The 70,225-nt window shown below is 52.4% G+C and overlaps 3 protein-coding genes across 6 annotated transcripts in view; 2 read left to right on the plus strand and 1 right to left on the minus strand.

Annotated features, from left to right (window-relative positions):
* Positions 1-5,097, plus strand: part of KREMEN2 (kringle containing transmembrane protein 2) — a 5,481-nt gene extending 384 nt beyond the window's left edge. Inside the window, exons 2-9 of one of the 3 annotated variants that reach the window (XM_038754478.1) lie at positions 180-354; positions 638-729; positions 1,090-1,214; positions 1,661-1,814; positions 2,336-2,668; positions 3,019-3,144; positions 3,462-3,592; positions 4,671-5,097. In XM_038754478.1, coding sequence (XP_038610406.1) covers positions 180-354; positions 638-729; positions 1,090-1,214; positions 1,661-1,814; positions 2,336-2,668; positions 3,019-3,144; positions 3,462-3,592; positions 4,671-5,024 — 1,490 coding nt within the window. In that variant the 3' untranslated portion in view covers positions 5,025-5,097. The remainder of the gene's footprint in view (positions 1-179; positions 355-637; positions 730-1,089; positions 1,215-1,660; positions 1,815-2,335; positions 2,669-3,018; positions 3,145-3,461; positions 3,593-4,670) is intronic. The other 2 variants (XM_038754479.1, XM_038754480.1) reach the window with 2 other exon arrangements.
* Positions 5,098-19,785: 14,688 nt separating this feature from the next.
* PAQR4 (progestin and adipoQ receptor family member 4) lies at positions 19,786-42,128 on the plus strand. Its single transcript, XM_038754308.1, has 3 exons — positions 19,786-19,951; positions 38,156-38,377; positions 40,373-42,128. The coding sequence occupies exons 1-3, from the start codon at positions 19,786-19,788 to the stop codon at positions 40,804-40,806; spliced, it is 822 nt and encodes a 273-aa protein (XP_038610236.1). The 3' UTR covers positions 40,807-42,128.
* PKMYT1 (protein kinase, membrane associated tyrosine/threonine 1) lies at positions 42,123-56,513 on the minus strand. 2 transcript variants are annotated; one of them, XM_038754198.1, is made up of 8 exons: positions 56,441-56,513; positions 45,751-46,118; positions 44,418-44,911; positions 43,643-43,749; positions 42,891-43,063; positions 42,648-42,805; positions 42,403-42,501; positions 42,123-42,241 (listed from the first exon to the last, which is right to left on the minus strand). In XM_038754198.1, exons 2-8 carry the CDS (start codon positions 46,099-46,101, stop codon positions 42,130-42,132), a joined length of 1,494 nt encoding a protein of 497 aa, XP_038610126.1. In that variant the 5' UTR covers positions 46,102-46,118; positions 56,441-56,513; the 3' UTR covers positions 42,123-42,129. The 2 variants fall into 2 exon arrangements, with proteins under 2 accessions (XP_038610126.1, XP_038610125.1); XM_038754197.1 differs by having other exon boundaries at positions 42,403-42,546.
* Between the last annotated feature and the right edge of the window lie 13,712 nt (positions 56,514-70,225).

The raw sequence follows: 70,225 nt of genomic DNA on the forward strand, positions 1-70,225 counted from the left end.
GCTGGGGGTTGGGGGAGTTGGGTGGGCAGGTAGAGAGGGGCCTCCTGAGGGAGGTCGGGCCACCCTAGGGGAAGAAGAGGAGGAGGCTCTCTCACCTCTGGGAGGCTGCAGGAGGGTTAGCGGGGAAGACGGCCCCACCTGCCCCTCCAGATCCCAAGCCATCCCCCGCCGCTCACCAGGCCCATCGGAGTGCTACCAGGTGAACGGGGCAGATTACCGGGGCAGCCAGAACCGCACGGGGCCCCTGGGGGCCGGCCGCCCCTGCCTGTTCTGGGACCAAACCCAGCAGCACAGCTACAGCAGCAGCAAAGACCCCCAGGGCCGCTGGGGCCTGGGGAGCCACAACTACTGCAGGTGAGATGGGGGAGGGAAAGGAAGGGGGGTCCCCGCTGGAACAAGGGATGGGGGCAGTGGGTCCCAGGTGATATCGGCGGGAGCGGTTTGAGGTCTCAGGGGTGGTGGCCCCCTGAGAGGCTGATCTAGGGCTAGCCACTGCAGTTCCAGTCAGGATCCGGGCTCCAGCTTCAACTGGCCGTGGGAGGGACATTACGGCGAAGGGAGCGGGGCTGGGGGAGCGGAAGTTCGACTTTGACACGGCCCCCTCCCTCCTCGGCTCCCCCCAAATCCCATCCCTCAGGAACCCCGATGGGGATGTGCAGCCCTGGTGCTACGTGGCAGAGACGGAAGAAGGGATCTATTGGAGATACTGCGACATCCCCACCTGCCACAGTGAGCGGGGGGCCACCGGGGGAAGCCTGGCTCCTGGGGAGGGGGGGGCGGAGATCTGGGGACACGAGTACCCGGAGGATCTGTGCCTTTTAGACTGTGAGCCCACTGTTGGATAGGGACTGTCTCTAGATGTTGCCAATTTGTACTTCCCAAGCGCTTAGTACAGTGCTCTGCACACAGTAAGCGCTCAATAAATACGATTGATGATGATGATCTGGGGAGGGGGGCGTTTGGGTCCTAGGAGAGAAGTCGGGCTGGAGGCCGGAATGCTTGGGTTCCTTGAAGCCTGGGAAAAGCTGGTGGGAGGGTCGGGGGAGTGGAAAGTCCCCCCGAGCCTATTCTCCCTTGCCCTCCCCGCAGTGCCTGGCTACCTAGGCTGCTTTGTCGATTCGGGGGCTCCCCCAGCCCTGAGCGGGCCGAGCGGCACCTCCACCAAGCTCACGGTCCAGGTCTGCCTGCGCTTCTGCCGCATGAAAGGCTTCCAGGTAAACCAGCTGGGCCCACCCATCTCCCCCCAACCTCACCCCTTTCCCCAAAGGGAGGCTGCCCCTCCAAGATCAGCACATCCCTCCCCGCCGCCCCCCGAAAATAATAATAATAATAATGATATTTGTTACGTGCTTACTATGTGTAAAGCACTGTTCTAAGGGCTGGGGAAGATTCAAGGTTATCAGGTTGTCCCACATGGGGCTCACAGTCTTAGTCCCCATTTTTCAGATGAGGGAACTGAGGCCCAGAGAAGTGAAGTGACTTGCCCGAAGTCACACAGCTGACAAGTGGCAGAGCTGGGATTCGAACCCATGACTTCTGACTCCAAAGCCCACGATCTTTCCACTAAGCCACAGGCCCCCTGTCTTTCTCCAGCTGAGTCCCGGGGAACTGAGGCCTCAGGGTGATTGTCCCCCCCACCCCGCTCCTCCCTTGCCCACAGCTGGCTGGGGTGGAGGCCGGCTACGCCTGCTTCTGTGGCTCCGAAGGGGACCTGTCCCGGGGCCGCCCGGCTCCGGCAACCGACTGTGACCAGATCTGCTTTGGCCACCGCGGCCAGCTGTGTGGGGGTGACGGGAGGCTGGGCATCTATGAGGGTGAGACCAGGGGAACAGGGATGGGTGGTAGGGTGGGGCTTCGGGGTGGTGGTGAGGGGTGGGCTTTGAGGGAGAGGCGGAGGTAGAAGGAGAGGGCAGAGTTGGGAGGAGGGGGCGGAAAAGATGGTGAAAGAGTAGGAGACCCAGAGAAGGCCAGGGCAGGACAGGGCAGGGTGGATCCTGAGGCTTGGGCTGTGAGCTCCCTGCACAACTGGAACCCCGAGTGAGTAGGGAGGTAGAGGGGAGAGGAGGAGCCTCCGGGTACCAATTCTCCTTCCATCAGTTTGAGGGGTTGTCAATCAATCAATCATATTTATTGAGCACTTACTGTGTGCACAGCACTGGACTAAGCGCTTGGGAAGTCCAAGTTGGCAACATCTAGAGACGGTCCCTACCCAACAGTGGGCTCACAGTCTAAAAGGGGGGGTTGCGGGGTGAGGGGTACCGAGGGAGGATCTCTGGGGAGCTGTGGGGCCAACGGCATCCTGACCCAGCTCTCTCACCCCGGCCCCCGGCCCCAGTCTCCGTGGGTTCCTGTCAGGGGAACTGGACGGCCCCCCAGGGAGTCATCTACTCCCCGGACTTCCCGGACGAGTACGGCCCGGACCGCAACTGCAGCTGGGCGCTGGGCCCGCCGGCGTCGGCCCTAGAGCTCACCTTCCACCTCTTTGACCTGGCCGACCCCCGGGACCGGCTGGAGCTCCGGGAGGCGGGTTCGGGTCGACTGCTGGGGGCTTTCGACGGGGCTCAGCCCCCACCCCCTGGGCCGCTGCGCTTCCCCACCGCCGCACTCCTGCTGACCTTCCGCAGTGACCCCCGGGGCCATGCCCAGGGCTTTGCCCTAACGTACCGAGGTGAGGAGACCCCGACGACCCCTGCCACCACCGATGCCCTCAGCCCCGGGGATCATCATCATCAATCGTATTTATTGAGCGCTTACTGTGTGCAGAGCACTGTACTAAGCGCTTGGGAAGTACAAATTGGCAACATATAGAGACAGTCCCTACCCAACAGTGGGCTCACAGTCTAAAAGACTGATCTAAAAGATCTCATTCCCCTGCACAGCCCTGGCAACCTGCAGCCGGAGCCCCGCTTCCCCACCCCTTGCAGGTTTCGCCTTCCTTCCAGAAATCCCTTCCCCTGGGCCCAGAGCCCCTCCGAGAGCCCAGGAGTCCTGCCTTCAACCTCTATCTTCTCTCCTCAGGTCTGAGGGATCCCGTGGAAGATCTGGGGTCCCCCCAGGGCCTCATCCAGACCCCACCTGTTCCCCCAGAAGGAGCCAACGGGAGCCGTGCCCCTGGCCCCCAGGATTCATCCACCAGAATGGGGGGTGAGAAGCTGGGGATCGACGGGGGAGGAATAAGGGCGTTAGTTTTCCCGCCCCGATGGGAGGGAAGGTGACCGATCATCATCATCCATCATATTTATTGAGCGCTTACTATGTGCAGAGCACTGTACTAAGCGCTTGGGAAGTACAAATAGGCAACATCTAGAGACAGTCCCTACCCAACAGTGGGCTCGCAGTCTAAAAGGGGGAGACAGAGAACAAAACCAAACCGACTAACAAAATAAAATAAATAGGATAGATATGTACAAGTAAAATAAATAGAGTAATAAATATGTACAACCGTATATACGTATATACAGACCGATGTGACTCTTTGAGACCCGGGTCTTCCCTGACCTTCCCCTCCCCTCTCAGTTGGGGTCTTCTCCGCAGTGACCGTGGTGGCTGTCCTACTGCTGCTCCTCTTCTCCTTCTACCAGCTACGGAAACGGTAAGTGGGCCCTTGGGGCCAGTGTGAATCAATCAATCAATCAATCAATCGTATTTATTGAGCGCTTACTATGTGCAGAGCACTGTACTAAGCGCTTGGGAAGTACAAACTGGCAACACATAGAGACGGTCCCTACCCAACAGCGGGCTCACAGTCTAAAAGGGGGAGACAGAGAACGGAACCAAACACACCAACAAAATAAAATAAATAGGATAGAAACGTACAAGTAAAATAAATAGAGTAATAAATATGTACAACCATATATCAATCAATCAATCGTATTTATTGAGCGCTTACTATGTGCAGAGCACTGTACTAAGCGCTTGGGAAGTACAAACTGGCAACACATAGAGACGGTCCCTACCCAACAGCGGGCTCACAGTCTAAAAGGGGGAGACAGAGAACGGAACCAAACACACCAGCAAAATAAAATCAATCAATCAATCAATCAATCAATCAATCGCATTTATTGAGCGCTTACTATGTGCAGAGCACTGGACTAAGTGCTTGGGAAGTACAAACTGGCAACACATAGAGACAGTCCCTACCCAACAGCGGGCTCACAGTCTAAAAGGGGGAGACAGAGAACGGAACCAAACACACCAACAAAATAAAATAAATAGGATAGAAATGTACAAGTAAAATAAATAGAGTAATAAATATGTACAACCATATATCAATCAATCAATCGTATTTATTGAGCGCTATGTGCAGAGCACTGTACTAAGCGCTTGGGAAGTACAAACTGGCAACACATAGAGACAGTCCCTACCCAACAGCGGGCTCACAGTCTAAAAGGGGGAGACAGAGAACGGAACCAAACACACCAACAAAATAAAATAAATAGGATAGAAATGTACAAGTAAAATAAATAGAGTAATAAATACGTACAACCCTATATACATATATACAGGTGCTGTGGGGAAGGGAAGGAGGTAAGATGGGTGAAGCCGCCCGGGCGGATGAGGTTATGGTGAGAGGTCCTGGGTGACAGGAGGCCAGAGGGCTGGGTTGGGGGATGCAAGGGAAGGGTTTCGAGGGGAATGGGGTAGATTTCTCTCATCTCTTTCTCTCTCAGGAGCTGCTTACTCGTCCCTGGGAAAGGGCCGGTGGGGGGCCTGCTCGTGCTGGGGACGGCCCACGGGGTCCAGAGAGGCTGGACCGTGTGGTACCGTGGGCCCCAAGTGGCGGCCGGCCCTGGCCCCCCCGGCGACGGGCAGCCAGGTGGGCTCCCGCCCGGCTACCGGCCGCTCAGCGCTTCGAGCCAGAGTTCACTGCGATCGCTCATCTCTGCCCTCTGACCCCCCCCCAGGTCCTGCCCTACAGGAGGCTTTTCCCCCGCTACCCCTGGGGGAGGCTCTTACCCCTAAAGAGAACCTCTCCCACCCCAAGGACTGACCCTGCCCTTTCTGCCAAACCTACCTACCTCTGAGGCCTAGAAAATAATAATAACGACGGCATTTGTTAAGCGCTTACTCTGTGCAAAGCACTGTTCTAAGCACTGGGGGGGGGATACAAGGCGAGCAGGTTGTCCCACGTGGGGCTCGCGGTCTTAATCCCCGTTTTACGGGTGAGGTCACTGAGGCCCAGAGAAGCGAAGTGACTTGCGGCGGAGCCGGAATTAGAACCCGTGACCGCTGAGTCCAAATAATCATAATAATAATGTTGGCATTTGTTAAGCGCTTACTATGTGCAAAGCACTGTTCTAAGCGCTGGGGGGGGATACGAAGTGATCAGGTTGTCCCACGTGGGGCTCGCGGTCTTAATCCCCGTTTTACAGGTGAGGTCACTGAGGCCCAGAGAAGCGAAGTGACTTGCGGCGGAGCCGGAATTAGAACCCGTGACCGCTGAGTCCAAATAATCATAATAATAATGTTGGCATTTGTTAAGCGCTTACTATGTGCAAAGCACTGTTCTAAGCGCTGGGGGGGGATACGAAGTGATCAGGTTGTCCCACGTGGGGCTCGCGGTCTTAATCCCCGTTTTACAGGTGAGGTCACTGAGGCCCAGAGAAGCGAAGTGACTTGCGGCGGAGCCGGAATTAGAACCCGTGACCGCTGAGTCCAAATAATCATAATAATAATGTTGGCATTTGTTAAGCGCTTACTATGTGCAAAGCACTGTTCTAAGCGCTGGGGGGGGGGGATACGAAGTGATCAGGTTGTCCCATGTGGGGTTCACAGTCTTAATACCCATTTTACGGATGAGATAACTGAGGCTCAGAGAAGTTAAGTGACTTGCCCAAGGTCACACTGAGCCACGCTGCTTCTCTTCCACCATCCTATAAGGATTCTGCCACTTTTGAAGTGTTTCTGCCCCTCTCCCTCCCCCCAGTCAAAAAAAAATATATATATATCTATAGATAGATATATATAGATATATATAGATATATATAGATATATATAGATATATCTATCCATATAGATATATATAGATATATATATATATAGATATGTATATCTATATATATCTAGATATATCTAGATATATATATCTAGATATATATAGATATATAGATAAATATATATATATATATCTATATATATATATATAGATATATATATATCAGGGACCAGGAGTGGAAATAGGTTTCTGGCATGGCTGCCTCAGTCCCTCCCTCCCTCTTCCGCAATGCCAGGAGACGGGTCGTTGGCAGCCCTGAGAAGAGGGAGACTGATACGGGCGGCCGGGTTGAAGGGCCATACGACAGCGGGTATCGGGGGGCAACAGGAAGGGGTCAACGAAGGGCCATTTCTCAAGCTCGCGGGATGTGGACAACAAAAAATGGGCAGCCCCACTCTTACCAAGGTGGTGCCTAGTTGGAGAGGCCCGGCGACAGGGAATACGTGGGGATTCGGTGGATGCCGCCACCCTGCACAACGGCTCAACCAGCTGGATTGTTTCCTGTGGCCCCTAAACAGGGAGAGGTCAACGGTCATTCGGAAGCACTCGAGAAACCCGCACACGATGAATAAAGGGAACTATTTTTGTACTGGCCATTGGTACGGCAAGCTTCTTTCCCAGAGAGGCAAGGTGTTTAGGGGAGTGGGGAGAGGAACACGCGATTTTACCCACAGGAAGAGGATTGGTGGCCAGCACAGGGCAGGAATAATGGTGTTAGGGGAGTGGGGAGAGAAACACGCGATTTTACCCACAGGAAGAGGATTGGTGGCCAGCACAGGGTAGGAATGGCGATGATGATGGTGATGATGATGATGGCATTTATTAAGCGCTTACTATGTGCAAATAATAATAATGATAATGTTGGTATTTGTTGAGCGCTTACTATGTGCTTACTATGTGCAAATAATAATAATAATAATGTTGGTATTTGTTGAGCGCTTACTCTGTGCAAAGCACTGTTCTAAGCGCTGGGGTAGGTACAAGGTAATCAGGTTGTCCCACGTGGGGCTCACAGTCTTCATCCCCATTTTACAAATGAGGGAACTGAGGCCCAGAGAAGTGAAGTGACTCGCCCAAAGTCACACAGCTGACAGTTGGCGGAGCCGGGATTTGAACCCGTGACCTCTGACTCCAAAGCCTATGCTCTTTCCACTGAGCCACGCTGCTCCCCCAAAGCACTGCTGTAAGCGCCAGGGAGGATACAAGGTGATCAGGTTGTCCCACGGGGGGCTCACAGTCTTCATCCCCATTTTACAGATGAGGGAACTGAGGCCCAGAGAAGTGAAGTGACTTGCTCCAAGTCACACAGCTGACAAGTGGCGGAGCCGGGATTTGAACCCATGACCTCTGACTCCAAAGCCTGTGCTCTTTCCACTGAGCCACGCTGCTCCCCCAAAGCACTGTTGTAAGCGCCAGGGAGGATGCAAGGCGATCAGTTTGTCCCACGGGGGGGTTAACAGTCTTCATCTCCATTTTACAGATGAGGGAACTGAGGCCCAGAGAAGTGAAGTGACTTGCCCCAAGTCACACAGCTGACAAGTGGCGGAGCCGGGATTTGAACCCATGACCTCTGACTCCAAAGCCCGGGCTCTTCTATCATCATCATCATCATCGATCGTATTTATTGAGCGCTTACTGTGTGCAGAGCACTGTACTAAGCGCTTGGGAAGTCCAAATTGGCAACACATAGAGACAGTCCCTACCCAACAGTGGGCTCACAGTCTAAAAGGGGGAGACAGAGAACAGAACCAAACATACCAACAAAATAAAATAGGATAGAAATGTACAAGTAAAATAAATAAATAAATAAATAAATAGAGTAATAAATATGTACAACCATATATACATATATACAGGTGCTGTGGGGAAGGGAAGGAGGTAAGACGGGGGGATGGAGGGGGGACGAGGGGGAGAGGAAGGAAGGGGCTCAGTCTGGGAAGGCCTCCTGGAGGAGGTGAGCCCACTTCTAGACTGTGAGCCCACTGTTGGGTAGGGACCGTCTCTATATGTTGCCAACTTGTACTTCCCAAGCGCTTAGTCCAGTGCTCTGCACACAGTAAGCACTCAATCAATACGATTGATTGATTGATTGATTGATTGATTTCCACCGAGCCCCGCTGCTTCGTGAATGAAGCCCGTTTGGCAGCCGTGAGCATTGTGAGGCTCTTGATTGATTGATTTGCACCGAGCCCCGCTGCTTCGTGAATGAAGCCCGTTTGGCAGCCGTGAGCATTGTGAGGCTCTTGATTGATTGATTGATTGATTGATTTGCACCGAGCCCCGCTGCTTCGTGAATGAAGCCCGTTTGGCAGCCGTGAGCGTTGTGAGGCTCCTGAAGGGTTGGAGAAGGGCCAGCCGACCAAGAAAGACGAGAAGTTGGTAAATGAGGACAAAGAGAACCCAAAGTTGGCCTCCTAATAGGGCGCTTATGCAGAGCGGCTTGTGGGGGAGGTAACGGGGGAGTCGGAGGATGGGGCCCGACGCCGTGTAGGGGACTTGGGGTCATTCGATGGTATTTATCGATTCGGTCGTCATTATTGAGCACTTACTGGGTGCAGAGCACTGTACTAAGCGATTGGTTGGAGAGGCTGGAGTTGAGGAGCGAGGAAGGCCTCGGGAGAAAGGCAAAGACACTGTTCAGAGGTTCGCGGCGACGGGCTCCCCCGCTTCCACGGGGTCGGGACGAAGGGAGGGTCGGGGGCCGTCAGGGGTGAGGGCGGGAAGGGGGGTCTCCGGCAGCCAGGTGGGAAGAGGGGTGAGGCGGCGGGCGCTGCGGGAGGGACGGGCGGCGCACGACAGCCCGTCGTTGGGTAGGGACCGTCTCCACATCAACCAATCAATCGTATTTATTGAGCGCTTACCGTGTGCAGAGCACCGTACTAAGCGCTTGGGAAATCCAAGTTGGCAACATCTAGAGACAGTCCCTCCCCAACAGTGGGCTCACAGTCTAAAAGAAAACACCGTTCTCAGCGCTGGGGAGGTTACAAGGTGATCGGGTTGTCCCACATGGGGCTCACAGGCTTAATCCCCATTTTACAGATGAGGTAGCCGAGGCACAGAGAAGTCAAGTGGCTTGCCCAAGTCACACAGCTGACAAATGGCAGGGCCGGGAGGTGAACCCGTGACCTCTGACTCCAAAGCCCGGGCTCTTTCCACTGAGCCACGCTGTTCCCACGCGCTTAGTACAGTGCTCTGCGCACAGTAAGCGCTCGATAAAGACGACTGAATGAATGCCCTGCTAATCAGAGAAGCAGCGTGGCTCAGTGGAAGGAGCACGGGCTTGGGAGTCAGAGGTCATGGGTTCGAATCCCGACTCAGCCACTTGTCAGCCGTGTGACCTTGGGCAAGCCACTTAACTTCTTTACAGTTCCCTCGTCTGTAAAATAGGGATGAAGACTGTGAGCCCCACGTGGGACAACCTGATCACCTTGTATCCCCCCCAGTGCTTAGAACAGTGCTTTGCGCATAGTAAGTGCTTAACAAATACCATCATTCATTCAATCATATTTATTGAGCGCTCACTGTGTGCAGAGCACTGTACTAAGCGCTTGGGAAGTCCAAGTCGGCAACATCTAGAGACAGTCCCTCCCCAACAGTGGGCTCAGTCTAAAAGAAAGCACCGCTCTCAGCGCTGGGGAGGTTACAAGGTGATCGGGTTGTCCCACATGGGGCTCACAGGCTTAATCCCCATTTTACAGATGAGGTAACCGAGGCACAGGGAAGTCAAGTGGCTTGCCCAAGTCACACAGCTGACAAATGGCAGGGCCGGGAGGTGAACCCGTGACCTCTGACTCCAAAGCCCGGGCTCTTTCCACTGGGCCACGCTGTTCCCACGCGCTTAGTACAGTGCTCTGCGCACAGTAAGCGCTCGATAAAGACGACTGAATGAATGCCCTGCTAATCAGAGAAGCAGCGTGGCTCAGTGGAAGGAGCACGGGCTTGGGAGTCAGAGGTCATGGGTTCGAATCCCGACTCAGCCACTTGTCAGCCGTGTGACCTTGGGCAAGCCACTTAACTTCTTTACAGTTCCCTCATCTGTAAAATAGGGATGAAGACTGTGAGCCCGCCGTGGGACAACCTGATTACCTTGTATCCCCCCAGCGCTTAGTACAGTGCTTTGCGCATAGTAAGTGCTTAACAAATACCATCATTCATTCAATCATATTTATTGAGCGCTCACTGTGTGCAGAGCACTGTACTAAGCGCTTGGGAAGTCCAAGTCGGCAACAGGTAGAGAAGGTCCCTACTCAACAACAGGCTCACAGTCCAGGAGGGGAAGACTGACAAAACAAAACATAATAATAAGAAGAATAATGGCATTTATTAAGCACTTACTAAGCACAGTCCCCAGCGCTTACTACAGTGCTCTGCACACAGTAAGCACTCAATAAATACGATTGATTGATTGATTGATCACTATGTACGAGCACTGTTCTAAGAGCTGGGGAAGTTATAAGGTGATCGGGTTGTCCCCCGGGGGGCTCACAGTCTTAATCCCCATTTTACAGATGAGGTCACTGAGGCACAGAGAAGTTAAGTGACTTGCCCAAAGTCACACGGCTGGCAATTGGCAGAGCCGGAATTCGAACCCATGACCTCTGACTCCAAAGCCCGGGCTCTTTCCACTGAGCCACGCTGCCGTGGTTTCTGCCCCACCCCTTTCTCCCCCCACCAAAACCTTCATCTCTAGATTCAAATCACCAATCATCCCCCTTAAAGGCACATTTCGGTGTCAAAACCGTCAGAATAAATAGAATTATCGCTACCTAATAATAAATAATAATAATAATGATGGCATTTGTTAAGCGCTTACTATGTGCGAAGCACTGGGGGCATACAGGGTGATCAGGTTGTCCCGCGTGGGGCTCACAGTCTTCATCCCCATTTTACAGATGAGGTGACTGAGGCGTCACCCAGCTGCCAAGTGGCGGAGCCGGGATTATTCATTCATTCAATCGTATTTATTGAGCGCTTACTGTGTGCAGAGCACTGGACTAAGCGCTTGGGAAGTACAAGTTGGCAAGATAAAAAAATAACATCATTTTAACATCCTCTTTTCCACTAGCTCAAAATTTTATTTCGTCGAACTAAAGCCTTCTGTTACTCTACTTCAAAACTGATTTGTTGCTTGGTGAAGGGTGGAAAGAAAATAATCTATGCCCTATTAATAAAATTGTACCATCAGTCAATAATTTTTTGTAAAAATCATTTAACTTCATCTACAAACCACATGATACTAACTCCTGGAGTATCATCTGCATTGATCAATCAATCAATCGTATTTATGGAGCGCTTACTGTGTGCAGAGCACTGTACTAAGCGCTTGGGAAGTCCAAGTTGGCAACGTATAGAGACGGTCCCTACCCAACAGCGGGCTCACAGTCTAGAAGACTACATGCCAAGCACTGTTCTAAGTGCTAGGCACATACAAATTAAACAGGTTGTCCCCCATGGGGCTCACAGTCTTAATCCCCATTTTCCAGATGAGGTAACTGAGGCACAGAGATGTTAAGTGGCCTGCCCAAGGTCACACAGCAGACAAGTGGTGGAGGCGGGATTAGAACCCAGGACCTCCGACTCCCAAGCCCGGGCTCTTTCCACTGAGCCACGCTGCTTCTTGATCTTCTTCAAAACTGTACATTTAAACCCATGACCTCTGACTCCCAAGCCCGGAGTCACTGAGCCACGCTGCTAAACGCGCGTCATTAATAAAATAGAGTAGTAAATATGTACAAGTAAAATAAATAGAGTAATCATCATCATCAATCGCATTTATTAAGCTCTTACTGTGCGCTGAGCACTGTACTAAGCGCCTGGGAAGTACAAATTGGCAACATCTAGAGACAGTCCCTACCCAACAGCGGGCTCACAGTCTAACAGGGGGAGACAGAGAACAAAACCAAACATACTAAAAAAATAAAATAAATAGAATAGATATGTACAAGTAAAATAAATAAATAGAGTAATAAATATGTACAAATATATATACAGGTGCTGTGGGGAGGGGAAGGAGGTAGGGCGGAGGAGGGGTGGGAGGGAGGAGAGGAGAAAGGGGGCTCAATCTGGGAAGGCCTCCTGGAGGAGGTGAGCTCTCAGTAGGGCCTTGAATAATACTAATAATAATAATAATGATGGCATTTGTTAAGCGCTTACTATGTGCAAAGCACTGTTCTAAGCGCTGAAGGGAGGGAGGGAGCCAGTTGGGCGGATGTGTGCCCATCTGCCAAGCTAACTCTCTTCCTCCCTTCAAGGCCCTACTGAGAGCTCACCTCCTCCAGGAGGCCTTCCCAGACTGAGCCCCTTCCTTCCTCTCCCCCTCATCCCCCTCTCCATCCCCCCCACCTTACCTCCTTCCCTTCCCCACAGCACCTGTATATATGGATATATGTTTGTACATATTTATTACTCTATTTATTTATTTATTTATTTTGCTTGTACATATCCATTCTATTTATTTTATTTTGTTAGCATGTTCGGTTTTGTTCTCTGTCTTCCCCTTTTAGACTGTGAGCCCACTGTTGGGTAGGGACCGTTTCTAGATGTTGCCAACTTGGACTTCCCAAGCGCTTAGTACAGTGCTCTGCACACAGGAAGCGCTCAATAAATACGATTGATGATGATGATGATGATGATGTGCCCAACTGGCCCATCTGGATGGACGTGCCCAGAGAAGCAGCGAGGCTCAGTGAAAAGGGCACGGGCTTTGGAGTCAGAAGTCATGGGTGACACCCGTCCACATGTTTTGTTTTGTCGTCTGTCTCCCCCTTCTAGACTGTGAGCCCGTTGTATATATGTATATATGGTTGCACATATTTATTACTCTATTTATTTATTTATTTTACTTGTACATATCTAGTCTATTTATTTTATTTTGTTAGCATGTTTGGTTTTGTTGTCTGTCTCCCCCTTCTAGACTGTGAGCCCGCTGTTGGGTAGGGACTGTCTCTATATGATGCCAACTTGTACTTCCCAAGCGCTTAGTACAGTGCTCTGCACACGGTAAGCGCTCAATAAATACGATTGATTGATTGATAGGGACCGTCTCTGTATGTTGCCAACTTGGACTTCCCGAGGGCTTAGTCTGGTGCTGTGCACACAGTTAGCGCTCAATAAATACGATTGAATGAATGGATGAATGAAAATCCCGGCACTGTCAATTGTCATCTGGGTGACTTTGGGCGAGTCAACTTCACTTCTCTGGGCCTCAGTGACCTCATCTGTCAAATGGGGATGAAGACTGTGAGCCCCCCGTGGGACCACTTGATCACCTTGTAACCTCCCCAGCGCTTAGAACAGTGCTTTGCACATAGTAAGCGCTTCACAAATGCCACCATTATTATTATTATTCTCTGGGCCTCAGTTCCCTCATCCGCCAAATGGGGATGGACTGTGAGCCTCCCGTAGGACAACCTGATCACCTTGTAACCTCCCCAGCACTTAGAACAGTGCTTTGCACATAGTAAGTGCTTAATAAATGCCATTATTATTGTAACCTCCCCAGCGCTTAGAACAGTGCTTTGCACATAGCAAGCGCTTAATAAATGCCATCATTATTATTATTACTCTCTGTGTCTCAGTTCTCTCAACTATAAAATGGGGATGAAGACTGGGAACCCCGCGTGGGACAACCTGATCACCTTGTAACCTCCCCAGCGCTTAGAACAGTGCTTGGCACATAGTAATCGCTTAATAAATGCTATCAGTATTATTATTATTATTATTGTAACCTCCCCAGCGCTCAGAACAGTGCTTGGCACATAGCAAGCGTTTAACAAATACCAACATTATTACTCTCTGTGCCTCAGTTCCCTCATCTGTAAGATGGGGATGAAGACTGTGAGCCCCCCATGGGACCACCTCATCACCTTGTGACCTCCCCAGCGCTTAGAACAGTGCTTTGCACATAGTAAGTGCTTAATAAATGCCATCATTATTATTATTATTGTAACCTCCCCAGCGCTTAGAACAGTGCTTTGCACATAGTAAGCGCTTAACAAATACCAACATTATTATTATTACTCTCTGTGCCTCAGTTCCCTCAGCTGTAAAATGGGGGTGAAGACTGTGAGCCCCCCGTGGGACAACCTGATCACCTTGTACCCCCCCCCCCCCGAGCTTAGAACAGTGCTTTGCACATAGTAAGCGCTTAACTTGTATATATGTTTGTACATATTTATTACTCCATTTATTTTACTTGTACATATCTATTCTATTTATTTTATTTTGTTAGTATGTTTGGTTTTGTTCTCTGTCTCCCCCTTCTAGACTGTGAGCCCACTGTTGGGTAGGGACTGTCTCTATCTGTTGCCAGCTTGTACTTCCCAAGCGCTTAGTACAGTGCTCTGCACACAGGAAGCGCTCAATATGATTGATTAACAAATACCGACATTATTATTATTACTCTCTGTGCCTCAGTTCCCTCGGCTGTAAAATGGGGATGAAGACTGTGAGCCCCCCGTGGGACAACCTGATCACCTTGTATCCCCCCCCAGCGCTTAGAACAGTGTTTTGCACATAGTAAGCGCTTAACAAATGCCATTATATTATTATTATTATTAATAATAATAATAATAAATGCCACCATTATTATTCTGTGAGGAGTGAGGGCGCGGCCTGAGGCGACGGGCGCGGCCCAATCACGGCCCACGCACCTGGGGGGCGGGGCCTCTCCTCAGCCGTGTCGCCCAGGGAGAGGACGCTGATTGGTCCGCGCCCGCGTGACGTCACGGGCCCAGCGCGGGAAACGGGCCCGCTCGCGCCCGGGTCGAGACCATCCTCGCCCCCCGGCGCGCGCCGGCGGCCCCTCGCCCAAGCTGAACTGCTCTCGGCGCATGCGCCCTCCTGCAGAGTCCCCCGGCCCCCAGTCCGGGTTTTTATAGGGTGGGCGCGCGTGCGCAGCACGAGAAAGGGTTCGCGGCTCGAGACCACCCTAGCCCGGGCTGCCCGGCTTTCGGCGCGTGCGCCCTCCTGCAGAGCCGCCCCCAGTCCGGGTTTTTTAATAGGGTGGGCGCGCGTGCGCAGCACGAGAAAGGGCGCGCGGCTAAATCAATCAATCAATCGTATTTATTGAGCGCTTACTGTGTGCAGAACACTGTACTAACTGCTTGGGAAGTCCAAGTTGGCAACATAGAGAGGCTGTCCCTACCCAACAGTGGGCTCACAGTCTAAAAGGGGGAGACAGAGAACAAAACCAAACATACTAACAAAATAAAATAAATAGAATAGATAGGTACAATTAAAATAGAGGAATAAATATGTACAAACATATATACATATAGACAGGTGCTGTAGGGAAGGGAGGGAGGTAAGATGTGGGGATGGAGAGGGGGACGAGGGGGAGAGAAAGGAGGGGGCTCAGTGTGGGAAGGCCTCCTGGAGGAGGTGAGCTCTCAGTAGGGCCTTGAAGGGAGGAAGAGAGCTAGCTTGGCGGGTGGGTAGAGGGATTGGGGGCATTCCAGGCCCGGGGGAGGACGTGGGCCGGGGGTCGATGGCGGGACAGGCGAGAACGAGGCCTAACGGTGAGGAGATTAGCGGCGGAGGAGCGGAGGGTGCGGGCTGGGCTGGAGAAGGAGAGAAGGGAGGTGAGAAGTAGGAGGGGGCGAGGGGATGGATGGACAGCCTTGAAGCCCAGGGTGAGGAGTTTCTGCCTGATGCGCAGATTGATTGGTAGCCGCTGGAGATTTTTGAGGAGGGGAGTAACATGCCCAGAGCGTTTCTGGACAAAGACGATCCTGGCAGCAGCATGAAGTATGGATTGAAGTGGATGACGAGGATGGAAGATCGGAGAAAAGGCCGATACAGTAATCCAGACGGGATAGGATGAGAGCTTGAAAGAGAAGGGTAGCGGTATGGATGGAGAGGAAAGGGCGGATCTTGGCGATGCTGCGGAGCTGAGACCGGCAGGTTTTGGTGACGGCTTGGATGTGAGGGGTGAACGAGAGAGCGGAGTCGAGGATGACACCAAGGTTGCGGGCCTGTGAGACGGGAAGGATGGTGGTGCCGTCAACAGAGATGGGAAAGTCAGGGAGAGGGCAGGGTTTGGGAGGGAAGACAAGGAGTTCAGTCTTGGGCATGTTGAGTTTTAGGTGGTGGGCAGAGCCGTTCCCGTCCCCAGGCCAGCTTTTTAATAGGATGGGCGCGCGTGCACAGTACGAGAAAGGGTGCCCGGCTCATTCATTCAATCGTATTTATTGAGCAGTTACTGTGTGCAGAGCACTGCACTAAGCGCTCAAGACCACCCTCGCCCCCTTGCCCGGGCTGCCCGGCTCTCGGCTGCTTGCGCCCTCCTGCAGAGCCCTTCCCGCCCCCAATCCGGGTTTTTATAGGGTGGGCGCGCGTGCGCGGCACGAGAAAGGGCGCGCGGCTCCCGACCACCCTCGCCCCTTGGCGCGTGCGCGCTCCTGCAGAACGCCCCCCCCCTTCCCGCCCCTAGTCCGGGTTTTAATAGGGTGGGCGCGCGTGCGCAGCACGAGAAAGGGCGCGTGCCCCTTCCTGCAAAACGCCCCCCCTTCCCGCCCCCAGTCCGGGTTTGAATAGGGTGGGCGCGCGGCTCCAGACCACCCTCGCCCCTTAGCGCGTGCGCCCTCCTGCAGAACGCCCCCCCCCCGCCCCCAGTCCGGGTTTTAATAGGGTGGGCGCGCAGCTCCAGACCACCCTCGGCGCGTGCGCCCTCCTGCAGAACGCCCCCCTTCCCGCCCCCAGTCCGGGTTTTAATAGGGTGGGCGCGCGTGCGCAGGAAGAGAAAAGGCGCTTGGCTCCAGACCACCGGAGCTGGCCGGCTCTCGGCGCGCGCGCTCTCCTGCAGCACGAGAAAGGGCGCGCGGCTCCAGACCACCCTCGCCAATCGGCGCGTGCGCCCTCCTGCAAGACGCCCCCAGTCCGGATTTGAATAGGGCCGGCGCGCGTGCGCGCGCGGCAGGAGAAAGGGAGCGCGGCTCCAGACCACCCTCGCCCCTCGGCGCGTGCGCCCTCCTGCAGAACCCCCGCCCCCAGTCCGGATTTGTATAGGGTGGGCGCGCGTGCGCAGCACGAGAAAGGGCGCGCGGCTCCGGACCACTCTCTCCCTTTGGCGCGTGCGCACTCCTGCAGAACGCCCCCCTCCTCCCGCCCCCAGTCCGGGTTTTGATAGGGTGGGCGCTGGTGAGCAGCACGAGAAAGCGCGCGCGGCTCCAGACCACCCTCGGCGCGTGCGCCCTCCTGCAGAAAGGCCCCCTTCCCGCCTCCAGTCCGGGTTTGAATAGGGTGGGCGCGCGTGCGCGCACAGCACGAGAAAGGGCGCGCGGCTCCAGACCGCCCCCCCCCCCCCCGCTCGGCGCGTGCGCCCTCCTGCAGAACGCCCCACCTTCCCCCCCCTAGTCCGGGTTTGAATAGGGTGGGCGCGCGGCTCCACACCACCCTCACCCCTTGGCGCGTGCGCGCTCCTGCAGAACGCCCCCCTTCCCGCCCCGAGTCCGGGTTTGAATAGGGTGGGCGCGGGTGCGCGCGCGGCAGGGGAAAGCGCTTGGCTCCGGACCACCCTCGGCGCGTGCGCCCTCCTGCAAAACGCCCCCCTCTTCCCGCCCCCAGTCCGGGTTTTAATAGGGTGGGCGCGCGTGCGCAGCAGGAGAAAGGGCGTGCGGCTCCGGACCACCCTCGGCGCGTGCGCCCTCCTGCAGAACGCTCCCCCTTCCCGCCCCCAGTCCGGGTTTGAATAGGGTGGGCGCGCGTGCGCAGCACGAGAAAAGGCGCGCGGCTCCGGAGCGGCTCCGGACCACCCCCGGCGCGTGCGCCCTCCTGCAAAACGCCCCCCCCCCCCTTCCCGCCCCTAGTCCGGGTTTGAATAGGGTGGGCGCGCGTGCGCAGCACGAGAAAGTGCGCGCGGTTCCAGACCACCCTCGGCGCGTGCGCGCTCCTGCAGAATGCCCCCCCTTCCCGCCTCCAGTCCGGGTTTGAATAGGGTGGGCGCGCGGCTCCACACCACCCTCACCCCTTGGCGCGTGCGCGCTCCTGCAGAACGCCCCCCTTCCCGCCCCCAGTCCGGGTTTGAATAGGGTGGGCGCGCGTGCGCAGCACGAGAAAGCGCGCGCGGCTCCAGACCACCCTCGGCGCGTGCGCGCTCCTGCAGAAAGCCCCCCCTTCCCGCCCCCAGTCCGGGTTGGAATAGGGTGGGCGCGCGTGCGCAGCAGGAGAAAGGGCGTGCGGCTCCGGACCACCCTCCGCGCGTGCGCGCTCCTGCAGAACGCCCCCTCTTCCCGCCCCCAGTCCGGGTTTGAATAGGGTGGGCGCGCGTGCGCAGCAGGAGAAAGGGCGCGCGGCTCCAGACCACCCTCAGCGCGTGCCCTTTCCTGCAGAACACCCCCCCTTCCCGCCCCCACTCTGGGTTTGAATAGGGTGGGCGCGCGTGCGCAGCACGAGAAAGGGCGCGTGCGCCCTCCTGCAAAACGCCCCCCCCCTTCCCGCCCCTAGTCCGGGTTTGAATAGGGTGGGCGCGCGTGCGCAGCACGAGAAAGCGCGCGCGGTTCCAGACCACCCTCGGCGCGTGCGCGCTCCTGCAGAAAGCCCCCCCCTTCCCGCCCCCAGTCCGGGTTTGAATAGGGTGGGCGCGCGGCTCCATATCACCCTCACCCCTTGGCGCGTGCGCGCTCCTGCAGAACGCCCCCCTTCCCGCCCCCAATACGGGTTGGTATAGGGTGGGCGCGCGTGCGCAGCAGGAGAAAGGGCGTGCGGCTCCGGACCACCCTCCGCGCGTGCGCGCTCCTGCAGAACGCCCCCTCTTCCCGCTCCCAGTCCGAGTTTGAATAGGGTGGGCGCGCGTGCGCAGCAGCAGAAAGGGCGCGCGGCTCCGGACCACCCCCGGCGCGTGCGCACTCCTGCAGAACGTCCCCCCTTCCCGCCCCCAGCCCGGGTTTGAATAGGGTGGGCGCGCGTGCGCCTCCGGACCACCCTCGGCGCGTGCGCCCTCCTGCAGAACGCCCCCCCTTCCCGCCCCCAGTACGGGTTGGAATAGGGTGGGCGCGCGTGCGCGGCTCCGGACCACCCCCGGCGCGTGCGCACTCCTGCAGAACGCCCCCCCTTCCCGCCCCCAGTCCGGGTTTGAATAGGGTGGGCGCGCGTGCGCGCGCGGCAGGAGAAAGCGCATGCGGCTCCGGACCACCCTCGGCGCGTGCGCCCTCCTGCAGAACGCCCCCCTTCCCGCCCCCAGTACGGGTTGGAATAGGGTGGGCGCGCGTGCGCAGCAGGAGAAAGGGCGTGCGGCTCCGGACCACCCTCCGCGCGTGCGCGCTCCTGCAGAACGCCCCCTCTTCCCGCTCCCAGTCCGGGTTTGAATAGGGTGGGCGCGCGTGCGCGCGCGGCAGGAGAAAGCGCGCGCGGCTCCGGACCACCCTCGGCGCGTGCGCCCTCCTGCAGAACGCCCCCTCTTCCCGCTCCCAGTCCGGGTTGGAATAGGGTGGGCGCGCGTGCGCAGCAGGAGAAAGGGCGCGCGGCTCCGGACCACCCCCGGCGCGTGCGCACTCCTGCAGAACGCCCCCTCTTCCCGCTCCCAGTCCGGGTTTGAATAGGGTGGGCGCGCGTGCGCGCGCGGCAGGAGAAAGCGCGCGCGGCTCCGGACCACCCTCGGCGCGTGCGCCCTCCTGCAGAACGCCCCCTCTTCCCGCTCCCAGTCCGGGTTGGAATAGGGTGGGCGCGCGTGCGCGCGCAGCAGGAGAAAGGGCGCGCGGGGCTCCGGGGTGGCGGCGGCGCGCGCGCGCCCTTCGGCCCGCGCGCGCCCCCGGCCAGCCCCGCGCCCGCGCGCGCCCCCGGGCGGCCCCGCCATGGCGTTGTTCCCGGTCCCGCGGCTGCTGGACTGGTCGAGCTGTCCGCCGCACCTGCAGTTCAACCAGTTCGTGCTGACGGGCTACCGGCCGCCCAGCAGCGGCCCCGCCTGCCTCCGGAGCCTCTTCTACCTGCACAACGAGCTGGGGAACATCTACACCCACGGTGAGACCCGGCCGCCTCACGCCCACCGGCCCCGCCCCTCCTCCGTCATCACAGTTCTCAAGCGCTTACCGGGGGCCAAGCGCCGTTCTAAGCGCTGGGGAGGCTGCAAGGTGATGGGGTGGTCCCACGGGGCGCTCCCAGTCTTCATCCCCATTCTACAGATGAGGGAACTGAGGCCCAGAGAGTAACAATGCTGGTATTTGCTAAGCGCTTGCTATGTGCAAAGCACTGTTCTAAGCGCTGAGGAGGTTACAAGGTGATCAGGTTGGCCCACGGGGCGCTCCCAGTCTTCATCCCCATTTTACAGATGAGGGAACTGAGGCCCAGAGAGTAGTAATGCTGGTATTTGTTAAGCGCTTGCTATGTGCAAAGCACTGTTCTAAGCGCTGAGGAGGTTACAAGGTGATGAGGTTGTCCCACGGGGAGCTCCCAGTCTTCATCCCCATTTTACAGTTGAGGGAACTGAGGCCCAGAGAGTAATAATGGTGGTATTTGTTAAGCGCTTGCTATGTGCAAAGCACTGTTCTAAGCGCTGGGGAGGTTACAAGGTGATCAGGTTGGCCCACGGGGCGCTCCCAGTCTTCACCCCCATTTTACAGATGAGGGAACTGAGGCCCAGAGAGTAGTAATGCTGGTATTTGTTAAGCGCTTGCTATGTGCAAAGCACTGTTCTAAGCGCTGAGGAGGTTACAAGGTGATGAGGTTGTCCCACGGGGAGCTCCCAGTCTTCATCCCCATTTTACAGTTGAGGGAACTGAGGCCCAGAGAGTAATAATGGTGGTATTTGTTAAGCGCTTGCTACGTGCAAAGTACTGTTCTAAGCGCTGAGGAGGTTACAAGGTGATCAGGTTGTCCCACGGGGCGCTCCCAGTCTTCATCCCCATTTTACAGATGAGGGAACTGAGGCCCGGAGAGTAATAATGCTGGTATTTGTTAAGCGCTTGCTATGTGTAAAGCACTGTTCTAAGCGCTGAGGAGGTTACAAGGTGATCAGGTTGTCCCACGGGGAGCTCCCAGTCTTCATCCCCATTTTACAGTTGAGGGAACTGAGGCCCAGAGAGTAATAATGGTGGTATTTGTTAGGCGCTTGCTACGTGCAAAGTACTGTTCTAAGCGCTGAGGAGGTTACAAGGTGATCAGGTTGTCCCACGGGGCGCTCCCAGTCTTCATCCCCATTGTACAGTTGAGGGAACTGAGGCCCAGAGAGTAATAATGCTGGTATTTGTTAAGCGCTTGCTATGTGCCAAGCACTGTTCTAAGCGCTGGGGAGGTTACAAGGTGATCAGGTTGGCCCACCGGGCGCGCCCAGTCATCATCCCCATTTGACAGTTGAGGGAACTGAGGCCCAGAGAGTAATAATGCTGGTATTTGTTAAGCGCTTGCTATGTGTAAAGCACTGTTCTAAGCGCTGAGGAGGTTACAAGGTGATCAGGTTGTCCCACGGGGCGCTCCCAGTCTTCATCCCCATTGTACAGTTGAGGGAACTGAGGCCCAGAGAGTAATAATGCTGGTATTTGTTAAGCGCTTGCTATGTGCAAAGCACTGTTCTAAGCGCTGGGGAGGTTACAAGGTGATCAGGTTGTCCCACGGGGCGCTCCCAGTCTTCATCCCCATTTTACAGATGAGGGAACTGAGGCCCAGAGAGTAGTAATGCTGGTATTTGTTAAGCGCTTGCTATGTGCCAAGCACCGTTCTAAGCGCTGGGGAGGTTACAAGGTGATCAGGTTGGCCCACGGGGCGCTCCCAGTCTTCACCCCCATTTTACAGTTGAGGGAACTGAGGCCCAGAGAGTAATAATGGTGGTATTTGTTAAGCGCTTGCTACGTGCAAAGTACTGTTCTAAGCGCTGAGGAGGTTACAAGGTGATCAGGTTGTCCCACGGGGCGCTCCCAGTCTTCATCCCCATTTTACAGATGAGGGAACTGAGGCCCGGAGAGTAATAATGCTGGTATTTGTTAAGCGCTTGCTACGTGCAAAGCACTGTTCTAAGCGCTGAGGAGGTTATAAGATGATCAGGTTGTCCCACGGGGGGCTCCCAGTCTTCATCCCCATCTTACAGATGAGGGAACTGAGGCCCAGAGAGTAATAATGCTGGTATTTGTTAAGCGCTTGCTATGTGCAAAGCACTGTTCTAAGCGCTGGGGAGGTTACAAGGTGATCAGGTTGGCCCACCGGGCGCGCCCAGTCATCATCCCCATTTGACAGTTGAGGGAACTGAGGCCCGGAGAGTAATAATGCTGGTATTTGTTAAGCGCTTGCTATGTGTAAAGCACTGTTCTAAGCGCTGAGGAGGTTACAAGGTGATGAGGTTGTCCCACGGGGAGCTCCCAGTCTTCATCCCCATTTTACAGTTGAGGGAACTGAGGCCCAGAGAGTAATAATGGTGGTATTTGTTAAGCGCTTGCTATGTGCAAAGCACTGTTCTAAGCGCTGGGGAGGTTACAAGGTGATCAGGTTGGCCCACGGGGCGCTCCCAGTCTTCATCCCCATTTTACAGATGAGGGAACTGAGGCCCAGAGAGTAATAATGCTGGTATTTGTTAAGCGCTTGCTATGTGCCAAGCACTGTTCTAAGCGCTGGGGAGGTTATAAGGTGATCAGGTTGGCCCACGGGGCGCTCCCAGTCTTCATCCCCATTTTACAGATGAGGGAACTGAGGCCCAGAGAGTAATAATGGTGGTATTTGTTAAGCGCTTGCTACGTGCAAAGTACTGTTCTAAGCGCTGAGGAGGTTACAAGGTGATCAGGTTGTCCCACGGGGCGCTCCCAGTCTTCATCCCCATTTTACAGATGAGGGAACTGAGGCCCAGAGAGTAGTAATGCTGGTATTTGTTAAGCGCTTGCTATGTGCAAAGCACTGTTCTAAGCGCTGGGGAGGTTACAAGGTGATGAGGTTGTCTCACGGGGAGCTCCCAGTCTTCATCCCCATTTTACAGTTGAGGGAACTGAGGCCCAGAGAGTAATAATGGTGGTATTTGTTAAGCGCTTGCTACGTGCAAAGTACTGTTCTAAGCGCTGAGGAGGTTACAAGGTGATCAGGTTGTCCCACGGGGCGCTCCCAGTCTTCATCCCCATTTTACAGATGAGGGAACTGAGGCCCAGAGAGTAGTAATGCTGGTATTTGTTAAGCGCTTGCTATGTGCAAAGCACTGTTCTAAGCGCTGGGGAGGTTACAAGGTGATCAGGTTGGCCCACGGGGCACTCCCAGTCTTCATCCCCATCTTACAGATGAGGGAACTGAGGCCCAGAGAGTAACAATGCTGGTATTTGTTAAGCGCTTGCTACGTGCAAAGTACTGTTCTAAGCGCTGAGGAGGTTATAAGGTGATCAGGTTGTCCCACGCGGGGCTCCCAGTCTTCATCCCCATTCTACAGATGAGGGAACTGAGGCCCAGAGAGTAATAATGCTGGTATTTGTTAAGCGCTTGCTATGTGTAAAGCACTGTTCTAAGCGCTGAGGAGGTTACAAGGTGATGAGGTTGTCCCACGGGGAGCTCCCAGTCTTCATCCCCATTTTACAGTTGAGGGAACTGAGGCCCAGAGAGTAATAATGCTGGTGTTTGTTAAGCGCTTGCTATGTGCCAAGCACTGTTCTAAGCGCTGGGGAGGTTATAAGGTGATCAGGTTGTCCCACGCGGGGCTCCCAGTCTTCATCCCCATTCTACAGATGAGGGAACTGAGGCCCAGAGAGTAATAATGCTGGTATTTGTTAAGCGCTTGCTATGTGTAAAGCACTGTTCTAAGCGCTGAGGAGGTTACAAGGTGATGAGGTTGTCCCACGGGGAGCTCCCAGTCTTCATCCCCATTTTACAGTTGAGGGAACTGAGGCCCAGAGAGTAATAATGCTGGTGTTTGTTAAGCGCTTGCTATGTGCAAAGCACTGTTCTAAGCGCTGGGGAGGTTACAAGGTGATGAGGTTGTCCCACGGGGCGCTCCCAGTCTTCACCCCCATTTTACAGTTGAGGGAACCGAGGCCCAGAGAGTAATAATGGTGGTATTTGTTAAGCGCTTGCTACGTGCAAAGTACTGTTCTAAGCGCTGAGGAGGTTACAGGGTGATCAGGTTGTCCCGCGCGGGGCTCCCAGTCTTCATCCCCATTCTACAGATGAGGGAACTGAGGCCCAGAGAGTAATAATGCTGGTATTTGCTAAGCGCTTGCTATGTGCCAAGCACTGTTCTAAGCGCTGGGGAGGTTACAAGGTGATCAGGTTGGCCCACCGGGCGCGCCCAGTCATCATCCCCATTTGACAGTTGAGGGAACTGAGGCCCGGAGAGTAATAATGCTGGTATTTGTTAAGCGCTTGCTATGTGTAAAGCACTGTTCTAAGCGCTGAGGAGGTTACAAGGTGATGAGGTTGTCCCACGGGGGGCTCCCAGTCTTCATCCCCATCTTACAGATGAGGGAACTGAGGCCCAGAGAGTAATAATGCTGGTATTTGTTAAGCGCTTGCTATGTGCAAAGCACTGTTCTAAGCGCTGGGGAGGTTACAAGGTGATCAGGTTGGCCCACCGGGCGCGCCCAGTCATCATCCCCATTTGACAGTTGAGGGAACTGAGGCCCGGAGAGTAATAATGCTGGTATTTGTTAAGCGCTTGCTATGTGCAAAGCACTGTTCTAAGCGCTGGGGAGGTTACAAGGTGATCAGGTTGGCCCACGGGGCGCTCCCAGTCTTCATCCCCATTTTACAGTTGAGGGAACCGAGGCCCAGATGTTAAGCGCTTACTATGTGCAAAGCACTGTTCTAAGCGCTGGGGAGGTTACAATAATAATAATGATGATGGCGTTTATTAAGCGCTTACTATGTGCCAAGCACCGTTCTAAGCGCCGGGGAGGTTACAAGGTGATGAGGTTGTCCCACGGGGGGCTCCCAGTCTTCATCCCCATTTTACAGTTGAGGGAACCGAGGCCCAGAGAGTAACAATGCTGGTATTTGTTAAGCGCTTGCTATGTGCCAAGCACTGTTCTAGGCGCTGAGGTTACGAGGTGATGAGGTTGTCCCACGGGGCGCTCCCAGTCTTCATCCCCATTTTACAGTTGAGGGAACTGAGGCCCAGAGAGTAATAATGCTGGTATTTGTTAAGCGCTTGCTATGTGCAAAGCACTGTTCTAAGCGCTGGGGAGGTTACAGTAATAATAATAATGACATTTATTAAGCACTTACTATGGGCCAAGCACCATTCTAAGCGCTGGGGAGGAGACAAGGTGATGAGGTGGTCCCACGGGGGGCTCACAGTCCTCATCCCCAGTTCGCAGTTGAGGGAACTGAGAGTAATAATAATGTTGGTATTTAAGCGCCTACTATGTGCCAAACACCGTTCTAAGAACTGGGGAGGAGACAAGGTGATGAGGTTGTCCCACGGGGCGCTCCCAGCCTTCATCCCCATTTGACAGTTGAGGGAACTGAGGCCCAGAGAGTAACAATGCTGGTATTTGTTAAGCGCTTACTATGTGCAAAGTACTGTTCTAAGCGCTGGGGAGGTTACAAGGTGATGAGGTTGTCCCACGGGGCGCTCCCAGCCTTCATCCCCATTTTACAGTTGAGGGAACTGAGGCCCAGAGAGTAACAATGCTGGTATTTGTTAAGCACTTGCTATGTGCCAAGCACCGTTCTAAGCGCTGAGGAGGTTACAAGGTGATCAGGTTGGCCCACGCGGGGCTCCCAGTCTTCATCCCCATTTTACAGTTGAGGGAACTGAGGCCCAGAGAGTAGTAATGCTGGTATTTGTTAAGCGCTGGCTATGTGCCAAGCACCATTCTAAGCGCTGAGGAGGTGACAAGGTGATCAGGTTGTCCCACGGGGCGCTCCCAGTCTTCATCCCCATTTTACAGTTCATCATCCTCATCAATCGTATTTATTGAGCACTTACTATGTGCAGAGCACTGTACTAAGCGCGTGGGAAGTACAAATTGGCAACACATAGAGACAGTCCCTACCCAACAGTGGGCTCACAGTCTAAAAGGGGGAGACAGAGAACAGAACCAAACATACCAATAAAATAAATAGGATAGATACGTGCAAGTAAAATGAATAAATAAATAAATAGAGTAATAAATATGTTGAGGGAACTGAGGCCCAGAGAGTAATAATGCTGGTATTTGTTAAGCGCTTGCTATGTGCAAAGTACTGTTCTAAGCGCTGAGGGGGGTTACAAGATGATGAGGTTGTCCCACGGGGGGCTCCCAGTCTTCATCCCCATTTTACAGTTGAGGGAACTGAGGCCCAGAGAGTAATAATGCTGGTATTTGTTAAGCGCTTGCTATGTGCAAAGTACTGTTCTAAGCGCTGAGGAGGTTACAAGGTGATGAGGTTGTCCCACGGGGCGCTCCCAGCCTTCATCCCCATTTTACAGTTGAGGGAACCGAGGCCCAGAGAGTAATGATGTTGGTATTTGTTAAACGCTTACTATGTGCCAAGCACTGTTCTAAGCGCTGGGGAGGTTACAAGGTGATCAGGTTGTCCCACGGGGCGCTCCCAGTCTTCATCCCCATTGTACAGTTGAGGGAACTGAGGCCCAGAGAGTAATAATGCTGGTATTTGTTAAGCGCTTGCTATGTGCAAAGCACTGTTCTAAGCGCTGGGGAGGTTACAAGGTGATCAGGTTGGCCCACCGGGCGCACCCAGTCATCATCCCCATTTGACAGTTGAGGGAACTGAGGCCCAGAGAGTAATAATGTTGGTATTTGTTAGGCGCTTGCTATGTGCAAAACACTGTTCTAAGCGCTGAGGAGGTTACGAGGTGATCAGGTTGTCCCACGGGGCGCTCCCAGTCTTCATCCCCATTTTACAGATGAGGGAACTGAGGCCCAGAGAGTAATAATGCTGGTATTTGTTAAGCGCTTGCTATGTGCCAAGCACTGTTCTAAGCGCTGGGGAGGTTACAAGGTGATCAGGTTGGCCCACGGGGCGCTCCCAGTCTTCACCCCCATTTTACAGTTGAGGGAACTGAGGCCCGGAGAGTAATAATGCTGGTATTTGTTAAGCGCTTGCTATGTGTAAAGCACTGTTCTAAGCGCTGAGGAGGTTACAAGGTGATGAGGTTGTCCCACGGGGAGCTCCCAGTCTTCATCCCCATTTTACAGTTGAGGGAACTGAGGCCCAGAGAGTAATAATGCTGGTATTTGTTAAGCACTTGCTATGTGCAAAGTACTGTTCTAAGCGCTGAGGGGGATTACAAGGTGATGAGGTTGTCCCACGGGGGGCTCACAGTCTTCATCCCCATTTTACAGTTGAGGGAACTGAGGCCCAGAGAGTAATAATGCTGGTATTTGTTAAGCACTTACTATGTGCAAAGCACTGTTCTAAGCGCTGGGGAGGTCACAAGGTGATGAGGTGGTCCCATGGGGGGCTCACAGTCTTCATCCCCATCTTACAGATGAGGGAACTGAGGCCCAGAGAGTAATAATGTTGGTATTTGTTAAGCGCTTGCTATGTGCAAAGCACTGTTCTAAGCACTGAGGAGGTTACAAGGTGATCAGGTTGGCCCACGGGGCACTCCCAGTCTTCGTCCCCATTTTACAGTTGAGGGAACTGAGGCCCAGAGAGTAATAATGCTGGTATTTGTTAAGCGCTTGCTATGTGCCAAGCACTGTTCTAAGCGCTGAGGAGGTTACGAGGTGATGAGGTTGTCCCAAGGGGCGCTCCCAGACTTCATCCCCATTTTACAGATGAGGGAACTGAGGCACGAAGAGTAATGCTGGTATTAAGCACTTACTATGTGCAAAGCACCGTTCTAAGCGCTGGGGAGGTTACAATAACAATAATGATGGTATTAAGCGCTTAGAACGTGCCAAGCACCGTTCTAAGCACTGGGGAGACTACAGGGTGATGAGGTTGTCCCACGCGGGGCTCACAGTCTTCATCCCCATTTTACAGTTGAGGGAACTGAGGCCCAGAGAATAATAATAATGTTGGTATTTGTTAAGCGCTTACTATGTGCAAAGCACTGTTCTAAGCGCTGGGGAGGTTACAATAATAATAATAAGGATTGTATTAAGTGCTTACTATGTGCCAAGCACCGTTCTAAGCGCTGAGGAGGCTACAAGGTGATCAGGTTGTCCCACGGGGGGCTCACAGACTTCATCCCCGTTTGACAGTTGAGGGAACTGAGAGTAACAATAATGTTGGTATTTAAGTGCTTACTAAGTGCAAAGCATTGTTCTAATCAATCAATCAATTGTATTTATTGAGCGCTTACTGTGTGTGCAGAGCACTGTACTAAGCGCTTGGGAAGTACAAGTTGGCAACATCTAGAGACGGTCCCTACCCAACAGTGGGCTCACAGTCTAGAAGGGGGATACAGAGAACAAAACAAAGCATATTAACAAAACAAAACAAAGCATATTAACAAAATAAATAGAATAGATATGTACAAGTAAAATAAATAAATAAATAGAGTTCTAAGCGCTGGGGAGGTGACAAGGTGATGAGGTTGTCGCACAGGGGGCTCCCAGTCTTCATCCCCATTTTACAGTTGAGGGAACTGAGGCCCAGAGAGTAACAATAATAATGTTGGTATTTGTTAAGCGCTTACTATGTGCAAAGCACTGTTCTAAGCGCTGGGGAGGTTACAGTAATAATAATGATGACATTTATTAAGCGCTTACTATGCGCCAAGCGCCGTTCTAAGCACCGAGGAGGTTACAAGTCACACAGCTGACAAGCGGTGGAACCGGGATTTGAACTCGCGACCTCTGACTCCCAACTCCGGGCTCTTTGCATTGAGCCACTGCAACCTCCCCAGTGCTTTGCACGTAGTAAGCGCTTAATAAATGCCTTCATTATTATTATTATTATTACTACTACTACGCCTGTTCCAGTCATTGAGCCACGCTGCTTCCCAAGCTCCCGGCGTCGAATGTCCCTTCTTTCCCGTCGCTCAAATCTCCCCTCTTCCGACAGGCACCCATTGCTCCGTGACCCGCCAGCCGCGGGACCCTCCGTCCTGCACCCTGGCCTGGTGGAAAGAGCCTGGGCTTGGGAGCCGGAGGTCATGGGTTCTAATCCCGGCTCCGCCGCTTGTCTGCTGTGTGACTTTGGGCAAGTCACTTAGCTTCTCTGGGCCTCAGTTCCCTCATCTGCAAAATGGGGATTAAGACTGTGAGCCCCTTGTGGGACAACCTAATCACCTTGTATCCCCCCCCAGTGCTTAGAACAGTGCTTTGCACATATAGTAAGCGCTTAACAAATACCAGAATTATTATTATTATTATTATTATTATTATTATTATTATTATTCCCGGACCCACTCTCGCCCTGCCCTCGCTTTGGGGGTCTGAAGTCACCCCTACGCTTCCCCGAAGCCCCTCTCGGAACTCAAACAACCCGCTTCTCGGGTCCCCCCCGCCGGTGTAAAAGTCGGAGGAAGGACCGCCCGGGGAGCGGAGGGTTTAATATCGTTAGCCCAGCTGCAGTTTGCCCCATCTGTTCATTCATTCACTCATTCAATCGCATTTATTGAGCGCTTACCGTGTGCAGAGCACTGGACTAAGCGCTTGGGAAGTCCAAGTTGGCAACATCTAGAGACGGTCCCTACCCAACAGCGGGCTCACAGGCTAGAAGGGGGAGACAGACAGCAAAGCAAAACATGTTAACAAAATAGAATAAATATGTAGAAGTAAAATAAATAGAGTGATAAATATAGTCATCGGTTAAAACTCCGGCTCCGCCACTTCTCAGCTGCGTGACCTTGGGTAAGTCACTTCACTTCTCTGGGCCTCAGTTACCTCATCTGCAAAATGGGGATTTAAGACGGTGAGCCCCACCGGGGTCAACCTGATCACCTTGTAACCTCCTCATGAATGCACAGTAACAGCTGATGGAGAGCTGATGGAGAGGGTGTTGTGAATAATAATAATAATGATGATGGTATTTGTTAAGCGCTTACTATGTGCAAAGCGCTGGGGAGGTTACAAGGTGATCAGGTTGTCCCACGGGGGGCTCCCAGTTTTAACCCCCATTCATTCACTCAATCGTATTTATTGAGCGCTTACTGTGTGCAGAGCACTGGACTAAGCGCTTGGAAGTACAAATCGGCAACATCTAGAGACGGTCCCTACCCAACAGCGGGCTCACAGGCTAGAAGGGGGAGACAGACAGCAAAACAAAACATGTTAACAAAATAGAATAAATATGTAGAAGTAAAATAAATAGAGTGATAAATATAGTCATCGGTTAAAACTCCGGCTCCGCCACTTCTCAGCTGCGTGACCTTGGGTAAGTCACTTCACTTCTCTGGGCCTCAGTTACCTCATCTGCAAAATGGGGATTAAGACGGTGAGCCCCACCGGGGTCAACCTGATCACCTTGTAACCTCCTCATGAATGCACAGTAACAGCTGATGGAGAGCTGATGGAGAGGGTGTTGTGAATAATAATAATAATGATGATGGTATTTGTTAAGCGCTTACTATGTGCAAAGCGCTGGGGAGGTTACAAGGTGATCAGGTTGTCCCACGGGGGGCTCCCAGTTTTAAGCCCCATTCATTTACTCAGTCGTATTTATTGAGTGCTTACTGTGTGCAGAGCACTGGACTAAGCGCTTGGAAGTGCAAATCGGCAGCATCTAGAGACGGTCCCTACCCAACAATGGGCTCACAGTCTAGAAGGGGGAGACGGACGACAAAACAAACCATGGAGACGTCCCCCTCTCCATCCCCCCCATCTTACCTCCTTCCCTTCCCCACAGCACCTGTATATATTTTACTGGTTTATTTATTTATTTTACTGGTACATAACTATTCTATTTATTTTATTTTGTTAGTATGTTTGGTTTTGTTCTCTGTCTCCCCCTTTTAGACTGTGAGCCCACTGTTGGGTAGGGACTGTCTCTATATGTTGCCAATTTGTACTTCCCAAGCGCTTAGTCCAGTGCTCTGCACATAGTAAGCGCTCAATAAATACGATTGGTGATGATGATGACTGTCTCTATATGTTGCCAACTTGTACTTCCCAAGCGCTTAGTCCAGTGCTCTGCACACAGTAAGCGCTCAATAAATACAATTGATTGATTGATTGATTGAGAGGAAGCAGGATTATCAGCCTCGTCAGAGCCACTGGTGGTGTGAGTTCCGGGAGTGTGCTGAGAACAGGGACCAAAGTCAATCAATCAATCAATCAATTGTATTTATTGAGCACTTACTGTGTGCAGAGCGCTGGACTAAGCGCTTGGGAAGTCCAAGTTGGCAACATCTAGAGACGGTCCCTACCCAACAGCGGGCTCCCAGTCTAAAAGTCCAAGTTTTCTGGGAGGGGAGTTGGCCCCAAGGGGCCCGGAAGGAGCGGGATGCGTGAATTGGGAACAGCAAGTGTCAGCGCGGGGCACAGAGGCGAGATTCCTAAATTCCGTGAGGTTCTTTCTCTCCCTGGCACAGCTCTGTGTCGCTAGGACAGAGTTCTTATTGTTTGGGCCCTGGGCTACTGCCAGCTTTCCCTTTGGCTCATCACCACGGGGGAACCTCAGTCCAGTGCCCATAACCTCGCTGTGCCCTTGGTTGGGGGTGTTGAGGTCAGAAAGGGGCTGTCCTCCCCTCCCCACCCCCCTCCGGACTAATGCCATCTGAGCCCCAGAGGGAATTAGCCCGGCTTCCCGTCAATCCCTAAATCTCCAGGCAGGAAAATAATAATAATAATAATAATAATGGTTATTTTATTTTGTTGGTATGTTTGGTTCTGTTCTCTGTCTCCCCCTTTTAGACTGTGAGCCCACTGTTGGGTAGGGACTGTCTCTATGTGATGCCAATTTGTACTTCCCAAGCGCTTAGTCCAGTGCTCTGCACATAGTAAGCGCTCAGTAAATACGATTGATTGATTTGTTAAGCTCTTACTATGTGCCAAGCACTGTTCCGAGCACTGCGGGGATACAAGGTAATCGGGTCGTCCCACATGGGGCTCACAATCTTCACCCCCATTTTACCGATGAAGCAACTGAGGCCCAGAGAAGTGACTTGCCCAGAGTCACCCAGCTGACAAGTGGCGGAGCCAGGATTAGAACCCACGACCCCTTTTAGACTGTGAGCCCACTGTTGGGTAGGGACTGTATATGTTGCCAACTTGGACTTCCCAAGCGCTTAGTACAGTGCTCTGCACACAGTAAGCTCTCAATAAATACGATTGATGATGATGACTGTCTCTATATGTTGCCAACTTGGACTTCCCAAGCGCTTAGTACAGTGCTCTGCACACAGTAAGCGCTCAGTAAATACGATTGATGATGATGATGACTGTCTCTATGTGTTGCCAACTTGGACTTCCCAAGCGCTTAGTCCAGTGCTCTGCACACAGTAAGCGCTCAATCAATACGATTGATGATGATGATGATGACTGTCTCTATATGTTGCCAACTTGTAGTTCCCGAGCGCTTAGTACAGTGCTCTGCACACAGTAAGCGCTCAATAAATACGATTGATGATGATGATGTTGATGACCTCTGACTCCAAAGCCAGGCCTCTTTCCACCGAGCCACGCGGCACTTCGCTGTGCCTCACTGACCTCATCTGTAAAATGGGGATTAAGGCTGCGAGCCCCACTTGGGGCAACCTGATGACCTTGTATCTGAGAAGCAGCGTGGCTCAGTGGGAAAATCCCGGGCTTGGGAGTCAGAGGATGTGGGTTCTAATCCCGCCTCCGCCACGTGTCTGCCGGGTGACCTTGGGCAAGTCACTTAACGTCCCTGGGCCTCAGTTACCTCATCTGTAAAGTGGCGGAGCCGGGATTCGAACCCGTGACCTCTGACTCCCAAGCCCGCGCTCTTTCCACCGAGCCACGCTGCTTCTCTGCAGCAGCAGAGAAGGGAGGAGCGAGCGGAGACTCAGCGGGTGCCTCCCCACCCCACGGCCTTCCGCCTTCCAGAGCATCCAGGACCGAGGATGGAGTGGCTTTTTCTGGAAATGAAAGCATTTATTAAGCGCTTACTATGTGCAAAACACTGTTCTAAGCGCTGGGGAGGATACAAGGTGATCAGGTTGTCCCACGGGGGGCTCCCAGTCTTCATCCCCGTTTTCCAGATGAGGGAACTGAGGCCCAGAGAAATGAAGTGACTTGCCCAAAGTCACACAGCTGACAGTTGGCGGAGCCGGGATTTGAACCCACGACCTCTGACTCCAAAGCCCGCGCTCTTCCCACTGAGCCACGCTGCTTCTCTATTAATAATGATGGCATTTAAGTTCTTACTATGTGCAAAGTGCGTTCTAAGTGCTGGGGAGGTTACAAGGTGATCAGGTTGCCCCACGGGTTGGGGGGCTCACTGTCTTAATCCCCATTTTCCAGATCATCATCATCAATCGTATTTGTTGAGCGCTTCCTATGTGCAGAGCACTGTACTAAGCGCTTGGGAAGTACAAACTGGCAACATATAGAGACAGTCCCTACCCAACAGTGGGCTCACAGTCTAAAAGGGGGAGACAGAGAACAAAACCAAACAGACTAACAAAATAAAATAAATAGAATAGATAGGTACAAGTAAAATAAATAAATAGAATAATAAATATGTACAAACATATATACGTATATACAGGTGCTGTGGGGAAGGGAAGGAGGTAAGAAGGTGGGGATGGAGAGGGGGACGAGGGGGGAGAGGAAGGAAGAGGCTCAGTCTGGGAAGGCCTCCTGGAGGAGGTGAGCTCTCAGCAGGGCCTTGATGATCATCATCATCATTAATCGTATTTATTGAGCGCTTCCTATGTGCAGAGCACTGTACTAAGCGCTTGGGAAGTACAAACTGGCAACATATAGAGACAGTCCCTACCCAGCAGTGGGCTCACAGTCTAGAAGGGGGAGACAGAGAACAAAACCAAACATACTAACAAAATAAAATAAATAGAATAGATATGTACAAGTAAAATAAATAAATAGAGTAATAAATATGTACAAACATATATCCATATATACACGTGCTGTGGGGAAGGGAAGGAGGTAAGAAGGGGGGGATGGAGAGGGGGAGAGGAAGGAAGGGGCTCAGTGTGGGAAGGCCTCTTGGAGGAGGTGAGATAAGATGAGATAACTGAGGCACAGGGAAGTTAAATGACTTGCCCAGAGTCAATCAATCAATCAGTCGTATTTATTGAGCGCTTACTGTGTGCAGAGCACTGTACTAAGCGCTTGGGAAGTCCAAGTTGGCAACATATAGAGACAGTCCCTACCCAACAGCGGGCTCACAGTCTAAAAGGGGGCTCCCAGCTGACAACTGGCAGAGCCGGGATTTGAACCCATGACCTCTGACTGCAAAGCCCGCGCTCTTTTCCACCGAGCCACGCTTTTTCTCTGGAAGTGGGGAGAGGGCAGAACCCCGGGGCCCCGGCACCGGGCCCCGGTCTGCTCAGCTGTGGATTGCCCAAGCGGCCCGGCGCCCGCTTCTTAAGTAATCTTCCTGGCCCAGGCCGAGCTCCGCCGACAACGCTGCTGATTTGGGCCGTGTCCTGGACCGGCCCCGAGGAGGAGAGTGTGCCAGGCATTGTACTAGGTGCCGGGGGAAATGCGGGCTAATCAGGTTGGACGCAGCCCATGCCCCCCACGGGGCTCACGGTTTTGATTCCCATTGCACAGATGAGGGAGCTGAGGCCCAGAGAAGTGAAGTGACTTGCCCAGGGTCACACAGCTGATGCGTGGCGGAGCCGGGATTAGAACCCATTGATTCCCAGGCCCGGGCTGTGGCCACTAGGCCATGCTGCTTCCCTGAAGCATATATATATATTGCCAGTTTGTACTTCCCAAGCGCTTAGTACAGTGCTGTGCACACAGTAAGCGCTCAATAAATACGATTGATTGATTGATTGATATATGTATATATGTTTGTACATATTTATTACTCTATTTATTTTGCTTGTACATATCTATCCTATTTATTTTATTTTGTTAGTATGTTTGGTTTTGTTCTCTGTCTCCCCCTTTTAGACTGTGAGCCCACTGTTGGGTCGGGACGGTCTCTAGATGTTGCCAATTTGGACTTCCCAAGCGCTTAGTACAGTGCTGTGCACACAGTAAGCGCTCAATAAATACGATTGATTGATTGATATATGTATATATGTTTGTACATATTCATTACTCTATTTATTTCTTTTACTTGTACCTATCTATCCTATTTATTTTATTTTGTTAGTATGTTTGGTTTTGTTCTCTGTCTCCCCCTTTTAGACTGTGAGCCCACTGTTGGGTCGGGACGGTCTCTAGATGTTGCCAATTTGGACTTCCCAAGCGCTTAGTACAGTGCTCTGCACACAGTAAGCGCTCAATAAATACGATTGATTGATTGATATGTGTATATATGTTTGTACATATTTATTACTCTATTTATTTATTTATTTCTTTTACTTGTACCTATCTATCCTATTTATTTTATTTTGTTAGTATGTTTGGTTTTGTTCTCTGTCTCCCCCTTTTAGACTGTGAGCCCACTGTTGGGTAGGGACGGTCTCTAGATGTTGCCAATTTGTACTTCCCAAGCGCTTAGTACAGTGCTCTGCACACAGTAAGCGCTCAATAAATACGATTGATGAAGATGATGATTACTCTATTTTACTTGTACATATCTATTCTATTTATTTTATTTTGTTAGGATGTTTGGTTTTGTTCTCCGTCTCCCCCTTTTAGACTGTGAGCCCACTGTTGGGTAGGGACCGTCTCTATATGTTGCCAACTTGGACTTCCCAAGCGCTTAGTCCAGTGCTCTGCACACAGTAAGCGCTCAATAAATACGATTGATGATGATGATGATGACCAGAGCTACTGACTGCGTAGAAACCTGTTCCCCAACCCTCGTATCTCCTCCAGCCCCAGACTTTTGCATCTGGGCGCGCTGAGGAGTGGGGTGAGAAGGACCGGACCCGGATCTTAATCCGACCAGGCTTCAACTGGAGGTAGGGCTAGGCGGGAGAAGTTGGGGAAAACCAGGAAACCCTGAGAGGGAAAGGAGGTATAAGAGAATCAATCAATCAATCAATCAGTCGTATTTATTGAGCGCTTACTGCGCTTGCTGAGCTGCTTAGAGAAGCAGCGTGGCTCAGTGGAAAGAGCCCGGGCTTTGGAGTCAGAGGTCATGGGTTCAAATCCCGGCTCCGCCAGTTGTCAGCTGTGGGACTTTGGGCAAGTCACTTCTCTGGGCCTCAGTTACCTCATCTGCAAAATGGGGATTGAGATTGTGAGCCCCACGAGGGACAACCTGATCACTTTCATCATCATCAATCGTATTTATTGAGCCCTTACTATGTGCAGAGCACTGGACTAAGCGCTTGGGAAGTACAAATTGGCAATATATAAAGACGGTCCCTACCCAACAGTGGGCTCCCAGTCTAAAAGGGGGAGACAGAGAACAAAACCAAACATACTAACAAAATAAAATAAATAGAATGGATATGTACAAGTAAAATAAATAAATAAATAGAGTAATCAATATGTACAAACATATATACATATATACAGGTGTTGTGGGGAAGGGAAGGAGGTAGGATGGGGGGGATGGAGAGGTGGATGAGGGGGAGAGGAAGGAAGGGGCTCAGTCTGGGAGGAAGGGGCTCAGTCTGATCACTTTGTAACCTCCCCAGCACTTAGAACAGTGCTTTGCACATAGTAAGCGCTTAATAAATGCCATTATTATTATTATTATTATTATTATTACTGTGTGCAGAGCACTGGACTAAGCGCTTGGGAACTCCAAGTTGGCAATATATAGAGACGGTCCCTACCCAACAACGGGCTCACAGTCTAAAAGGGGGAGACAGAGAACAAAACCAAACAGACTAACAAAATAAAATAAATAGAATAAAGAGAAGCAGCGTGGCTCAGTGGAAAGAGCCTGGGCTTTGGAGTCAGAGGTCATGGGTTCAAATCCCGGCTCTGCCACTTGTCAGCTGGGTGACTTGGGCCAAGTCACTTCTCTGGGCCTCATCTGTAAAATGGGGATTAAGATTGTGAGCCCCCCATGGGACAACCTGGTCACCTTGTAATCTCCCCAGCGCTTAGAACAGTGCTTTGCACATAGTAAGCGCTTAGTAAATGCCATTATTATTAAAAAGGGTGAGGAGGCTAGATAGGTCACCAGGCCATGGGAAGAATGGGGTGAATTGCCGAACCAAACTGAGGGAGATGGGTGAATTAGAAAGGAGAATTTAGCTGTCTCGTTTCTTCCCCTTCCTGTCTGCCCCTAGGGCCTGGCTTTCTGCATTTGGGTCATTGAGGAAGCAGCATGGCTCAGTGGAAAGAGCCCGGGCTTTGGAGTCAGAGGTCATGGGTTCAAATCCTGGGCTCCGCCAATTGTCAGCTGTGTGACTTTGGGCAAGTCACTTCACTTCTCTGTGCCTCAGTTACCTCGTCTGTAAAACGAGGGTGAAGACTGTGAGCCCCCCGCGGGACAACCTGATCACCTGTAACCTCCCTAGCGCTTAGAACAGTGCTTTGCACATAGTAAGCGCTTAATAAATGCCATTATTAATGAGGTGTGGGCAGGAAATGAGCCCACTGTTGGGTAGGGACTGTCTCTATATGTTGCCAACTTGTACTTCCCAAGCGCTTAGTCCAGTGCTCCGCACACAGTAAGCGCTCAATAACTACGATTGATTGATTGATGGATTGTGTTGTACTCTCCCAAGTGCTTTGTACAGTGCTTAGTTCGGCGCTTCGAACAGTGCTTTCGTTTTCTGTCTCCCCTTTTTAGACTGTGAGCCCACTGTTGGATAGGGACCGTCTCTATATGTTGCCAACTTGGACTTCCCAAGCGCCTAGTCCAGTGCTCCGCACACAGTAAGCGCTCAATAAATACGATTGACGATGATGATGCTTTGCACATAGTAAGCGCTTAATAACTGCTATAATAATAATAATAATAATAATAATGATAGCACTTATAAAGCACTGTTCTAAGCGCAGGGGAGGTTACAAGGTGATCAGGCTGTCCCACGGGGGGCTCACAGTCTTCACCCCCGTTTTACAGATGAGGTAGCTGAGGCCCGGAGAAGTGACTTGCCCAAAGTCACACAGCTGGCAATTGGCGGAGCCAGGATTTGAACCCACGACCTCTGACTCCAAAGCCCGGGCTCTTTCCCTGTAGCAATAGTAGTAATTGCAGTGGGAAGCACAGTAAGTGTTCAAATACGATTGATTGATTGAAGTGATGAGGGGGGTGGGCCGGAGATGTCCGGCAGTCCCAAGTTGTGTCCTGACTAAGGAGCCGTGCGGCCACCTGCCATTTCCCGCCCATGTCTCTCCGTCCCTTTCGCAGGCTTGGCCCTCCTGGGTTTCCTGGTGCTGCTGCCGCTGACCATGCCCTGGGGCCAGCTGGGCTGGGGGGGCTGGCTGGGGGGAGCCCACTGTGTGGCCTGCCTGGCCCCCCCGGCAGGCTCAGTGCTCTACCACCTCTTCATGTGCCACCGTGGCGGCGGCCCCGTCTACGCCCGGCTGCTGGCTCTCGACATGTGTGGGGTCTGCCTCGTCAACACCCTCGGTGAGTCCGGCCGGCGGGGGAGCCCGGAAGGGGTCGGGGGGAGAGATGAGAAGGGCGGAGGGGGTTGGGGACGTCGCCTTGGAGCAACTGGGACAAGTCATCATCATCATCAATCGTATTTATTGAGCGCTTACCATGTGCAGAGCACTGTACCAAGCGCTTGGGATATACAAATGGGCAGCATATAGAGACAGTCCCTACCCAACGTCATCATCATCAATCGTCTTTATTGAGCGCTTACCATGTGCAGAGCACTGTACCAAGCGCTTGGGAAGGACAAATCAGCAACATATAGAGACAGTCCCTACCCAACATCATCATCATCAATCGTATTTATTGAGCGCTTACTATGTGCAGAGCACTGTACTAAGCGCTTGGGAAGGACAAATGGGCAACATTTAGAGACAGTCCCTACCCAACATCATCATCATCAATCGTATTTACTGAGCGCTTACTATGTGCAGAGCACTGTACTAAGCGCTTGGGATGGACAAATCAGCAACATATAGAGACAGTCCCTACCCAACCTCATCATCATCAGTTGTATTTATTGAGCGCTTATTATGTGCAGAGCACTGGACTAAGCGCTTGGGAAGGACAAATGGGCAACATCTAGAGACAGTCCCTACCCAACATCATCATCATCAATCGTATTTACTGAGTGCTTACTATGTGCAGAGCACTGTACCAAGCGCTTGGGAAGGACAAATGGGCAACATATAGAGACAGTCCCTACCCAACCTCATCATCATCAGTTGTATTTATTGAGCGCTTATTATGTGCAGAGCACTGGACTAAGCGCTTGTGATGTACAAATTGGCAACATCTAGAGACAGTCCCTACCCAACATCATCATCATCAATCGTATTTACTGAGCGCTTACTATGTGCAGAGCACTGTACCAAGCGCTTGGGAAGGACAAATGGGCAACATATAGAGACAGTCCCTACCCAACATCATCATCATCAATCGTATTTATTGAGCGCTTACTAAGTGCAGAGCACTGTACTAAGCGCTTGGGAAGGACAAATGGGCAACATTTAGAGACAGTCCCTACCCAACATCATCATCATCAATCGTATTTACTGAGCGCTTACTATGTGCAGAGCACTGTACTAAGCACTTGGGATGTACAAATGGGCAACATATAGAGACAGCCCCTACCCAACATCGTCATCATCAATCGTATTTATTGAGCGCTTACTATGTGCAGAGCACTGGACTAAGCGCTTGGGAAGGACAAATGCGCAACATATAGAGACAGTCCCTACCCAACATCGTCATCATCAATCGTATTTATTGAGCGCTTACTATGTGCAGAGCACTGGACTAAGCGCTTGGGAAGGACAAATGCGCAACATATAGAGACAGTCCCTAGCCAACAGTGGGCTTACAGTCTAAAAGGGGGAGACGGAGAACAAAACCAAACATATTAACAAAATAAAATAAATAGAATAGATATGGACAAGTAAAATAGAGTAATAAATGTGTACAAACGTATATACAGGTGCTGTGGGGAAGGGAAGGAGGTAAGATGTGGGGGATGGAGAGGGGGAGAGGAAGGAAGGGGCTCAGTCTGGGAAGGCCTCCTGGAGGAGGTGAGCTCTCAGCAGGGCCTTGAAGGGAGGAAGAGAGCTAGCTTGGCGGATGGGCAGAGGGATTGGGGGCATTCCGGGCCCGGGGGTCGATGGCGGGACAGGCGAGAACGAGGTACGGTGAGGAGATTAGCGGCGGCAGAGGAGCGGAGGGTGCGGGCTGGGCTGGAGAAGGAGAGAAGGGAGGGGAGGTAGGAGGGGGCGAGGGGATGGACGGCCTTGAAGCCCAGGGTGAGGAGTTTCTGCCTGATGCGCAGATTGATTGGTAGCCGCTGGAGATTTTTGAGGATGGGAGTAATATGCCCAGAGCATTTCTGGACAAAGATAATCCGGGCGGCAGCGTGAAGTATGGATTGAAGTGGAGAGAGACACGAGTCACCCTTCTGTTTTCTCTGCGTAGGTGCCCTGCCCATCATCCACTGCACCCTGGCGTGCCGGCCCTGGCTGCGGCCCGCGGCCCTGGTGGGCTACGCCCTGTTATCCGGGCTGGCGGGCTGGCGGGCCCTCACCGCCCCTTCGACCGGCGCCCGGCTCCGGGCTTTCGGCTGGCAGGCGGGGGCGCGGCTGCTGGTGTTCGGCGCCCGCGGCGCGGGGCTGGGGGCCGGGGCGCCGGGCTCCCTGCACTGTTACCTGCGCATGGATGCGCTGGCGCTGCTGGGGGGGCTGGTGAACGTGGCGCGGCTACCCGAGCGCTGGGGGCCCGGCCGCTTTGACTACTGGGGCAACTCCCATCAGATCATGCACCTGCTCAGCGTCGGCTCCATCCTCCAGCTGCACGCCGGGGTGGTGCCGGACCTGCTGTGGGCCGCCCGCCACGCCTGCCCCCCGGACTGAGCGCTCAGCCCGCTCCCCAGCTCCTTCCGTCCGTAAGAGGGCTTCCCCCCTCCTCCCAGGGTCCCTGAACCTCCGGTACCGCGCCTCCCCTCCTACCCTCAAGTGTGCGAGGAGCTTCTCCTCAGCCTCCCAAGGGCTTTCCGCTGAGACTTGGGCCGCGGTAGGGTGTATCCTACCGTACTCCCGTCCTCAGGGCGGTAGAGGCTCTCCAGCTTTTCTGCCCCTTCCCCGTGGCTGTCCCCAGCCTGCCCTTCCGGGGGGATCTTCAGGTGACCACGGATAGGTTTTAGACCAGACCCACCTTCTCCCCAGTTGGCAAACGCTCCACGCGCACACTCCAAGGCCTGGCCCACGGGCCGGCAGGAGACCTTGAGGGGCGTCCCCTTGAGTCACCGTTTTGGCACACTCCACCGGTTCTCCCCCACCCTTTTCTCCCCCCCCTCGGCTCATCTGTGCATGCTCCTTTCTCCCCCAGCCCCTTTTTGATACCGCAGTACCTTCCCCCGCATCGTCCTCTCCCCTGGAGCGCTGGCCCTTTCCAGCAGCCCTCCTGCTCCTCAGGGCCTCCCCTTTGGGACCAGCCCCACAAGGAGGACTCTGGGCTCCTCAGCACCAGCACAGCCGTTCTTTGCCTCCGGCTACTGCACAAGGACTGGGCCAAAGCTCCTCCCTCCATCCATCCATCCATCCTTCCGGGCAGCTGCTCGCATAAGGATCGTAGACCTTCTAGGCTCCGGGCCTGGCGCCTCAAGAGCTCCACGTTTTCAACTGTTAACATGACCTAACAGAGTCGAAACGACTTCTAATAAGGATTCTTGGATCCATTCTTGGGGACCTCCTTGCCCCGAGCCGGCTGCACATGTTGCTCAAGGATGGTGCTCCTGCTCTGCGAGTCCTGGGGCTCCTGCTGTACGTACTAAATCTCGCCTGAGGACGTCCTGTCAGAGACATATTAGCACCCGGTATGAGGGTGCTGGTTGCCGTCGGGATTCTCGCCTAAGGACTACAGCCTCCCTCCTCCTCATCTTACCCCGAGGGCTGTTGGAGCCCAGGGCAGGCGGTGGTGGGTGCCACCACCCACCAGAGAAGGTGTTTTGGGGGGCCGGGAAGCTACGGGCTTAATTCCAAGAGATCTCACAGCAGCCCAAGATTTAAATGGGGTTTTTATTGTACTTTCCCAGGACCAAATTACAAGGCAGTGGCAGTGGAGCGGACGTTGGAGTCCCACCTCCTCCCCAAGCTGAGTCCTGAGGGCAGAAGAGAGTGCTGGCCTTGGGGAGGGGGAAGGGGATAAAAAAAAAATTAAAAGAGTCTGGAAGGCACTCAGTTGGGGTCAAGCGAATCCTCGAAGAGGCTGAGGAGATTGCGGGGCTCAAAAGAGGGTATGGAGCCTGGGGGCAGGTCTGGGCTGATTCCACTTAGGTCCAGAGGTTCCCTGTAGGGAAAGAGGTGAAAGATGCAAGTCTCCCTGACCCCACAAGCCTGGTAATTCTTCCACCCAGCCACGCGTGCAACCCTCAGATTTCATTTCCCACAATTTAGGTATTCCCCTAGCCCTCCCAGAAGCTCCCGTTCTCTCCCAGAATCCAGGCTTACCTCACCCTCCGTCCATCCTTGACTTCTGGGGAGCTGTGGCGGGGGGTGGAGGTGCCACCCGGGGATCGGGCCAGAATCGTCACCGGAGACAGCCGGGGGCTGAGGAAGAAGGAAGGAGCTGAGTGGAACGGGAGCAGGCCGGCCCTGGGGGCCGGGAGGTAACATTAGGAGAAGCAAGGCTGGCCCTAGAGTGGCTCGGCTGCGGTCAGTGGAAGCCCACCCTGTCCGAAACGGGGCCCCCTTACCCCACACAGTCTTCATCCCAGTCGCTGGAGATGCTGCCGTCCAGGAGGAGGCTAGGAAGCGGGGAGCCGGGGGGTGTGGTCGGGGGCCACGGGGGACGGAGCCAGTTGGCTGGGTGGGCCAGATAGCGCCATAGCCAGCACAGGAGGGACAGCAGGCCCTGGAGGGGGAGAGGGGCACAGAGGGGAGCGGAGGGACGGACACACAAAAACGGGGATCTGGAGCTGGGGTTTCGGGGAGCTTACCTGGCACAGGGCCCAACCTTGGCTCAAGGCTTCACTGGCCACCGTCCCCAGGCTCCCCCAGCGCCCCAGCTTCCTGATGGCTCCGAAGGCCAGCAGGGTCTCAGCTGTGGCTCGTCGTTCCGGGTCAGGTTCCAGCATCATGGTGAGGATGGAGCGCAGCTCGTGGGACAGGCCTGCGAGTGGACACGGGTCTTACGGGGCGGGCGGCTTCCCCCGTTTCCCCCCAACTCAGGAAACTGGCAGCCTACTTCAGCAGGCCTTGTTTCGCTCTCCGACGCCTCCATCTCTTCCCGAAGCCCCACGTTCTGGAACCCAGGGATCAATCAATCAATCAATCAATCGTATTCATTGAGCGCTTACTATGTGCAGAGCACTGTACTAAGCGCTTGGGAAGTACAAATTGGCATCACATAGAGACAGTCCCTACCCAACAGTGGGCTCACAGTCTAAAAGATCCTTCCCTTCTATTTTTCTCTTCACCCCCTAGCCAGAAACTAGTCCTACACCCAGCTTCCCGCAGTGGGAAATGGTGAGTGACCCAGCTCGGGGACCCAAGCTCCTGGTAGCCAAGGAACTCGTCTACCAGATCCGTTGCATTGAGCTTTCCCAGGTGCTTAGTACAGGGCTCTGCACACAGCATTCAATAAATACCATTGATTGACTGACTAGCCCACTTCCCAGGGTCCCTGAGAAATGAGATCACTCTTCCCCTTTCCTGAAATCCAGCCGCCCTGTTTTCCCCAGCTCGTCACCTGCGGTGAACTCGGGGGGCAAGTAGCCCCGGCGTAGCTGCTGCCAGCCCTCTCCGCCCCGGGGCAGCTCCATGTTGCAGGCCACTTCCAAGATGGTGAGGCCCAGGCTGGGGATCACAAAGCACAAAGTCAGTCCTCGGGACTTTGGGTAGGCTAAGCTAGGACTCCTCCATCTGGCTCCCACAGGAAGGGGGGACGTCCTCAAGGATGATTAGCCGATGCCACCCCGCTATGGAATAAATGTCACCTTGCCAATGGTCTGGAACCAACGGGTTTCTCAAAGCTTTCCTGCCTCTCAGTGACCACGTGCCAACGGTCAGGGTCCTTGGTTCTTAAGATTTTTTTAAAAAATAGCATTTATTAAGCGCTCACTATGCGGAAAGGACTGTTCTAAGCGCCGGAGAGGTTACAGGGGGATCAGGTTGTCCCACGTGGGGCTCCCGGTCTTAATCCCTGTCACAGATGAGGGAACTGAGGCGCAGAGAAGTGAAGTGACTTGCCCAGAGTCGGGATTTGAACCCATGACCTCTGACTCCAAAGCCCGGGCTCTTTCCACTGAGCCCCGCTGCTTCTCTGAGATTCTTATTGGGTTGGCAGCTGGGCCGGATTTGGGCCTCCCTCAACTCGCGCCTGTCCGTTCCCAGGAGGGAGGGGGGTGGGAATGGGAAAAACCTGGCTCCAAAAGAGGAGTTATCCCCCCCCCGCACCCCACCGGTCCCTCAGGGGGGCTCAAGCCGCCGTCCGAGGGGAGCGAGCCCTCTCCGCCCGCCGTCACCTGAACACGTCGGCCGCGGTCCCGTAGCGTCCGTGCAGTAGCTCGGGGGCCATGTAGCGGGGGTCGCCCTCCTGGGCCTCGCCGGCCCCGGCCGCCCCCAGCTCCACCAGCAGCCCGAAGTCCCCCAGCTTGCAGCGGCCCCCGGGTCCCAGGAATATGTTGGCCGGCTTGACGTCCAGGTGGGCCAGCCCTCGGCCGTGCAGGTGGGCCAGGGCCAGCAGCGCGTCCCGCAGGTAGCCCCAGACCCGGGCCTCGGGCAGGCCCGTCCCCCGGGTCTCGCAGTGTTGCTGCAGGCTGGGCCCGCACAGCTCCGTCTGCAGGTACAGGAGCCCGCTCTCTTCCCAGGCCCTCTCCAGGTGCACGCAGCGGGGGTGCCGCCCCACTTTCTCGTGGCCCCCGACTTCGGCCAGCTTGCGAACCCGGTCCTGGGGACCCCGGAACGGGGACACCGAGCGCTTCACGGCGTACAGGCGACCGTCTTCCTTTGAGCGGACCTAGGGAGGGGATACCGCTGAGGCACAGCCGGCTCTGGGGGAGGGAGACGCTGCGGCCAAGCAATCAATCAATCGATCAATCGTATTTATTGAGCGCTTACTATGTGCAGAGTACTGGACTAAGCGCTTGGGAAGTACAAATTGGCAACACATAGAGACAGTCCCTACCCAACAGTGGGCTCACAGTCTAAAAGGGGGAGACAGAGAACAGAACCAAACATACCAACAAAATAAAATAGGATAGAAATGATGTACGAGTAAAATAAATAGAGTAATAAATATGTACAACCATATATACATATATACAGGTGCTGTGGGGAAGGGAAGGAGGTAAGATGGGGGGATGGAGAGGGGGACGAGGGGGAGAGGAAGGAAGGGGCTCAGTCTGGGAAGGCCTCCCGGAGGAGGTGAGCTCTCAGTAGGGCCTTGAAGGGAGGAAGAGAGCTAGCTTGGCGGAGGGGCAGAGGGAGGGCATTCCGGGCCCGGGGGAGGACGTGGGCCGGGGGTCGACGGCGGGACAGGCGAGAACGAGGTACGGTGAGGAGGTTAGCGGTGAACGTGGAGGCGAGGGAAAGAAAGGAGAGGAAGAGAAAAAAGCCGCCGTTGGCCCTGAGGGGGGGAAGAGCTGGGGACCGAGCGGACCACGAAAGCCGTCGAGTCGAACCATGAGCGAGCAACGAGCAGAGCGCGGGGAAAAAAGGGAAGGCGAGTCACGGCGGAGGGAGAGGAGGGTGTTGGAAAGAAGTAAGCGGTGCTCAAAGAAGGGGCAGAGCGGCCCCGCTCCCTTCCACCACTTCCCCGGTTTAGCGACGGGATCCGAGGCTCCATCCCTTGCTCACCTTGAAGACCTCCCCAAAGGAACCGCGCCCCAGCCGCCCGAGCCGCTGAAAGCTCTGCTGGAAGAAGGATTCGGGCCGACTGGGATCGTAGTCGCGACCTTCCAGTTCCTCCGAGGCCCCCCCGCGGAAGGACACCCTCCGGGGCCGGGGCTGACTCCAGCACGGCGCGCGCCAAGGGAAGAGGCGGCTGACGGGGCCGCCGCCTTTGGTCGGGGGCCGAGGCGGGAGGCTGCGGCTCAGCCTCCCCGGCTGCTTCAGGGAGAAGCCGGGATCCGCGTGGCGAAAATACACCGGGACGGGAACTGGGGTGGCGTTCAGGGGTGGGGTGACCCCCTCCGTCGGGACTGGCATGTCCAACTCGGGAGATCCTACGGAAGCACAAGGCGGAGAGATGGACAGGAGACCGGAATGCACGCTTCCATTTCCTCCTACATTCAGGACGTCCCTACCGGGTGTCTTCCCAACACCTCAAACTTGACGTGTCCAAAACAACGTATCTTCCCACCCGAACCACATTGTTTCCCCCAATCTTTCCCATCACTGTAGACAATAACACCACCCTCTGACTTACAACCCTGTAACCTCGGCGTTACTCTTGCCTCTAATCTTGAGATTTTTCCTCAAAAAATCTTGAGATTTTTCCTCAAAAATCTCCAGTGGCTACCAATCAATCTGCGCATCAGGGAGAAACTCCTCACCCTGGGCTTCAAGGCTGGCCATCCATCCCCTCGCCCCCTCCTACCTCACCTCCCTTCTCTCCTTCTACTGCCCAGCCCGCACCCTCCGCCGCTGATCTCCTCACCGTACCTCGTTCTCACCTGTCCCGCCATCAACCCCCGGCCCACATCCTCCCCCGGGCCTGGAATGCCCCCAATCCCTCTGCCCATCCGCCAAGCTAGCTCTCTTCCTCCCTTCAAGGCCCTGCTGAGAGCTCACCTCCTCCAGGAGGCCTTCCCAGACTGAGCCCCTTCCTTCCTCTCCCCCCTCGTCCCCCTCTCCATCCGCCCCATCTTACTTCCTTCCCTTCCCCACAGCACCTGTATATATGTATATATGTTTGTACATATTTATTACTCTATTTATTTTACTTGTACATATCTATTCTATTTATTTTGTTAGTCTGTTTGGTTTTGTTCTCTGTCTCCCCCTTTTAGACTGTGAGCCCACTGTCGGGTAGGGACTGTCTCTCTATGTTGCCAATTTGTACTTCCCAAGCGCTTAGTCCAGTGCTCTGCACATAGTAAGCGCTCAATAAATACGATTGATGATGATGATGACGACTCAATCAGCTCACCCCATCTTACCTTACCTCGCCAATCTACTACCACCCAGCCCGCATATTCCGCTCCTCGGGCTGCCCCGCTCTCGTCTATGTCGCCGCCGACCCCTTTCCCGTGTCCTCCCTCTAGCCTGGAACTCCCTCCCCCTTCATAGACGCCAGACCACCACTCTCTTCAAAGCACAATTGAGGTCACACCTCTTCCACGGAGTCTTCCCTGATTAAGCCCTCTTTTCCCTGGCTTGCACTTGGATCTGTGATACTCACACAATGGATACCTGCCCCACCGCCAACCCCACTCCACTTACGTACATACCTTTAAATTATTTGTTATAAAATACTGAATCATATTAACGTTCGTCTCCCCCTCTAGACTGCTCATTATGGACAGGGAAAGTGTCTGCGAATTCTGTTGTACTCTCAAGAGCTTAGAACAGTGCTCGACTGTTCCCGTTCCATTTATTGAGCAATCGATCAATCGTATTTATTGAGCGCTTACTGTGTGCAGAGCACTGTACTAAGCGCTTGGGAAGTACAGGTTGGCAACATAGTAAGTGCTCAATAAACCCCACTGATGGATTGACTCATCCCTCTCATTCAACCCACAGATTCAATGTCACCAAATCCTACTGATTCTATGGAGAAGCGGCGTGGCTCAGTGGAACGAGCCCGGGCTTTGGAGTCAGAGGTCATGGGTTCAAATCCCGGCTCTGCCAACTGTCAGCTGTGTGACTTTGGGCAAGTCACTTCACTTCTCTGGGCCTCAGTTCCCTCATCTGGAAAATGGGGGTTAAAACTGGGAGCCTGCTGTGGGACAACCTGATCACCTTGTAACCTCCCCAGCGCTTTGCACATAGTAAGCGCTTAACAAATACCACCATCATCATTATTATTATTATTATTATTCACAACATCACCAAATCTGCCTTTCCCTCTCCATCAGCTGTTACTGTGCATTCATGAGGAGGTCACAAGGTGATCAGGTTGTCCCCCGTGGGGCTCCCAGTCTTAATCCCCATTTTCCAGATGAGGTAACTGAAGCCCAGAGAAGTGAGGTGACTTGCCCAAGGTCACACAGCTGACAAGTGGCAGAGCCGGAGTTTGAACCCACGACCACATTTATTACTCTATTTATTTTACTTCTACGTATTTATTCTATTGATTTTATTTTGTTTATACGTTTTGTTTTAATAATAATAATAATGGTATTTATTAAGCGCTTACTATGTGCAAAGCACTGTTCTAAGCGCCGGGGAGGTTACAAGGTGATCAGGTTGTCCCCCGTGGGGCTCCCAGTCTTAATCCCCATTTTACAGATGAAGTAACTGAGGCCCAGAGAAGTGAAGTGACTTGCCCAAGGACACACAGCTGACAAGTGGCGGAGCCGGAGTTTGAACCCACGACCACATTTACTACTCTATTTATTTTACTTCTATGTATTTATTCTATTTATTATATTTTGTTTATATGTTTTGTTTTAATAATAATAATAATAATGGTATTTATTAAGCTCTTACTATGTGCAAAGCACTGTTCTAAGCGCTGGGGAGGTTACAAGGTGATCAGGTTGTCCCACATGGGGCTCACGGTCTTAATCCCCATTTTACAGATGAGGTAACTGAGGCCCAGAGAAGTGAAGTGAGTTGCCCAAAGTCACGCAGCTGACAAGTGGCGGAGCCGGGATTTGAACCCATGACCTCTGACTCCAAAGCCCGGGCTCTTTCCACTGGGCCACGCTGCTAGCCTGTGAGCCCGCTGTTGGGTAGGGACCGTCTCTAGATGCTGCCAGCTTGGCCTTCCCAAGCGCTTAGTCCAGTGCTCTGCACACGGGAAGCGCTCAATAAATAGGATTGAATGAATGAATGAAATCCTCTGTCGTCGCCTTGCCTACTGCCTCTGCAGCCTTGCTTGCCTCCCTGCCTCCTGTCTCTCCCCGCTCTAGTCCTTCCTTCCTTCTGCTGCCGGGATCGTCTTCCTAAAAAAAGTTCAGTTCAGTCCAGTCCAGTCCACATCTCCCCATTCCTCAAGAACATCTGGGGGCTGCCCACCCTCCTCCGCATCAACCAGAAACTCCTTACCGCGGGCTCTGAAGCGCTCAATCAGCTCGCCACCTCCTAGCTCATCTCACTGACTTCCTTCTACAACCCATCCTGATCAGAGCATCATCATCGATCGTATTTATTGAGCGCTTACTGTGTGCAGAGCACTGGACTAAGCGCTCGGGAAGTCCAAGTTGGCAACATCTAGAGACGGTCCCTACCCAACGGCGGGCTCACAGTCTAAAAGGGGGAGACGGAGAACAAAACCAAACATACTAAAAAATTAAAATCAATAGAATAGATATGTACAAGGAAAATAAATAAATAATAATATATAATAATATAATAATTAATAATAATTAATAATAAATAAATAAATCAGATCAGAGAAGCAGCGTGGCTCAGTGGAAAGAGCCCGGGCTTTGGAGTCAGAGGTCATGGGTTCGAATCCTGGCTCCACCACAGGTCTGCTGTGTGACCTTGGGTAAGTCACTTCACTTCTCTGGGCCTCAGTTCCCTCATCTGTAAAAATGGGGATTAAGACTGTGAGCCCCATGTGAGACAACTTGATCACGTTGCATCCCCCCAGCGCTTAGAACAGTGCTTTGCACATAGTAAGCGCTTAATAAATGTCATCATTATTATTTATTATTATTATTATTATTATTATTATTATTATTATTATTATTATTATTATCAGTTTGCTCCCCTAACACCAATCTATTCACTGTGCCTCAATCTTGCCAGCTCGCCCTTGCTCACATCGTCCCTCTGGCCTGGAACTTCTTCCCCTTTCATATACGACAGACCGCCACTCTCCCCATCTTCAAAGCCTTATTAAAGTCACATCTTCTCCAAGAGGCTTTTCCCTAATAAGTCTTCAATCAATCAATCAATCAATCGTATTTATTGAGCGCTTACTATGTGCAGAGCACTGTACTAAGCGCTTGGGAAGTACAAATTGGCATCACATAGAGACAGTCCCTACCCAACAGTGGGCTCACAGTCTAAAAGGGGGAGACAGAGAACAGAACCAAACATACCAACAAAATAAAATAAGTAGGATAGAAATGTACAAGTAAAATAAATAAATAGAGTAATAAATATGTACAACCATATATACATATATACAGTCTTCATTTCCCCTACTCCCTCTCTCTCTCATGCGTCCATACACTCGGATCTTTACCTTTTAAATGCTTGATATTCACCCCACCCTGAGCCCCACAACATGCTTAGAACTGTGCTTGGCACATAGTAAGAGCTTAACAAATACCATCATTATTATTATGCACATAGTCATAATTTATTTTAAATGTCTGTCTCCCCTTCTAGATTTGTGGGCAGGGAACCTATCTACCAACTCTACTGTACTCTCCCAATCGCTTAGTACAATGCTCTGCACACCGTAATACCGTCATTATTATTATGTACAAAGTCATAATTAATTTTAAATGTCTGTCTCCCCTTCTAGCCTTGTGGGCAGGGAACCTATCTACCAACTCTACCGTACTCTCCCAATCGCTTAATACAATGCTCTGCACACCGTAATACCGTCATTATTATTCTGTACATAGTCATAATTTATTTTAAATGTCTGTCTCCCCTTCTAGACCTGTGGGCAGGGAACCTATCTACCAACTCTACTGTACTCTCCAATCGCTTAGTACAATGCTCTGCACACCGTAATACCGTCATTATTATTATGTACGTAGTCATAATTAATTTTAAATGTCTGTCTCCCCTTCTAGACTTGTGGGCAGGGAACCTATCTACCAACTCTACCGTACTCTCCCAGTCGCTTAGTACAATGCTCTGCACACCGTAATACCGTCATTATTATTATGTACATAGTCATAATTTATTTTAAATGTCTGTCTCCCCTTCTAGACCTGTGGGCAGGGAACCTATCTACCAACTCTACTGTACTCTCCCAATCGCTTAGTACAATGCTCTGCACACTGTAATACCGTCATTATTATTATGTACGTAGTCATAATTAATTTTAAATGTCTGTCTCCCCTTCTAGACTTGTGGGCAGGGAACCTATCTACCAACTCTACTGTACTCTCCCAATCGCTTACAATGCTCTGCACACTGTAATACCATCATTATTATTATGTACGTAGTCCTAATTTATTTTAAATGTCTGTCTCCCCTTCTAGACTTGTGGGCAGGGAACCTGTCTACCAACTCTACTGTACTCTCCCAGTCGCTTAGTACAATGCTCTGCACACCATAATACCGTCATTATTATTATGTACATAGTCATAATTAATTTTAAATGTCTGTCTCCCCTTCTAGACCTGTGGGCAGGGAACCTATCTACCAACTCTACTGTACTCTCCCAATCAGTACAATGCTCTGCACACCGTAATACCGTCATTATTATTATGTACGTAGTCCTAATTTATTTTAAATGTCTGTCTCCCCTTCTAGACTTGTGGGCAGGGAACCTATCTACCAACTCTACTGTACTCTCCCAATCGCTTAGTACAATGCTCTGCACACTGTAATACCATCATTATTATTATGTACATAGTCAATAATTAATTTTAAATGTCTGTCTCCCCTTCTAGACTTGTGGGCAGGGAACCTATCTACCAACTCTACCGTACTCTCCCAGTCGCTTAGTACAATGCTCTGCACACCGTAATACCGTCATTATTATTATGTACATAGTCATAATTTATTTTAAATGTCTGTCTCCCCTTCTAGACCTGTGGGCAGGGAACCTATCTACCAACTCTACTGTACTCTCCCAATCGCTTAGTACAATGCTCTGCACACTGTAATACCATCATTATTATTATGCACATAGTCATAATTTATTTTAAATGTCTGTCTCCCCTTCTAGACTTGTGGGCAGGGAACATATCTATCAACTCTACTGTACTCTCCCAATCACTTAGTACAATGCTAACTGTCCACAAGTTTTGTTTTGTTGTCTGTCTCCCCCTTCTAGACCGTGAGCCCGTTGTTGGGTGGGGACCGTCTCTATCTGTTGCCAACTTGTCCTTCCCAAGCACTTAGTCCAGTGCTCTGCACACAGTAAGCGCTCAATAAATACGACTGAATGAATTTAGCTTTAATTCTATTTGTTCTGACGACTTGACACCTGTCCACAAGTTTTGTTTTGTTGTCCGTCTCCCCCTTCTAGACCGTGAGCCCGTTGTTGGGTAGGGACCGTCTCTATCTGTTGCCAACTTGTCCTTCCCAAGCGCTTAGTCCAGTGCTCTGCACACAGTAAGCGCTCAATAAATACGATTGACTGAATTTAGCTTTAATTCCATTTGTTCTGACGACTTGACACCTGTCCACAGGTTTTGTTTTGTTGTCCGTCTCCCCCTTCTAGACTGTGAGCCCGTTTTGGGGTAGGGACCATCTCTATCTGTTGCCAACTTGTACTTCCCAAGCGCTTAGTCCAGTGCTCTGCACAGAGTAAGCGCTCAATAAATACGATTGAATGAATGAAGGGGTGTCCCCCACCGGGGGAGGGGAAGGGGAAGCCAAGGAGGGGCTGTTGTTTCAGGGGCGGGGCTTCCTGCTAGAAACTGTCATTGTGAGGAGAGGGTCCCAGGGAGAAACTGTCACTGTGGGGAGAGGGTCCCAAGGGAACTGGCAGAGGTCAGGGGTTAAAGGTCAGATGCAGTCAGAGGTCATGGGTTCTAATCATTCATTCGATCGCATTTATTGAGCGCTTACTTTGTGCAGAGCACTGTACTGAGCGCTTGAGAAGTCCAAATCGACAACATATAGAGACGGTCCCTACCCAACAACGGGCTCATGGTCTAGAAGGGAGGGGACAGACGACAAAACAAAACATGGAGACAGGTGTCAAAACCGTCAGAATAAGTAGAATTACAATCATTCATTCAATTGTATGTATTGAGCGCTTACTGTGTGCAGAGCACTGTACTAAACGCCTGAGAAGTCCAAGTTGGCAACAGATAGAGACGGTCCCTACCCAACAATGGGCTCACGGTCTAGAAGGGGGGAACAGACGACGAAACAAAACATGGAGACAGGTGTCAAAACCGTCAGAATAAATAGAATTACAATCATTCATTCAATCGTATGTATTGAGCGCTTACTGTGTGCACAGCAGTGTACTAAGCGCTTGGGAAGTCCAAATAGACAACAGATAGAGACGGTCCCTACCCAATAACGGGCTCACGGTCTAGAAGGGGGAGACAGACGACATAACAAAACATGGAGACAAGTGTCAAAATAGAACAAATGGAATTATAGCTATATACACATTGTTAAAATAAGTAGAACTGTAAATATGTACAAGTAAAATAAATAGTGGAATAAATCTGTACAAATATATACAAGTGCTGCAGGGAGGGGAAGGAGGTAGGGCAGGGGGATGGGGAGGAGGAGAAGAAAAAGGGGGCTCAGTCTGGCCCAGCTCCGCCACTTTCATTCATTCATTCATTCAATCGTATTTACTGAGCGCTTACTGTGTGCAGAGCACTGTACTAAGCGCTTGGGAAGTCCAAGTTCGCAACATATAGAGACGGTCCCTACCCAACAATGGGCTCACAGTCTAGAAGGGGGGGGGACAGACAACAAAACATGTAGACAGGTGTCAAGTCGTCAGAACAAATAGAGTTAAAGCTAAGTGCACATCATTAACAAAATAAATAAAAGGGTAAATATGTACAAGTAAAATAGAGTGATAAATCTGTACAAACATATATACAGGTGCTGTGGGGAGGGGAAGGAGGTAGGGCAAGGGGGATGGGGAGGGGGAGAGGAAAAAGGGGGCTCAGTCTGGCCCAGCTCCACCCCTTGTCAGCTGTGTGACTTTGGGCAAATCACTTCACTTCTCTGGGCCTCAGTTCCCTCATGGGGAAAATTCATTCATTCAATCGTATTTATTGAGCGCTCACTGTGTGCAGAGCACTGGACTAAGCGCTTGGAAAGCCCAAGTCGGCAACAGAGACGGCCCCTACCCAACAGCAGGCTCACAGGCTAGAAGAGGGAGGAGGACGACAAAACAAAACATGGAGACAAGTGTCAAGTCGTCAGAACAAATAGAATGAAAGCTAAATGCACTTCATTAACAAAATAAATAGACTAGTAAATATGTACAAGTAAAATAAATAGAGTGATAAATCTGTGCAAACATATATACAGGTGCTGTGGGGAGGGGAAGGACTTAGGGTGTTGGGGGGGATGGGGAGGAGGACTGTGAGCCTGCTGTTGGGTAGGGACCGTCTCTATATAATAATAATAATAATAATAATAATAATAATAATAATAATGGTGTTTGTTAAGCGCTTACTATGTGCAAAGCACTGTTCTAAGCGCTGAGGGGGAAACAAGGTGATCAGGTTGTCCCACGGGGGGCTCCCAGTCTTAATCCCCATTTTCCAGATGAGGGAACTGCGGCTCAGAAAAGTTAAGTGACTTGCCCAAGGTCACACAGCAGACATGGGGGCGGAGCTGGGATTCGAACCCATGACCTCCGACTCCAAAGCCCATGCTCCTTCCACTGAGCCATGCTGCTTCTCTAACTTCTCTGGGCATTTAATAATAACGATGGCATCTATTAATCGCTTCCTATGTGCAAAGCACCGTTCTAAGCGCCGGGGAGGTGACAAGGTGATCAGGTTTTCCCACGGGGGGCTCCCAGTCTTCATCCCCGTTTTCCAGATGAGGGAACTGAGGCCCAGGGAAGTGAAGTGACTCGCCCAGAGTCGCCCAGCTGACAATTGGGGGAGCCGGGATTTGAACCCATGACCTCCGACTCCAAATCCCGGGCTCTTTCCACTGAACCACGCTGCTTCTCCAACCGTCTCTATATGTTACCTATAGAACCGTCTTCCTCTCTATATGTTACCACCTTGTACTTCCCAAGCGCTTAGTCCAGTGCTCTGCACACAGTAAGCGCTCAATAAATACGATTGAATGAATGAATGAGGAGGGGAAAAAAGGGGGCTCAGTCAGGCCCAGCTCCGCCCCTTGTCAGCTGTGTGACTTTGGGCAAATCGCTTCACTTCTCTGGGCCTCAGTTCCCTCATGGGGAGAATGCATTCATTCATTCAATCGTATTTATTGGGCGCTTACAGTGTGCAGAGCACCGGACTAAGCGCTTGGGAAGGCCAAGTTGGCGACAGATAGAGACGGTCCCTACCCAACAGCGGGCTCACAGTCTAGAAGGGGATGGGCTGACGAAAAAACAAAACATGTGGACAGGTGTCAAGTCGTCAGAATAAATAGAATCGAAGCTAAGTGCACATCATTAACAAAATAAATAGAATAGTAAATATGTACAAATAAAATAAATAGAGTAACAAATCTGTACAAACATATATACAGGTGCTGTGGGGAGGGGAAGGAGGTACGGTGGCGGGGATGGGGAGGGGGAGGAGGGGGAATTCATTCAATTGTATTTGAGTGCTTACTATGCACAGAGCACTGTACTAAGCGCTTGGGAAGTCCAAGTTGGCAACCTCTAGAGACGGTCCCTACCCAACAGCGGGCTCACAGTCTACAAGGGGGAAGACAGACAACAAAACAAAACATGTTAACTAAATAAGTAGAATAGTAAATATGTACAAGTAAAATAAATGGAGTAATAAATCTGTACAAACATATATACAGGTGCTGTGGGGAGGGGAAGGAGGTAAGGTTGGGGGGGATGGGGAGGGGGAGAGGAAAAAGGGGGCTCAGTCTGGCCCAGCTCCGCCCCTTGTCTTTTAGACTGTGAGCCCACTGTTGGGTAGGGACTGTCTCTATGTGATGCCAACTTGTACTTCCCAAGCGCTTAGTCCAGTGCTCTGCACATAGTAAGCGCTCAATAAATACGATTGCTTGATTGATTGTCAGCTGTGTGACTTTGGGCAAATCACTTCACTTCTCTGGGCCTCAGTTCCCTCATGGGGAAAATTCACGCATTCACTCATTCAACCGTCTTTATTGGGCGCTTACTGTGTGCAGAGCACTGAACTAAGCGCTTGGGAAGTCCAAGTCGGCAACAGATAGAGACGGTTTCCACCCAACAACGGGCTCACAGGCTAGAAGATGGGGACGAAAGGGGGGGGGGCCCCCGTGGGACAACCACGATTACGGTGTATTCCCCCCACCCAGCGCTTGGAACATAGTAAGCGCTGAACAAATCCCCAAATGATTATTCATTCATTCATTCAATCGTCTTTATTGGGCGCTTACTGTGTGCAGAGCACTGGACTAAGCGCTTGGGAAGTTCAAGTTGGCAACATGGAGGGACGGTCCCTACCCACCAGCGGGCTCCCAGGCTAGAAGGGGGAGACGGACGACAAAACAAAACACAGTAACAAAATCAAATAGAATAAATATGCACGAATACAATAAACAACTCAATAGAGTAATAAATACGTACCAATCCGTCCCCCACCAGGCAGGGCTCCGGCCAGAAATCGGGGGTCGCGGGGGGGGAGGGGAGGGAACGGGAGGGACGGGAAGGGCGGGGCGGGGCCCCGCGCTCCGGCTCTCCCCGCCACCGGCGCGCGCCGCGCCGCCTCGCGCCAAAAATTCCAAACCGGGCTGACGGCCCCGCCCCCCTCCCTCCTGCAGCCAATCACCGACGCCGGCCACTCCCCTTTGGCGACCTCCCCGCCCCCTCTCCCTCCTGCCACCAATCACCGACGCCGGCCACGCCCCTTTGGTGGCCTCCCTTCTCCCTCCTGCCACCAATCACCGACGCCGCCTCGCGCCAGAAATTCCAAACCGGGCTGATGGCCCCGCCCCCTCCCCCTCCTGCATCCAATCACCGACGCCGGCCACGCTCCTTTGGCGGCCTCCCTGCCGCGACCAATCACCGACGCCGGCCACGCCCCTTTAGCGGTCTCCCCGCCCCCTTTCCCTCCTGCAACCAATCACCGACGCCGCCGCGCGCCAAAAATTCCAAACCGGGCTGACGGCCCCGCCCCCTCCCCCTCCTGCATCCAATCACCGACGCCGGCCACGCTCCTTTGGCGGCCTCCCTGCCGCAACCAATCACCGACGCCGGCCACGCCCCTTTAGCGGTCTCCCCGCCCCCTCTCCCTCCTGCATCCAATCACCGAAGCCGGCCACTCTCCTTCGGCGGCCTCCCTGCCGCAACCAATCACCGACGCCGGCCACGCCCCTTTATCGGTCTCCCCGCCCCCTCCCTCCTGCAACAAATCACGGACGCCGCCGCGCGCCAAAAAATTCCAAACCGGGCTGACAGCCCCGCCCCCTCCCTCCTGCAACCAATCACCGACTCCGGCCACGCCCCTTTCGTGGCCTCCCCTCTCCCTTCTGCAACCAATCACCGACGCCGGCCACGCCCCTTTGGTGGCCTCCCCTCTCCCTCCTGCAACCAATCCCGACACCGCCTCGCGCCAAAAATTCCAAGCCGGGATGACGGCCCCGCCCCCACTCCCTCCTACAACCAATCAGCGACGTCGGCCATGCTCCTTTGGTGGCCTCCCCCCGCCCCCCGCAACCAATCACCGAAGTCGGCCACGCTCCTTTGGTGGCCTCCCCACCCCCCCTCCCTCCTACAACCAATCCCCGACGCCGGCCACGCTCCTTTGGCGGCCTGTCCTCCCCTCCCGCCCTCCCTCCTGCAACCAATCACCGACTCCGGCCACGCCCCTTTGGCGGCCTCCCCACCCCCTCTCCCTCTTGCAACCAATCACCGACGCCGTCTCTCTCTAAAGATTCCAAACCGGGCTGACAGCCACGCCCCCTCTCCCTCCTGCAGCCAATCACCGACGTCGGCCACGCCCCTTGATCGGATGCCCCCCCAGCGAACCAGCTCCTGCCCTGCCCCGCCCCCCCAGTTCCTGCATGGCGCCCTCTGGCGGCGGAGGCCCCTCTCTGCCCAACTCCCCGTCGGCTCCACCCAGTGCGCATGCGCCCGGCCTTCTCCGGGCGGCGAGCCGGGGGCGCGCGGCGCCTGCGCAAATCAGTCAGTCATCCATTCAGGCCTATTTATTGAGCGCTTCCTGTGTGCAGAGCGCTGTGCTAAGCGCTTGGGAAGTCCAAGTCGGCAGCAGATAGAGACGGTCCCTACCCAACAGCGGGCTCGCAGTCCAGAAGCAGCGTGGCTCAGTGGAAAGAGCCCGGGCTTTGGAGTCAGAGGTCATGGGTTCAAATCTCAGCTCCACCAATTGTCAGCTGTGTGTCTTTGGGCAAGTCACTTCACTTCTCTGTGCCCCACTTACCTCATCTGTAAAATGGGGATTAAGACTGTGAACCCCCCCCCCCCGTGGGACAACCTGATTACCTTGTTACCTCCCCAGCGCTTAGAACAGTGCTTTGCACATAGTAAGCATTTAACAAATACCAATCAATCAATCAATCATATTTATTGAACGCTCACTGTGTGCAGAGCACTGTACTAAGCGATAATAATAATACCATTATTATTATAATTATTATTAATTGGCAGAGCCTGGATTTGAACCCATGACCTCTGACTCCAAAGCCCGTGCTCTTTCCACTGGGCCATGCTGCTTCCCTTTATTGAGCGCTTCCTGTGTGCAGAGCGCTGGACTAGGCGCTTGGGAAGTCCAAGTTGGCAGCATCTAGAGACGGCCCCTACCCAGCAGCGGGCTCACAGGCTAGAAGGGGGAGACAGACAACAAAACATATTAACAAAATAAAATAAATAGAATAAATATGTACAAATAAAATAAATAGAGTAATAAATCCATACAAACATATATGCATCTATACAGGCGCTGTGGGGAGGGGAAGGAGGTAAGGCGATGGGGAGGGGAAAGCCCGTGCTCTTTTCCACCGAGCCACGCTGCTGCCTGAAGTCAACCTGGCTTTTTTCCCGTTCGCTTTCCATCCACCTCCACAAGATCCCACCTTTGCCAAGTTTTTCCAGCAGATAACAAGCCCAAGCTAGTCAGATGGGCTAAATCCAGAGGAACTGCATGGCGGCTGAGAAATTCAAAAGACTCTAAGCAGCTTCCGCCCACTACCTTACGGCTGTCTTGATCCCAACCAGAGAAGCAGCACGGGTCAGTCTAAAAGGGGGAGACAGAGAACAAAACCAAACATACTAACAAAATAAAATAAATAGGATAGACATGTACAAGTAAAATAAATAAATAAATAAATAGAGTAATAAATATGTACAACCATATATACATATATACAGGTGCTGTGGGGAAGGGAAGGAGGTAAGATGGGGGGATGGAGAGGGGGACGAGGGGGAGAGGAAGGAAGGGGCTCAGTCTGGGAAGGCCTCCTGGAGGAGGTGAGCTCTCAGCAGGGCCTTGAAGATGTCCCCAGCCTCCCCTTCTGTCCCTCTGCCCGCGGGTTATGGGAATGGATATGGAGCTGGAGTCTTCCCCGGTGCAGGGGACCAACCAAGTGAGGGCACTGAGGCCTGGAGCCCATAACATCAGTAGGGTCACCAGGGATATGAATCTGCAGCTGTGTGAGCAATCTGGTCTGCAGGGGCTGGACCCCCTGGTTCTGGCAGGGAGCAGGCACCCTTGCAGATAAAGACGTGGAAGCTGGGAGATACGGATAGGGATAGGGGAGATAGGGAAAATCTGAGAACAGAGACATGGAGGACAGAGCCACGGGATTTTGGAAAGGAGGAGGGCCTCCCTAGGGGCCTTCCCTGGAGCATGATCTGGACCCCTAGACCTGTATATATGTTTGTACATATTTATTACTCTATTTATTTATTTATTTATTTTACTTGTACATGTCTATCCTATTTATTTTATTTTGTTAGTATGTTTGGTTTTGTTCTCCGTCTCCCCCTTTTAGACTGGGAGCCCACTGTTGGGTAGGGACTGTCCCTAGACGTTGCCAGTTTGTACTTCCCAAGCGCTTATTCCAGTGCTCTGCGCATAGTAAGCGCTCAATAAATACTATTGATGATGATGATGATGATGACCCAGGGGCCCTGAAGGGAAGACAGGTAAGGGAGGGAAAGAGGGCAGTCAGAAACTATCAGAAGGGACAGGGGGACAACTCTATCCTGTGATTTCTGTCCCGCCATCGACCCCCGGCCCACGTCATCCCCCAGGCCTGGAATGTCCTCCCTCTGCCCATCCGCCAAGCTAGCTCTCTTCCTCCCTTCAAGGCCCTGCTGAGAGCTCACCTCCTCCAGGAGGCCTTCCCACACTGAGCCCCTTCCTTCCTCTTCCCCTCATCCCCCTCTCCATCCCCCCCATCATACCTCCTTCCCTTCCCCACAGCACCTGTATATATGTATATATGTTTGTACATATTTATTACTCTACTTATTTATTTATTTATTTTACTTGTACATATCTATCCTATTTATTTTATTTTGTTAGTATGTTTGGTTTTGTTCTCTGTCTCCCCCTTTTAGACTGGGAGCCCACTGTTGGGTAGGGACTGTCTCTAGATGTTGCCAGTTTGTACTTCCCGAGCGCTTAGTACAGTGCTCTGCGCATAGTAAGTGCTCAATAAATACGATTGATGATGATGATGATGACCCAGGGGCCCTGAAGGGAAGACAGGTAAGGGAGGGAAAGAGGGCAGTCAGAAACTATCAGAAGGGACAGGGGGACAACTCTGTCCTGTGATTTCTGGCACGGACTTGGTGGCCACTGCCCACGCATCAGCCCCCAACTCCACCTCCATCCCCTCAATTCAAACCCCGATCTGAATTCAAAATCCCCTAATATTCCAAACATCCAGGACACCTGGGCCCAGTCATGACTCACAAACCCGCTCTGCCACTTTGGTCAAGTCATTTAACCGCTCAGATCCTCAGTTCTCTCTGGAAAAAAAAAAACTTGGAGAATAATGTCTTCCCTCCCTGCCTTTGAGGGAAGTTCTGAGGGGACGTTGAATGTGCTGGGAGCATCTGGGAAGGGCGATGCTGGGAAATCACAGCATTGTTCAATGATTAGATCGATGATTTCTGACTGTTCCTCACCCATTACAAATCTCAAAATGGCTAGGGCACAGATAATGGAGGGGGCTGGACTTAGGCCACAGCAGGGGATTCAGCTCTGTGGGGAATAATAGTGGTATTTGTTAAGTGCCTACTATGTTTCAAGCACTGTTCTAAGCGCTGGGGTAGACACAAAGTAATCAGGTTGTCCCACATGGGGCTCACAGTTTTAACCCCAATTTTACAGATGAGGTAACTGAGGCGCAGAAAAGTGACTTGCCCAAAGTCACACAGCTGACAAGTGGCAGAGCCAGGATTAGAACCCACGACCCCTGACTCCCAAGCCCGGGCTTTTTCCATTAAGCCATGCTGCTTCAGAATCCTTTGGTTGATGGATTTTGGTAGATCTGATGACTGGGAGTGTGAGCCCCTCTCCCTTTCTTCTCCAGGCCTTAGAGGTACAGTCTCCTCCCCCCATCCTTACCCACAGCACCTGTATATATGTATATATGTTTGTACGTATTTATTATTCTATTTATCCTATCATCTCTCCGCTGATGACACCCAGATCTACATCTCTGCCCCTGCTCTCTCCCCCTCTCTCCAGGCTCGCATCTCCTCCTGCCTTCAGGACATTTCCATCTGGATGTCTGCCCACCACCTAAAACTCAACATGTCCAAGACTGAACCCCTTGTCTTCCCTCCCAAACCCTGCCCTCTCCCTGACTTTCCCATCTCTGTTGACGGCACTACCATCCTTCCCGTCTCACAAGCCCGCAACCTTGGTGTCATCCTCGACTCCGCTCTCTCGTTCACTCCTCACATCTAAGCTGTCACCAAAACCTTCCGGTCTCAACTCCACAACATTGCCAAGATCCGCCCTTTCCTCTCCGTCCATACCGCTACCCTGCTTGTTCAAGCTCTCATCCTATCACGTCTGGACTACTGCATCAGCCTTCTCTCCTATCTCCCATCCTCGTGTCTCTCCCCACTTCAATCCATACTTCATGCTGCTGCCCGGATTGTCTTTGTCCAGAAACGCTCTGGGCATGTTACTCCCCTCCTCAAAAATCTCCAGTGGCTACCAATCAATCTGCGCATCAGGCAGAAACTCCTCACCCTGGGCTTCCAGGCTGTCCATCCATCCCCTCGCCCCCGCCTACCTCCCCTCCCCTCTCTCCTTCTCCGGCCCAGCCCGCACCCTCCGCTCCTGTGCCGCCGCTAACCTCCTCACCGTACCTCGCTCTCGCCTGTCCCGCCATCGACCTCCGGCCCACGTCCTCCCCCGGGCCTGGAATGCCCCCAATCCCTCTGCCCATCCGCCAAGCTCGCTCTCTCCCTCCCTTCAAGGCCCTACTGAGAGCTCACCTCCTCCAGGAGGCCTTCCCACACTGAGCCCCTTCCTTCCTCTCCCCCTCGTCCCCTTCTCCATCCCCCCCATCTTACCTCCTTCCCTTCCCCACAGCACCTGTATCTATGTATATATGTTTGTACATATTTATTACTCTATTTATTTATTTATTTATTTAACTTGTACATATCTATTTATTTTATTTTGTTAATATTTTTGGTTTTGTTCTCTGTCTCCCCCTTTTAGACTGTGAGCCCATTATTGGGTAGGGACTGTCTCTATATGTTGCCAACTTGTACTTCCCAAGCGCCTAGTACAGTGCTCTGCACACAGTAAGTGCTAAATACGATTGAATGAATGAATGAATGAATGACCAAACCTCAGAAAACAGGTGAGATCTACCCAACCCAGCCCTTTCTCTCCCCACCACGCCACCCCGCACATCCCTCATGGCTCCCTAACCCCCCAGCAGAGGTGTCAACAGCTCAAGCCTCCCCTCCTGTCCCTCTTCCCGCAGGTTACGGGAGCGGACAGGGAGCTGTGGCCTTCCCTAGTGTGGGGTTCCAGCCAGGCGAGGGCATGGATGACCCCTGCTAGGACAGACTGTGAGCCCACTGTTGGGTAGGGACTGTCTCTATATGTTGCCAATTTGTACTTCCCAAGCGCTTAGTACAGTGCTCTGCACATAGTAAGCGCTCAATAAATACGATTGATGATGATGATGACAGGAACTGGAAGGTCTGATCACCGGCCATTGTCTGTCAGGGTACTTCCCGGGACACTGTGGTTTGAGGGTGGGGATACAGGCTGGGGCCACGGAGAAGGGGACCCCAAAAGATAGGGGCTTGGGTTCGGTCAGCAGAGAGAAACCTGGGAAAATGGCCTGAGGGTGAGGGAACAAGAAGAAAGTCAGTCAGTCAATCGTATTTATTGAGCACTTACTGTGTGCAGAGCACTGTATCACATGCTTGGGAGAGTGCAGTATAAAAATATTACAGACACGTTCCCTGCCCACAGTGAGCTATTAATAATAGCTCTAATAAATAGAATATCTATTCTATTTATTTTATTTTGTTAATATGTTTGGTTTTGTCAGTGAGCTATTAACAATAGCTCTAATAAACAGAACATCTATTCTATTTTATTTTGTTAATATGTTTGGTTTTGTTCTCTGTCTCCACCTTCCAGACTGTGAGCCCACTGTTGGGTAGAGACTGTCTCTAGATGTTGCCGACTTGTACTTCCCAAGCGCTTAGTCCAGTGCTCTGCACACAGTAAGCGCTCAATAAAGACGACTGACTGATTGATTGAGCTTACAGTCTAGAGGGGGAGACGGCCGTTAATAAAAGAAGTAAATAAATAGCAGGTGGGATTTAAGAGGCTTAGGATGAAACCAGTGTCTGAGGCTGCCTCACCCTCTCTCCTGCCTCTTCCCCAGGTCTTGGAGTTGGGATGAAACCTCAGAAATCAGGTAGGAGCCTGCCCTCCTGTCCGCTACTCCGGCTCTGACCCTCTCTCCGTGCCTGACCGCCTCTGCCTTTCTCCCGCTCTCTCCCACCCTTCCACATCTACTCACACGGTTCCTTCTGGAGGGGCACCTCAACCTTGGCTGAACAGCAGGCAAGGGGATGGCCAGAGCAGGAGAAAGAAAAGGCTAGTAGCTGGTACTGCCCCAGCAGCTCCATGGAGAGCAGGACTGTGGCAGAGCGAGCTGGAGAAAGGCAGGACTTCTGAGGCCTGGGAAGGGCAAGGAAGGGGATGGTGGAGAGATTAGGGAGACAGCAGCCTTGGTCGCAGCTTCAGGCCCCCCTCCTCAACAGGCCTCTTCTAGACTGTGAGCCCGCTGTTGGGTAGGGACCATCTCTATATGTTGCCAACTTGGACTTCCCAAGCGCTTAGTACAGTGCTCTGCACTCAGTAAGCGCTCAATAAATACTGAGCCCCAGACTGAGCCCCTTCCTTCCTCTCCCCCTCGTCCCCCTCTCCATCCCCCCATCTTACCTCCTTCCCTTCCCCACAGCACCTGTATATATGTATATATGTTTGTACATATTTTTTACTCTATTTATTTATTTATTTATTTATTTATTTGTACATATCTATTCTATTTATTTTATTTTGTTTGTATGTTTGATTTTGTTCTCTGTCTCCCCCTTTTAGACTGTGAGCCCACTGTTGGGTAGGGACTGTCTCTATGTGTTGCCAATTTGTACTTCCCAAGCGCTTAGTACAGTGCTCTGCACATAGTAAGCGCTCAATAAATACGATTGATGATGATGATGATCGCATTTGGAATAAACGAGTTTCCTCCATATGTCATTGGATTGTTAGTGGTTTGAGGGCTGGGACCTTCCCTTGGACTTTCTTGTTTGTGATCTGCACATATAAGACTCGATCAGCCCTACTGACAATGAGAGGAAATTCTGAAAGTATGCGGACAGGGAACCTGGCATTTGGAGTTCAGAATGAAACCAGGTCCTGAGTCCTCCTCTCCCCTCTCTTCCCTAGGCTTTGGAGGTGGGACCAAACCTCAGATAACAGATGAGACCTTCAAGCCAACCCTTCCTCTCCCCCTACCTGTCCCCCCATAGCTGTCCGACACTCAGCAGAGCTGTCCGCAGCCCCAGCCTCCCCTCCTGTCCCTCTGCCCACAGGATTTGGGAATGGACACAGGGAGCTGGAGCCTTCCCGTGTGCAGGGTCCCAGCCAGGTGAGGGTGGTGGGGCTCAGATTGAAGTCCCTTGAGCTCGCTGGGGCATCCCAGCCCAGCACAGCATAGACTTCCTGGGACCTTGGAGGGCAGCAGCATGAGAGAACAGGTTGCTGGAGGGGTAGAGAAGTGGAAGGTGGGAGGCAGCTAAAGATGTTGGTGTGGGACACAAGGACTGGGAAATTGGAAAGAGGAACAGGGTTTGGGTAAATTGGGTCTATGAATTCCTCTTTTCTCCCCCCTTTGGGGTCTCACTGTTCCGTCTCCAACCTAGGAGCTTTCCCTGGAGCAGAGGCAGGACCCAGAGACCCTTCAGGGAAGATAGGTAAGTGAGGGGAAAGAGGGGAAGTCAGAAACTGTGAGGAAAGACACGGGGGCAACTCTATCCTGTAACCACTGGCATGGATTTACTGGCCATTACCCACATATCAACCCCCAAGTCCACCTCCATTGCCTCAGTTCAACCCTGAGACCTAATTCAGAATCCCTTAACATTCCAAAACCCAGAACAAGTGAATCCCAATCATGGCTAACTTACAAACCCACTGTGTGACTTTGGTCAAGTCATTCAACTTCTCAGATCCTCAGTACTCTCTGAATAAAACTGGGAGAATAATATCTTCATCATCATCAATCGTATTTATTGAGCGCTTACTATGTGCAGAGCACTGTACTAAGCGCTTGGGAAGTACAAATTGGCAACATATAGAGACAGTCCCTACCCAACAGTGGGCTCACAGTCTAAAAGGGGGAGACAGAGAACAAAACAAACATACTAACAAAATAAAATAAATAGAATAGATATGTACAAGTAAAATAAATAAATAAATAGAGTAATAAATGTGTACAAACATATATCCATATATACAGGTGCTGTGGGGAAGGGAAGGAGGTAGGATGGGGGGGATGGAGGGGGGGACGAGGGGGAGAGGAAGGAAGGGGCTCAGTCTGGGAAGGCCTCCTGGAGGAGGTGAGCTCTCAGTAGGGCCTTGAAGGGAGGAAGAGAGCTAGCTTGGCGGATGGGCAGAGGGATTGGGGGCATTCCAGGCCTGGGGGATGACGTGGGCCGGGGGTCGATGGCGGGACGGGCGAGAACGAGGTACGGTGAGGAGATTGGCGGCAGAGGAGCGGAGGGTTCTTCCCTTCCTGCCTCTGAGGGAGATTCTGAGGGAAAGATAAATGTGTTGGAACATCCTAGAAAGGACAATTCTGGGAAACTGTAGCATTGTTAAGTGACTGGATTGTTAACTTCTGATTGCATTCCCTACAGAGTACAGGGTTCAGAATGGCTATAGTGCAGGTAAGGGCAGGAGCTGGGGTTAGGCTTCAACAGGGGCCTCAGGTCTCTGTGGAAATACCATTGGTTGATGGACTCTGGTGGGTCTGGCAGGTGGGGAGAGTGCTGAGATTGAGCTTCTCGCCTTTCCCCTCTCTCCCCCAGGCTTTGGAGGTAGGACCAAACCTCGTAAAATAGGTGAGAACTCAACAACCCAGCCTTCATTCTCCCTCTCCTCATCATCCACCCCGTCCCCTCTGCACATCTCCCATGGCTCCCTGACTCCTAGCAAAGACGTCCACAGCCCCAGCCTCCTCTCCTGTCCTTCTGCCCACGGGTTACGGAAACAGACAGGGAACTGGAGCCTTTCCCAGTGCAGGGGCCCAGCTAGGTGAGGGCACTAAGGCCCAGGGCCAAAGACTCTGTCAAAAACCTTCCACTGAGGCAGGATCTGGGTGACTCGGTCATCGTCCTTTGGTTGTCCAAGGTGCAGTCCAGGAGATTGATTTATGCGGAGGCCACAGGCTAGGGCCTGGATTTCACCGGGAAGACCCAGGCAGAATGAGCTGGAGGTTTATAGACAGGGACTCTGGGGTTTGAGATGAAATCAGGGCCTAGGGCCTCCTCACCCTCTCTGTCCCCTGGGCCTCTCCCAGGTCTCACAGCCACCTTGAAATCTCACAAGCCAGGTATGGCTAATCTCTCTAGTTCTGCCTCTGCCATCCGCGCTCCCGTCTCTCACCTTTCCTCTCGTCCGTTGGCCTTTCTCCCTCTCTCTCTCTCAGCCCTTTCCCCTGTCTTTAGCCATGATTCGCACAGTTGCGGGAAACTGGGACGGGTGGTGGGTGTGATGAGCCGGGCTGGGGCAGAGGTGGCTGTGGTCCTAGTTGCCCTCCCTAAGGGCAAGGAAGAGGCCAGGATTTAGAGGCATCCCAGCTGGCTGGCCTGTGTTGGGCAAGCTGGGCTCCTTCCTGGTGTTGGAGTTAGCCAGGTCTGCACGGCAGGACGGTGGAAGCGGTTTCGATAAGGATCTGGGAAGCAGGGAGCTTGGTTTCCTGCTGCTCCATTGCCACTCACCTTTCCTCTGTTTCTCTTCCCACTCGACTCTACTCCGTGACACTTCCTCTTGTTCCTTGTAGAGGAACTGGGTAAGACCTGGGCGGTGGCCAACTTGACTGAGAGTAGGAAAAGATTTCGGGGAAGGGTGTACAGTGGTTAAGAGCTTTGTGGCTCCTCTCTGTCTCCCCCTTTTAGACTGTGAGCCCACTGTTGGGTAGGGGCTGTCTCTATATGTTGCCAATTTGTACTTCCCAAGCGCTTAGTACAGTGCTGTGCACATAGTAAGCGCTCAATAAATGCGATTGATGATGATGATGACGTGGAGAGCGGGGAATGGGGAAAGAGCCCTGGCTTTGTGCCCTTCCAGCTGTTGCCCCGACCTGTGATTTGGTCCAGATGTTCCTAACCCTTGAGAACAATCAGACCAACCCCCTTGAAAATTGAGAATGATTGGGGGTGACCGGTGGTCAGAGACAGAGCAGGTGAGATAAAATGTAAAAATGGCTTTGGGTGGGTGGGAATGGGATGGTTAAAACTGACTGGTCCTTTGACTTTTGACTTTATTTTGTTAGTATGTTTTTGTTTTGTTTTTTTTTTTCTCTGTCTCCCCCTATTAGACTGTGAGCCCAATGTTGGGTAGGGACTGTCTCTATATGTTGCCAATTTGTACTTCCCAAGTGCTTAGTACAGTGCTCTGCACATAGTAAACGCTCAATAAATATGATTGATTGATTGATTGATTGACTTTTCCAGAGGGGACCAGCGCCAAGGACCGCCCGCCACGTCTCTGGTGATCCCCGAGAAGTTCCAGCACATCCTGCGGGTTCTCAACACCAACGTCGATGGGCGGAGGAAGATCGTCTTCGCCATCACCGCCATCAAGATGAGGAAACTGAGGTCCAGAGAAGTGAAGTGACTTGCCCGGAGTCACCCAGCTGACGAGTGGCGGAGCCAGGATTTGAACCCACGACCTCAGACTCCCAAGCCCGGAAGAGGAAGAGGCAGGGCACAGTGGGTAGAACCTGAGCCTGGGAGTTAGAAGGCCCTGGGTTCTAATCCCGGCTCCGCCACGCGTCTGCTGTGTGACCTTGGGTAAGTCGCTTCACTTCTCTGGGCCTCAGTTTCCTCCTCTGTCAAATGGGGATGAAGACTGTGAGCCCGCCATGGGACAACCTCATCACCTTCTAGACTGTGAGCCCACTGTTGGGTAGGGACCGTCTTTATATGCTGCCAACTTGTACTTCCCAAGCGCTTAGTCCAGTGCTCTGCACACAGTAAGCGCTCAATAAATACGATTGATTGGTTGATTGATCGATTACTGTGTGCAGAGCACTGCACTAAGCGCTTGGGAAGTACAAGTCGGCAACATATAGAGAGACATGTGGGACAAGGACTGTGTCCAACCTGCTTAGCTTGCACCTATCCCAGTACTTGGTTCAGTGCCCGGCAAATAGTAAGAATCAAACTTTAAAAAATAATTATAGAGTCCGGCCGCTTTATTGCTTCCTTCAAGGCCCGCCGCTGGATCATTAAAGGGGAATTAAGTTGTCTGGCTCTGACTGGCTCTTGATCTGTCTGTCCAGCAGGTCTAGCAGGCCCAACAGGGCAATCCATCAGTGTGGCCCGGACCTCTAGACCCCTGGGCCACGCGTTAAAGAACAGACGCGGCCTCTGCTCTCGGGGAATCTAGTTGGAAGGATGAGCTTAAAAGCAATCAATCAATCAATCGTATTTATTGAGCGCTTACTATGTGCAGAGCACTGTACTAAGCGCTTGGGAAGTACAAATTGGCAACACATAGAGACAGTCCCTACCCAACAGTGGGCTCACAGTCTAAAAGGGGGAGACAGAGAACAGAACCAAACATGCCAACAAAATAAAATAAATAGGATAGAAATGTACAAGTGGAATAAATAAATAAATAGAGTAATAAATATGTACAACCATATATCCATATATACAGGTGCTGTGGGGAAGGGAAGGAGGTAAGATGGGGGGATGGAGAGGGGGACGAGGGGGAGAGGAAGGAAGGGGCTCAGTCTGGGAAGGCCTCCTGGAGGAGGAGGCCTCCTGGAGGAGGGCAAACTATCAACTTGACAGACTGCTTGAAGAGCTGCATCATCGGGGAAGCAGCGTGGCTCAGTGGAAAGAGCCCGGGCTTTGGAGTCAGAGGTCATGGGTTCAAATCCCGGCTCCACCAATTATCAGCTGGGTGACCTTGGTCAAGTCACTTAACTTCTCTGGGCCTCAGTGACCTCATCTGGAAAATGGGGATGAAGGCTGTAAGCCCCCCGTGGGACAACCTGATCACCTTGTAACCTCCCCAGCGCTTAGACCAGTGCTTTGCACACGGTAAGCGTTTAATAAATGCCATTATTATTATTATCATTAATCAACCATTCCATGGTATTTATTGAATACTATGGTTGTACATATTTATTACTCTATTTATTTATTTATTTATTTATTTTACTTGTACATTTCTATCCTATTTATTTTATTTTGTTGGTATGTTTGGTTTTGTTCTCTGTCTCCCCCTTTTAGACTGTGAGCCCACTGTTGGGTAGGGACTGTCTCTGTGTGTTGCCAATTTGTACTTCCCAAGCGCTTAGTACAGTGCTCTGCACATAGTAAGCGCTCAATAAATACGATTGATTGATTGAATACTGCGGACAGAGCACTGTCTATCCTTATAATGATGGTGATGGTATTTGTTAAGTACTTACTATGTGCGAAGCACTGTTCTTAGCACTTAGATCTTCCCAGGAATCACTGTGAACAACACCAGCCCGTGGTTTTCGGGATCATCATTTTTCCTTGTTTTTTAAAGAGGCCCAGAGAAGTGAAGTGACTTGCCCAGAGTCACCCGGCTGACAACTGGTGGAGCCGAGGTTTGAACCCCTG

This window comes from Tachyglossus aculeatus, chromosome 11, assembly GCF_015852505.1.
Source record: "Tachyglossus aculeatus isolate mTacAcu1 chromosome 11, mTacAcu1.pri, whole genome shotgun sequence".
Taxonomy (NCBI): Eukaryota; Metazoa; Chordata; class Mammalia; order Monotremata; family Tachyglossidae; genus Tachyglossus; species Tachyglossus aculeatus.

Bases quoted from the DNA above. Each gene is read 5' to 3' on its own strand.
- PAQR4 (XM_038754308.1), top strand. From the start codon at position 19,786: ATGGCGTTGTTCCCGGTCCCGCGGCTGCTGGACTGGTCGAGCTGTCCG. The intron at 19,952-38,155 runs GTGAGACCCGGC...TCCCTTTCGCAG, and splicing joins GGGGAACATCTACACCCACG to GCTTGGCCCTCCTGGGTTTC. The intron at 38,378-40,372 runs GTGAGTCCGGCC...TTCTCTGCGTAG, and splicing joins CTGCCTCGTCAACACCCTCG to GTGCCCTGCCCATCATCCAC.
- PKMYT1 (XM_038754197.1), bottom strand. From the start codon at position 46,101: ATGCCAGTCCCGACGGAGGGGGTCACCCCACCCCTGAACGCCACCCCA. The intron at 42,547-42,647 runs GTAAGGGGGCCC...CCCGGCCCCCAG, and splicing joins TGGGATGAAGACTGTGTGGG to GGCCGGCCTGCTCCCGTTCC. The intron at 42,242-42,402 runs GTAAGCCTGGAT...CTTTCCCTACAG, and splicing joins AAGGATGGACGGAGGGTGAG to GGAACCTCTGGACCTAAGTG.